At 42.0% G+C, this 72,089-nt stretch overlaps 1 long non-coding RNA gene across 2 annotated transcripts; it reads right to left on the bottom strand.

Moving 5' to 3' along the window:
- Nucleotides 1–37,871: 37,871 nt before the first annotated feature.
- On the bottom strand, nucleotides 37,872–58,740 carry LOC117870793. 2 transcript variants are annotated; one of them, XR_004644040.1, is made up of 3 exons: nucleotides 58,579–58,740; nucleotides 51,086–51,189; nucleotides 37,872–38,116 (listed from the first exon to the last, which is right to left on the bottom strand). It is a non-coding gene; the product is annotated as an uncharacterized LOC117870793 (long non-coding RNA). The 2 variants fall into 2 exon arrangements; XR_004644039.1 differs by lacking the exon at nucleotides 51,086–51,189.
- Between the last annotated feature and the right edge of the window lie 13,349 nt (nucleotides 58,741–72,089).

Below are 72,089 nucleotides of genomic sequence, written 5' to 3'. Positions count from 1 at the left end.
TGTAGTGACCTGGCTGGAGGGCCAAGCGACAAAGAGAGTGCAGCCTGAGTCACAGAGAGAGAGGCAGCAGGGCGTGCAAAACAAGTGACAGAAGGGGGTGTTGGATCTGGAAGGAGCTAATCCCCACAGCAGCCAGGTAGAGACATCCCAGCGGTGAGTAAACACCATGACAGGGCTATATTCATATCGGAGGTAGATGTGGCATTTAGGCTTTTTACAAGAGTGTCTTGCTGATGGTCATAAAAGCAAAAGGCGTGGCTGGGGCTATAGGAAAAAGATGGTGTGGCCTTAATGTGATATCCCCTAGAAAAGCAAACTTTGATTTGGGTCTTAGTTTTGCTCTTCTTTTGGGGTATAACCATGTTTTGCTCTGTGGGCTATTTTAACTACCGGTGAGCAACCACCCACTTGTGACAGTAGGGTGGAGAAGCATTTAGCTGTTTCATACATAAAACCTATTTCTGTTCAGTTCACCCATATGCTTCCCCCAATGCGGTATTCTAACTATTGTCTTATCTCTAGCCTTCCTTTTCTCAATAACAAATGAGAGACAGTAAGAAAATGTGGCTGAATAAAATTCAGTGACTATATTTGACAAATTTCACAGGTATTTGTCAAATAACTTATTCAACAAATACTACAGCTGGCCAAATACTATTTGGAGAATATATCATTTGAGGGACACCAGTGATCATTGAATGATATGTTAAATCTTTATTTTTGTTATTCTATCAGTACTAGATTAAATTTGTAAATATTTAAGCCAAGATCTGTATGCCGGGGTGCCTAAAGTTGGGCTCCTAAATTGGTATTTTGGCACCAAATGAAGTGGCTGAGGACCCAGCATCTCTCATTGAAGTAAATAAGTTAGGGCTTTGGGAATGGCTGGGTGCAAAGCACTTTTGAAAGGCTTACCACTACTTTAGCCATGTCAATATTGATTGAGGAGTCTTACTTTAGACACCTATTTTCTGGGTATCTTGCCATTATCAAATAGAAAGTTGGTTGTGAATCTTAAAATCAAAGATTGTGTACACTGCAGTGGAGGTGTGAGGTTATGAGAAGTGGTAGCACAGATATTTTCAGCCAGACTAGGAGGCATTGGGTAAAGTTTTCAAGCCCTGGTTAAATATATAGGGTCATACAGAATGCAAGTTCCTATGAGTACTTATTGAATTTGGCTGACTTGGGCTGCAAAGATAGCTACATAGCAGTGGTGGATGGAGTGAATCTTGTGTGTTGTTTACTGTTCATAACTGTATGTCCCAATAAATGTATATGGGACTCTACAAAATATATATTTCAGTTTAAAGTCTGGATTTTGTGTGTGCGAAAAGACGGAGATGGATGCAACACTTTTGCTTATGCCTGTATGACTCACATAAAGGGCCAATGCAATTGCAGTCTCTGTGCTCAGAGGAGTGCAGGATGTTCTTTCTTTCTCCATGTGCTACTTGTGAGGAAGCAGCTAAAGCAATCAGAAAAGAGGCAAGATCCACCTTTCCCTGTGCTTTTTGCCTGTGGAGCAGTCTGGGTACAACAGGGAGGGAGGGAAAGGGGTCTTCTGATCTCTACCTAATGGTGGTGTTAATATGAGAGATGCAGCCTCACATTACGTGCAATTTTCCCCCTCTTAACTAAGACTCCCATTAATGATGCCCCAGCTGGATTGTGTGTGGGGAATGAACCTGGGATCTCTAGATCTAAAGCATGAGCCTCTGCAACCAGAGTTATTCGCGTAAGGGTGGTAGTAGATTCATAAACCTTTGTACATGGTCCAGCCTCTAGAAAGGGACAAAATCCACCTTGGGTGAATAGGGGTTACCTTGAGAGGCAGGGTGGGCTGGTGGTCAGGCCCTGGACAGGGGGTCAAGAGACTTGGGCATCACATCCAGCTCTGCCACTGACTGGCTGTGCAAGTCACTTCCCTCCCAAATGTTCCCCTTCCCACCCTTTGTCTCTTTTCTACTTGCATAGTAAGCTCTTCAGGCTCAGGACTGTCCTTTACTATGTTTTTGTGGCATAAAAGGATCCCATTCTTGGTTGTGGCTAATAATAATAATAATTAATACTAGTTACATGAGTATATTAGCATTAGCAGAAAATTGGCTAATTGTTTCATCACAATCCATTTCTGGCACAGCAGGACTAGACTAGTTGAAAATTGCCTGAGTCCATTGTTGAGGTGACTAGGAAGATACAGATACACACAGCTGGATGCTTATGAAATTTATTGCTAATAACCAAAAATATCAAACATTAACAAGCCCCAGTTTATAAATATTTTGATTTTTTTTTAATTATTAAAGGCAGAGTGAATCTGCCATGGAATGGAAGTGGAAGATTATTTTCCCCAAACCAGAGTTATCTAGAGAAACAAGAGCAAGGTGGGTGTTGGGGGGGGGCGGGGCGCGGTAAAGTCCTATGGGAGGAAGAAGGACTGTAGTTTAGAATATTCTAGAATGGCCGGGCAGGGGAGGGGAGAGTAATACACATTTTCTTTTTAAACAATATCAACTCTAAGTGGTTTTTTTATATCTTTGGCAATATCTGATTGTACTATAATTTGAGGGAGCTCTCTGAGATGATCTACAGAAAGTCCTGATAAGCCCATTTCAGCTCCATAGGATAGGTTCATTGAAATTAATTTACATTTTGAATGTTGCACATTCCATAATAGCTCAGGTACAATAGGCTTTGGAGTGATATGCTGGTTACAAAATTCAGGGGGTTGGGGTGCAGAAGAGGGAGTGGGCTCCTGGATGGGGCTGGGGATGAAGGGTTTTGGGGGTAGCAGGGGGCACCGGGCTGGAGCCAAGGGGTTTGGACTATGGGAGTGGGCTCAGGGCTGCTGGCTGGGGGTGTGGGCTCTGGGATTAGGATGGGGGGTGTTGAGGTGCAGGCAGGGCCGGTACTTCCACTAGGCAACCCTAGGCTGTTGCCTAGGGTGGCAGGATTTGGGGGGCGGCATTTTGCCGCCCTCAGCGGAAATTCGGCAGTGGGGGGTCCTTCTGCTCCGGATCTTCGGCGGAAATTCGGTGGTGGGTCCTTCACTCGCTCTGGGACCTGCCGCCAAAGTGCCCCGAAGACGCGGAGCGGAAGGACCCCTGCCGCCGAATGCTCAGAAGAGGAGCGCTGCCGCCTAGGGTGGCAAAAACCCTGGTGCCGCTCCTGGGTGCAGGAAGGGACTCAGGGCTGGTGCAAGTGGTTGGGGTGCGGGATCTGGGAGGGAGTTTGGGTGTGGGAGTGGGCTCAGGGCTGGGGCAGGAGGTTGGGGTGTAAGAGGGGGTGCAGGCTCCAGGAGGGAGTTTGGGTGCAGGAAGGGCTTGGGGCTGGGGCTGAGATACAGACCTCTATGCAGTGACCCCTGCATTAGTAGCCTCAGGACTTGAATGTTGAGGCTGGAAATGGAGCCACTCAATCTGAAAAGAGTTCTAACTGGTGTAAAACAGAGCAGCCCTCCTGCTCAGCTACACAGGTTACCATGAACAAATCACTGTTGGGCTCTGCTCTTTGCATTGCTTCCCCGTTAAATACAAAGTCTAGTTCAAGGTTTCTGTCATGAGTGACCTGTTCTGACTAGCTTTACTTGGATTATCTTTTTCCTGCTGAAAAGTTAATCTCTTCATTGAAGACCAAACATGTTTCGCCCACTATTTTTTAGTTTTGGAGATCTTGGTTTTTTCAATGAAAATTTTCAAGGAAAGTAGACGCTTTCTGAAAAAAGATTCGAAGCCCTACATGGGATTGGCTCTAATTACTGGAAAGATTGCCTCGCCCTCCCTGACCATTATATCACATGATATCTCAATTGCCTTGAAACAATTAAACTAGTCATTAAAAGGGGATGGTTCATAAGCACTGAAGGCAAAACTTTAGCAGGAGTTGAACCTAGACTAGGGAACTCAGTTTTTCCATAGAGGAGAATGACCACTGACCTCATCACTTCCAGAACAAAATGCAAAACTTATTTCTTCAACTTAACTTTTCCTCATGCACATCTGCACAGACTCTTAAAAACTCGCAAACTAATCAAACTACTTCTTGCTGGGAAGGAAGAAAGAGGTTGCTACTGACATTTCTATTCTTAAATACTTGGATTGTGCTCAAGGTACATTGGTGATAAGGGCCATATGAACATAGGGATTTGTATTTCATAGAGTCCTTCAATTTGCAATTAAGTGTGTTCCCTTTTAACATCTTGGGACTTGATCCTGCACTTCTTCCACAGTTCATAATTCCCATTTATTTTAAAAAGAAGGTGGTATGAGCCCTTATTCCCATGCCTTCTGGCATCCCTTGGGTAAGGCCTCAGGCTCTGGATTCTATTCTGCAATGTGTGTACTCCTCGTTCCCAGATTGAACTGACTTGTTCACAGATTGCCCGCGCCTTCAGTGAAAGGACGTGGTTGCTGCTGTTAATGGGCTTCTGTAATTAAAAGAACTTGCACTTGTTAATAAGTAGAATAGGTCTCTTTAATAAGCTCATATATTAACTGTATTTCCTTTTATTGTGAATGGCCTTAATATATTCTAGTAGCACCACGCGGATTAGTAAAGGGGAAATTGAGAATGTGGCTCAAACCATAGAATTATAGAACTGGAAGGGACCTTGAGAGGTCATCTAGTCCATTCCCCTGCACTCAAGGCAGGACTAAGCATTATCTAGACCATCCCCGACAGGTGTTTGTCCAACCTGCTCTTAAAAATCCCCAATGTTGGAGATTCTACCACCTCCCTAAGCAATTTATTCCAGGTTCTTATTTAACCACTATATATCTATATCCTAGATATACGCACATTTTAGGGAAGAATCTCTGCCTAGCTTGACAATTAAAGGGTCCATCATTATTTTCTCCAGGCAGAACTTCTAGTCCTGTCTCTTGTGTTAAATAGTAAATATTGCATAGCTGTGATTCCCTCCTCCTTCCCCCGCCATGCTTTATGCTAAACTAAAAGATCAGCATATCTTATGTAAGATAAGGTGTTCTAAAACAGTAATTAATAACTTCTTATGCACAGTGAAAGATTGTACAGTTCTAAATAATGTTTTTTTAATATTGCAGCGGGACCCAAATAGCCATTTAAAAGTTGAAAATCCTACCAGCAAACTGAGGAACTGATTTACTAAGTGGTTACCAACTAACATCAGCATGATATTGTACAGGATAAATACAGCATAGCATTCCTTCTTTCGTCATTAGTACTTCTAGGATGAAAAGACACATTTTAAAGATAAATCAAAAAGTTAAATCCTAGGAAGGGCTATTTCTTCCTATAAACTCAGTGCAAAGTACATTTTCAATAGTGTCCTACACCCTCATCCTGAAATCCGATCCACACGTGTGGCCCCTTGCAGCGTCCCATTACCCTGGTCTGTTCTTGAATGTGTGCTTAATTAAGATGTAGTACTGCAATTATTGTATCTTCTAAATACAGATATTACATAAATGAACTATATTCTGTTATGTATACTGGCAAAAAACAGCTAATGTATTTTCTATCATTTCATATTAGTAGGCTGCATTAGTTATGTAATCTTCCAGAAATTGGAATACCAGAAACACTTGTAAGTTTCTTCTCCTGAATATGGTTCCATTTATGTAAAGACCTAAATATATGTTTACATGTGTGTCATGATGACATAAATATTTGACATTTGTAATTTACACTAGTTGTAACAGGGCAGCCTGCCCCTCTAAGGGCTAGGAGATCTGGGTCCAGTCAGCCCTGTTCAGTTAGCCCTGTCCTGCTACACTTATCCTGGTGGTTGGACCTAAGAGAAGGAAATCCCAGCAGTTAGGCTGCTCCAGTGTGGGGCAGGAAGGCTGAGCTTGAGTGGGAGCTGGCTGAGGGACAAGGCCTGACAGAGGCCCCAGGTATACCTGACCCAGATGGTTGGGTTGATTGGTGCCAGTGGTTAGACAGACAGGATGTTGCTGCTGGAAACCTGCCTGCAAGGAAGATTGCTGAAGGCTGACCCCAGCAGGGCCAGGTTGTTTAGGTGTTTTTGGACTTGGAGTAAGTGACTCTGTTTACTCCAGAAGAGGTTGAATGCTTTAAAGTGGCTTAGCCTCAGGGCAAGTCATAGTTATGGCTGGAGTAGGCCAAAGAGCATGATGGGGTAGCTGAGGTAGAAGTACGACAATACTACACAGTGAGGGGGCACTTTGGGATAGTGAGTTGTTGTACATTATGTGCAAACACTTTAAAACTTTATTTAAGATTGTTTTGTTTTTTGGGGGGGAATGGGGGGGGGTGAAAAGGACTCTCATCTATTTCTAGGATTTTAAGTTTTGGACTTCTAGATAACCAGTTTAGTCACAAACAGAACCAAATGTACTTCTCTCATATTAATGAAGTCCAGTCTAATTAGACTATATCTTGCCTTAATGCTCTCTAGATAGTGTCTTTAATTTCAATTTTTCTTGCTTATCATGTAACACAATAAATATGGTACAGATGTGACATTCCAGGATTGTGTGAATACATGGTGAAAGAACATGCCATCTGCACAACTGTTTTTCTTATTGTGTGCACTGTTGACAGTCATATGCTCAAACAGTTGCAGCACACTCTAAAATCCACAGATATGCAACAGATTTTTGGATGCATATGAAGTTCACAATTTCTTCACTTTACTATTCTTAGATTGTAATCTCTTTGGGGACAGTGACTATCACTTACCATGTGTTTGTACAATGCGACCAACACCCTAATGGGGGGCCTCTAGCTGCTGTCACAGTAGAAAGAATAACTTCCATACTCCTGTGAGCATACTTGTCAGCACCTCACAAGGTGTGCAGTGTGCATTTGTGTAATCAGCCACAGTGGCTGTGGGAAAAGGAACTATTCTCAGTTCTTAAGTTCACTTTTAATTTAGACCAAAAGGAAGAAATGGAAACGTACATTTTCTGAGACAGACCAAGTTTTGACGTTCTTTAAAAACAAGTTTCTTACAGAAGTAACACTTGCAGAGTCTCCTTCTGAGATATCATTACTTTAATCAGAAGCAATATAAATTTGAGTTGTTCTAGCTTTTCAGGGAGTAGTAGTGAATATAGCATTTAATCAGTTTGGGTGAGAAATTAGCCAATTTGTTTGGAGAGGTATTGACTCAAAAGTAAATGGGTGTAAGGCTTTTAGGTACAGTTTGGTATAGACAGGCTCTGCCTCATCTCCAGACCTCAAAACGAACATAAGGAAACACATGCTTGCTTATTCTGGTAATAAACTCTGAATCAACTTAAAATGTGACAAATGCTGCTTGTATTTCATTTTGTGAAGTAAGCCCAAATAGGGAGTGAAATCCTGAAGGGTGCATAGGCCCCCATTTTCTGCATAGAGCTAATCTTTGCATCAGTTGGACCAATTTTCAGAAGAGGGTGCAGAATAGCTCCTCTGATCCTTGGTCACATCTTGCAAAGTCCCAGAAGAGGACCAGTTTGCTCATACAGATTAACTCCCCATTGCCTCCACTGGCCTGTGTGTATCTTGATTCCTTTTTCTCATATGGAGTGAGTTTTGCTTTGAAAATTCATCGTAAAATTAATGGAGACTGGAATTGAAATATATGGTTGTACAAAAGCTCAATTTTCCTTTATGGAAAAGTTCTAGAAAATGTAATAGTGAAGAAACCAAGAGGGCTCTACAGTAAGTATTCTAACCATTAGTCTACAATTGAATAGGAATTATATCTCTGCTAGAGAATTCACTAGGTTGGTCTAAAGTTATAGCAAGGTTATCATTCCCTATTAAATTTGGCAGCTTTTTGTAAGGGTGGTGCACTCTAATAAATACTTCTTTCCTAAATGCCCACATTTAAAATAAATCTACTGAAGTTCCTAATTGTTTGTAATACAGGCATTTTACTGAATAGTGTGAATAGAAAAGTGGCACTAGTCAGTATTTAACGGGAGAAATGCAGAAGGTTAGCACATTTTGAGAATAAAGCTCTCATTGATTAGAAATTTGTGAAGGTCGCCGCCATCTAGTGATGAGATCTTGAAGATGTTGCTGAGAACTAAACTGTACCAATATACTACTAGGTATTAGTGGGCCCCTTTGTTTTTATACTCGCTTATCAGATTAGTTGCACACTGGACAATAGAACCATTGCTTCTTTTCTCTTATGTGCCTTCTGGCAGAAGAATTATTTGAGAAAGGGAGAGACTGGAAAAAGGTTTAAGGTATCTATACATTAGGATGAAGGTTTTTTTTGTTTTGTTTTTGTTTTGTTTTTGTTTGTTTTTTAGATACTCCTTAGTATCCTTACAATCCTAAACGGAAAGGAACTTTGTTTTAGTTGTGGGTTATTGACAAAAAAAATACTGTTCTGTTCCAAATTCTAAATCTTTAAGTAAGAAATGGTTAATAACAATACAAAGTGATAACCTAACTATATAAATACTGTTGTAAGGCAAGTCCTAAAGATGCTCACAAACAGAGAACTGATAATAAAAATCATAATTATAAGCTGCCCCCTACTGAAAGACTTGGGGAAACTTCACAATATAATACAAACAAATATAATTAAACCTCTTTGGGGTCTTGATCCAGCAAAGCACTTTTAAGTACCTGCTTTGCTTTAAGCATGTGAGAAATCACAGTGCTTAACTGCTTTGGTGAAGCAGGTCCTAACATTTAAACAAAACTAATCAATGTTAATTCAAAGAGAATATGAAGTGTATAGGAATAGGGTAGTATCCCTTTAAATAGTTTGAGCCCTCTAATGGCATACTCTGCTTCAGAAGCTGTCAAGAACTAGTCAGAGCAGTAGTAGTATGTATGCAGTTAGGCCTTGCGTGTTTGTAAATGTTTAGTAAACAGTTATTTGGGACCCAATTGTGCCGGTGTGATTTCTTCATTTGTCTTTTGTTGTGTAAAGAGCAAAAGACACAACGGAGAAGAAAACAAGGAGAGTGGTGCAAAGAGTTTGTGAAATATAAGACCATCAGTCGTCATACTAGAAACATCCTTCACAAAAGAGGTTGAGGTCACTTTCAGATATGGAAGAAGATGAATTCAAGAATGTTAATGCAAACTGAGTTCTGTGCTCTATGGCTGCAGTGGGCCTATGCCACATCTGCCTGTGGACCTAAGATGTGAGGAATCCTCAAAAGATAAAAGGTGTCTGAGCATTGATACCGATCAGGTATCCAGGAGAATTTTGTGGCTGTACAGCCCAGATCGAACTTTGCGACGTGGCTTTTTTTGTGCCTCCAGAGTGTTGCTCCAATTCGGAGGCCTCCTTAGGCAATGACTGTAGAGTTGCTCCGTTAAGAGATCTGAAGACCGTGTCGTCTCAAAGTCTGTCCATCATTTTATAGACCAAGTAAGAACGGAGGGTGAACATAAGGTTGTGGCTGCTCACACCAGTGAGCAAATGCGCTGCTGCATTCATAACAAGCAGCAGGAATTGGAGATGTGCTGCTACGAGAGAATTACAATCATCATGCCTCATGACCACAAGGGATAATATGCTACCGTTGCTAGGTCATAGTGATCTAAATAAGGCTGCAACTTGTGCATCTGAAATCTACTTGCTTGCCAAAGCTGATGACCACCTGCCAGCCAATGTCTGCTGACCTTTTCATGAAAATGACATGATCAAATGTATCACCACGAGGCTTTGGTTCATTCATTATCTCAAAATGAGTCCCTTCATAGCCAATATATGAAGGAATAGAGCATCCTCAGAGCAATGGCCTTGACCAACCAACAAGACTTCTGAATTCCTGCGGTATGTATCCGAGCAATGTAATTTGGTCTAATTTGTATATGTAGTCTAAATGTATTATAATTTATTTGCATTTCTGCCTGTGGCCCAAACATCTTGTCTTAACTTTCCTCTAGATCAGACACTGGATGTGCAGGACCAAAGGGATACTAAAGTGTGATGGAGACTATAGTCTCTTGGAACTGTCTGTAGGGAACCCAGACTTGTTTTTGGCAGTGTCTGTGATGCTGCACACCCCTGTGCGCATTGTTGGCAACAGGGATTGAATCTGGGATTTCTGTATCTAAAACACAAGTCTGTTACCTGAGCTAAAACACCGACCTCTATTAACCAGGACTGCAACAGGCTTGACAACCTCTGTCTGTGGTCCAGTGACCACTAGAAGGGGACATAGCAACACATTGAATGGGTTACACCTACAGTACCTTTTCTAGTGTTTCTTCCAGTCCATGTAGCTAAACTTCTAGTGGCAGTAATTTTATTAGGGAACAACATGCCTTCAACAGCATGAGAGGATTACAGCCCACCACTGGCTTGGGTTCCCAGAAAAGATTGTAGGCATTACCAACAGGAGATCTAAGGAGCATTGGCCACCTGGTCCATATCTGATAACCCCTCTTCTTCGGTTTCATCTCCCTGTGCTGCTTATGACAGGCATTGAGAACAAAGTTCATGTTTTTACAGTTGCTAGTGTTCAGTGCTGGCACATTTGATTGGATCCCTTTTAAACAGTGTACTGCCAAAGGGTATCTTTTTTTCCCCCTCCTACCCTTTTTCCTTTACAGATGGCAAGAGCTTTTAATGTGTTTTCGGTGTGAGACATGCCAGAATCTGTTGCTTAACAGATTGTATTCCACATGGAAAGTGCTTAATCATTTAATTAAGCAATAAGACACTAGGCAATTAATGCATGTCCTGAGTGTGCTGCAAGACACAGGGCAGAAGTCTGAGTGACTTCAATCACCCTAGAAGTGCATTAAAGCTTTGATAGTGTGCATCCTGGAGTGTCCAATTGCTGTCCTAATATGGAGTTTCTTTATTTGAAGGGACTTTTAAAAAAATTAAAACACTCTTCTTTTGTTTTTTTGTAGTGACTATAATTTTCTTTGGGGAAAAATATTATTGATGCTGGACTCATGACATGCCTGGACTCTGTCTAATTCTCACTGCTGATCTTGGCTCTTTTCTCTGCCAGTATAGTACTGCTAGTCTACCTGGCTCTCAGCCTTGCACAATAATAATTACAGCTGTATATATTTTTTTCTAAATTTGAAATTTTTGTATGAAAAGGGACTCTCTTTGTACACAATTTTCCCATTTCTGACCAGCTCTCCTAACATATTCCTTGCATTAGAGGATTTCAAAGTGCTTCACAAACATTTATGAATTAGTCTCACAACACCTCTATCAGATGCACAGGAGTTGTTGATCTCATTTTAAACTAAGGCACAGAAAAGTTAAATGACTTATCCAAGGAAGTGAGGAAGTCCATGTCAGCCATTTTCTAAAGGTGGGCGAATAATAGAAAAACTATTCCTAAATACTTTTATATAGTCAACTTTTTGACTACTATTCTGCTCCATAATCTGGGTAATTAATGAAGAAAATTGTTGAATAGTTTCCTATAAAATATCGCGATCTGCTGAACAATTTTTTTTTGTATTATTTGACCGGCTCTAATGGCATTTTGAAAATGCAATATAGGACAAAGCTATCATCGATAACTTTAAGTAGCAGATATAATTGTTCCAATTGTATCTCGTAGCATCTAAAGTATTCAGATTAAGAGCAATTTCCTCGATCACTTAATGTCCTGGCAGATAGGCTAATATGGCAGATTTTCCCCAAAAACCTTTAACCATTCTTGCATATGACAAATTACTGCACTGAATTCCAAGTAACTGTGTTTAAAGTGCTACATACATTCCTTTGATTATGAAGTATTGTAACTAATGCACTACGGCAAACTCCATCTTTCTTTACTTTTACTGTGGGGAGTGGTTGTGGAAGGACTGGCCACCCATCATCTAGTTTGAGGCCCCTCCAACTTTTGTCTACCTGTTGACTATCATTACTGCACTTCCCTCCAAAGATAACTTCCCTAAGGAGGGCCAGTGCCAAAAGGGAACAACTTGGGGCTGTGGTAGAAAGGGGGCAGGGTGCCAGATTGTGGGTAGACAACCTGTCTTTAAGACCAAACCTTCTTCAAATATTTCTTCATCAATCCAACCCACTTACCTCAGTAAGGAGCACTCTTGCTTCACAGGGCACTGTTGCACCCAGAGTTTTCAGTGTCCAATGCTGGATGCTCAGACACCACAATGATGAGGGCCATATAAGACTGTATATGGTAGGTAGATGTGATTATTACTTGTCTTCCTCATTTTGTTTCTACGGCCCAGTTTCTCAGGGTATGGCTACGCTAGAAAGGCTACAGTAGAGACAATTATTACTGTGATGGAAGGAGTTCTTCTGTCACTGTAGTAAATCCACCTCCTGGGAGGCAAGAACTAGGTCAATGGAAGAATGTTTTTCTCTTGACCTAGCAGTGTCTACACTGGGGATTAGGTCAGTTTAATTAAATTGCACAGGTCATGAAACTTTTCTCAGTTCTGAGCAATGTAGGTAAGCCAGCCTAACTCTGCAGTGTAGACCAGTGCTCATTCTGGGCTACCAGGGCCTGACCACCGCTGTAATCAGACTTATGGGTGTTCTCTCACTCTGTCAGTGCATCCAATATTCCTTCTCTCTCTCTTTCTGTCTTGCCTTGTTTCAAGTACAGTCCCAACGATGTTCTCACAAGTAAATGAGGGAACTGTGGTCTAGATGAAATTACTATAAGGGGGGTGTGCACAAATGGTTGAAAGACTGTACTCAAAGAGTAGTTCTTGATAATTCTCTGAACTGGGAGGGTGTATCTAGTGGCATCCCACATTCCTAGGTCTGATACTAGTCAGTATTTTAATTAATGACTCGTATAATGGGGTTTGCTTAAAAAAATTGCAGATGACACCAAGATGGGAGGGGTTTCCTAGCACTTTTAAGCACAGGATTGGAATTCAAAATGACGGTAACAAATTGGAGAACTGGTTTGAAATGAAAAAGATGAAATTAAATAAGTACAAGAGCAAAGTACTTCACTTAGGAAGGAAAAATCAAATCCACAACTACAAAATGGGGAATAACTGCTAGACAACAGGTTTCAGAGTGGTAGCCGTGTTCGTCTGTATGAGCAAAAAGAATGAGGAGTACTTTGGGCACCTTAGAGACTAAACACATTTATTTGGGCATACGCTTTTGTGGGCTAAAACCCACTTCATCAGATGCATGCAGTGGAAAATACAGTAGGAAGACGTATATACACAGAGAATGGCAACACCCATTTTTTCATGTTCTCTGTGTATATATATCTTCCTACTGTATTTTTCACTGCATGCATCTGATGAAGTGAGTTTTAGCCCACGAAAGCTTATGCCCAAATAAATGTTTAGTCTCTAAGATGCCACAAGTACTCCTTGTTCTTTTTGCTAGACAATAGTTCTACTGAAAAGGATCTGGGAATTATAGTGGATCACAAATTGTATGAGTCAACAATGTGATACGTCTGCAAAAAAAGGCTGTCATTCTGGGGTGTATTATTAATTGTCCTTCTCTACTTGGCATTCGTCAGGCCTCAGCTGGAGTACTGTGTCTAAATCTGGGCACACAATTTTGGAAGGATGTGGACAAATTGGAAAGAGTCCAGAGGAGAGCAACAAAAATGATAAAAAGTTTAGAAAACTTGACCCATGAGGAATGTTCTCTTCCTCCCCCCACCCCCCAAACTAACAAACCTGGGCACATTTGGTCTTGAGAAAAGAAGACTGAGGGGGGGACCTTATAACAGTCTTCAAATATGTTAAGGGTTGTCAGAAAGCAGATGATCATTTCTCTATGTCCACAGATGGTTGGACAAGAAGTAATGGGCTTAGTCTGCAGCAAGGGAGATTTAGGTTAGATATTAGGAGACTCTTTCCAACTATGAGGGTAGTTAAGCTCTGGACTAGGCTTCCAAGAGTGGTTGTGGAACCCCCATCATTGGAGGCTTTAAAAAAACAGTCCGGACAACCACTGTCAGCGGTAGTCTAGGTTTACTTGATCCTGCCCCAATTCAAAGGACTGGACTTGATGACTTCAGCCCTACACTTCTATAAGTCTGACTCTTTTTGTTTCTAAGTTATTACCCTTCTCTGGCAGGGGAGGTTATCAGTATCTTGAGGGTATATTACCTTTCAAGAATGGTAGAGAGAAATAATCATAGGTAAGGCTGCAAATTTGTCACGGAAGTCATGGATTCTGGGCCCTCTGGGACTTCTGCAGCGGCCAGTGCGGCTGGCCTGGGGCTGCCCGAACAGCCCGTGACCTGTCCGTGACTTTTTTTCTAAAAATATCCATGACCAAAACGTAACCTTAATCATAGGAAATTCAGGAAAACCTGAGTTGAGTTGAAGTTGCTTCTTAAACAAGGCAACAGCTCACACTCAAATAACAACTGCAGCCTTAATTGGGCCCCATTAGAGACAAAGGCAAAAGTTCATTGTGGCAGGCATGAACATCTGCCTCCCGCTATACCATGTAGTCAGCAGCAAGTGCAAGTAGAGTGTTTTGTAATGCTCCAGCAGGCATAAGGCTGTAATGCACTTTCTTATCAATGATTTTGTTGTAATTTGAGGCCCTGATTCTCTGAGATGGGGGAGGGGGAAGGTCCTGGGCTAGTCCCTCTACTGCAAGCTAGAGTAGCTTGAAGGCTACATTGATCTACACCCATAGTTCTCAAACTTTGTCATGGTGAACCTCCCTGAGCTATGAAAACAATGACTGCGCCTCCCCATAGTTTGCTAAAACAATATAACAAACTGCAAATACTGTTTCAAAAAATGAAGGAAAAAAAGTAGAAAGGATTTGAACAGTACAGATCAGTAGGAGTTTCAGAAGTATTTAAGTTCAAAAATAGTACAAATGGAAACAGCTAAAAGAAAACTTCACAAACATTTTAAGAAACATATCCCTGTTTGGTGTCATATTAATTCAGTATAATATCCATCAGTCCTGTCTTATCAGTGGGAGGGGCGTGTTTGTTTCCTTGCTGTACAAAGTAGTGGAATTTGGGGTTGTGGTGTAGAAAGGACGAGACATAACTCATCTTCAACAGAAAGCCAGGAGCTGTACCTTGTTTTGATTGCACTTGCATAGGCAGGAGGATGAACAAGGAATGAAGGCTTTAAGTGCCTGGTGTGTTAACTCATGAAACTCCAATCCCACTGATAACCAAAAGTTTGCCATTGGCATTTGTGATAAGTTGTGCTGCAGTTCCTTGTTGGTTGACAGGTCAATAAGGCTTTCCTCCCCTTTGAAGACAGTGTATCTGTGGGGTTCGTTGTTAAGCTGAATGGGTTCCTGGTCCACTGATTACATTTGTCTTTGCCCACTTCAGGAAAATATTTGCAAAACTGCAGACCTCCTCAGAGCTGCACAGTTGCATCCTGGATAGTGTCAACTGACAGATCACCACTGTGGCAGAACTGTCTCCAGTGTTGAAAACATGCAAACGGATCCCTCTGGCACATGTGAAGACCTCAGTTCAAATTTGTTAATGAACGCTGCTATCCGATCACTAGCAATGGAAACTTTTGCATCTCATCCCTGAAGTGACACATTCAGAGAATTCAGTCGCTCGAATATGCCAGCCAGATATGACAACAAGGATATCCAATGAGTATCACTGAAATACTGTACACATGGACAGTTATTATCAGCAAGAAGAATACGGACTTTCTCTCGCAGTTCACATAGTCTTGGCAGCACCTTGCCCCTGGACAGCCAACAAACTTCTGCATGTAACAACAATTATGTGAAGTTTGCCCCCATCTCTTGGCATAAAATGGCAAAAACCCTTGCATTAACTTGGCACAACTTTTATAAAGATTACCATTTTTACTGCAACTGAAAGAACATTGCTGAGCTCCTCTGGCATCTTCTTAGCAGTCAATGCCTGTCTGTGGATCATACAATGGTTGTTGTTGGGGCCACTTCTTGTACCTGTGTCACACACCTGCTATGCCATCCTGTCATGAACCGTGCTCCATTGATGAAAATTCCAAAACAACATCCTCCATCAAGGCCTGTGTCTTGGACAAAATTATTTAATAGTTTAAAAACCTCTTTGCCAGTGGCTCCTGTTGGAAGTGGATTGGCAAAACAGAAATTCCTCTTTTAATTCTGTTCCTGTAGCAAAACTAATATACACCAGTAGCTGTGCAGCATTTGATATAGTGGTAGACTCATCTATCTGAATTGAACAATATGGGCTCTGGCTACCACTTTCTTGGAGCTGCTCTTTTACATCAGTGGCCATCTCTGGAATACGGCAGGAAAGTGTGTTGTTAGAAAGCGGGATCGTGTCTAGCTATGATGTTGCTTTCTCTCCTATAATTACCGCACACGTATCCTTTGCATCTGGAAGTAGTAACATCTCACCGATGTTGTACAGCTTACGAGGTTTAGCAATGTGCAAAGCCACATGGTAAGAAGCCTCAGTTGCCTTTATGTTAAGTGTTTGTACACTTCAACTTTTTTTGTCCTGTTAACTCGTTGAGCGTCCTCTGAAAAAACTCTGTGGGTTTAGATACTAAGGTAGGGTGTCTTTCGAGATGCCAGGGTAGCTTGCATGGCCCTTGACCCATGCTCATGCCTCCCTTGGCTGGTGTGCTCCCTAGTTTGAGAATCGCTGATCTCCACCAATTGCCAGTAGCCTGGAAAGGCCACTTCAACAGCCAAGGATCACTAGTTTGGAAGGTACCCTAGTCACCTCTCCTCCTTTCTCCCCACTCTTCACTATGCCCCAACTATGATAGGGAGAATTATGCAGTACTTTCTGTTCCTGTTGTGACTGAATCATCCATAACAGCAAATCTAGTAGGACAGGGTCAAGGTTTTGTGATTATATGAGCGTGAATCATTCCTTTCTTTCACTAGAGGAACCTCAACTCTGCACTTCCTGCATTTCTAACTATTTTTTAATAACATCTAATGTTCCTGAAAGGTAATATACACTCAAACACTAATATGTGCCTCTAACCTTAACTTCCCCTTAACAAAGATATTTTTTTTGTATGTAAATATCCTTGTTTTTTAAAAATAATCCTAAAATCTGCTGGCCAGGAACCCTATTTCTGCAGACCTAGGAGATCCACAAAAGAGGAGGAGCAAACCATAAGACTTTTGGATGTCAGGCAAAGCATCTCCCCTTGTCTACTGACTGCAAGTCTCCTGGTAACCAAAGTTCCCACCCAGGGCCCTGTGCAAGGAACTCCTGATACTGCAGACCACTTCAGGCATTTAAAAATGGATTCTCACTCCTGCAAATCTTTAAAAGTCCTCATGATCAGGCCCTTTAGAGTATGTCTATGCTTCAATTAGACACCCGCCAGCTGACTCAGACTCATGGGTCTCGGGCTAAAGGGCCGGGCCTGTAAGCTCTGGGACTGTCCTATCGCTCAGGGTTCTAGGGCCTGGGCTCCAGCCCCAACCTGAATATCTACACCAGAGTTAAACAGCCCTTTATCCCAAGCCCTACAAGCCTAAACCAGCTGGTACTGGCCAGCCACGGGTTTTTAATTGCAGTGTAGACATACTGTTAGGTGCAGAGAAGTGCAGCTCCCACTTTGTTGACCTCCTTCTCAGACCTGAAGAAATGGGGCTCTCCTTCAAAGGTCAGCAAGAAGGTTGCTGGAGAGAATGTTGCTGAAAGAAGGCTTTGGGGTCAGCAGAACTGGTGGGGGAGAAAGAGTTTCCTTTCACCTCTTACTGCTCCCTTGTCTCCGTGGAGGAGATTGCAGGTATGAACCCCTTCCCTAATGCCCTTCAGGTCCTGTGTATGGAGTTTGAGTCAAGCTCTTTGGGGCAGGGATTATCTCTCACTTAGTTTGTAGGGCACACCGCACAATGGCACTCCAATCTCAATTGTGGTTTGTAGGTGCTATGGTAATATAAATAACAGAGTTCTTCCATCTACACAACCCTAGTGCTTCTCCCTGACAGCCTCCAGTCCCCACCCACTTTGAGTCTTGTGGGGCTCGGTGGGAACTGTGTGTGCGGCAACTCTATCCATTGCAAGCCTTTGGCAGCTCATCAGATCCTCCTTGTGTTCTTTAGGGAGCTCATGGACTTCCTCAAATATGAACCTTAGTTTTCTTCTCAGGACCTCAAACCACCTGGTATCCTCATTAGATTCCTTCAGCCTCCCCCCACAGCCATAGTAGCCTCTTCATCTCCAAATGATCCAGAATATGCTCCTGTGCCCCCAGATGATCCAAAATAGCCTTGTCAGTCCCCAATGAGACCAGATAGGAGTGGTGGGGACTAAGAAGCCTTCTGTGGGGGGAGTTTTTTTCTTAATTATTATGCGTCAACATGCTTCAGGGGCCCTTTCTTTTTTTTCTCTTTCCTCTTCCTACTTTTTCCTGCCACTGTGGCCTATCATTCTTTGAAGACTGCTGACCAGCGTCACTGCAAGGAAGGGTGAACCTGTTGAGGATAATGAACAGCTGACCCAAACCTTTGCCTATCTCTTATACTGGACTCAGACTTTTCTGTAGTTTGAAAATGGGTTGGTAAGCTTTTTTTGTAAAATATTTTTTTCATATTTGCAGGATTCTGTACTTTCTGGTTCCATCTGAAAGCACAAGCACCAAAACACCGCAAGGAAAGATTGGTCTCATGATTCTGACTTACATGTAGGAGAATCTCATGAGACCTCCAGCCCAGTTTTGCAGACTCAACAATTTCAGTTTAAGCATCCAGACTGCTGGAGGCTTGTCTGAATAGAGCCAAAGATTAAACTTCAGAACTTTTTGAAGTTAAATAATTGCTAGTTGGATTCCTATTCTTTGAAAAGACCCTCCACAAGCTGAGGGGGAAGACATATACATTCTGCTACGTGGGAAATTTGACAGAATTGTTCACACAATACAGAACTAGAACTTTGTGAACTATATAGCAGAACTCATTTTGAATTTGTTACAGGCTCAGATCCAGTTAATCAATTGGTTTGTTGGTGTTCATGCACATTTGGAGAGGACATGAACTTAACTTAGTCTCACACAGGAATTCTATGAAATATACTGTTTCACTTGGTTTTAGCATGAGTAACATAGCTCTTTTGGCTGAGATTGATTTCGTGGTAATGGAATCATGCAAAGGCGATATTCAAACAGAAACATATGGGCTGCAAACTCAGGTGGATAAAAGCCAAAGGCCATGTACATACAATCTTCTGCAAAGCAAAACGAGTTTTTTTTTATATTTCTTTCGAACCTTGCTAAAAAGTTCATTGATATGTTTTGAATCCACAAAATCTGGTCAGGTTTGAAATGTACTTAAACATCAATTCCCATCCTATTTGTACTTTCAATAAAATTGAGGCTTTCTTTAGTCTACCTTTTTAAAAAAAAATGTTACTGAATTATTTTATGTTGAAACGCCCCATGCTGCCAGCAGTCAGGCATAAATCTGGTCAAAGGCAATAAGCTTAATAGAGAGAGGTCCAAAATGTAACCCCCCAGTTTTGGTAAGTTATCCAAACCTTGGGTCTCAGGCCCATATCTCTACTAAATATGGTTTTGCTAAGGGCTTTAATTACAAAATTTATAAAAAGATAATTCTTAATACTGATCTCCAGAATCTCCTATGATGTTCAGTTTGTCTAGGTGACTTTTTTTAATAGCATACAGGGTAATCAACTTCCTCAATGTCCTCTTTCCAAAAGTCATCTTCATCATGTTGCCAATCCACTCCTTTCCCAACCCCTACTCTTTCACTGAAGTTTACCAGCTGTCAGAACTTACACAGGCCGATCTTTGTTTTGGTTTTGCTAATGTTAGGATTTTTTTTTGTAAAGGTGAGTTTTCTCTTATTGCCACCAGATGTCACTAAAATCCCTGTTTAAAATAAATGTTCAGGCTGGTAACATGATGAATGGGAGTGATCTACAGAAAGATGATACCTGAGTTTACAAGGGAATTGTTCAGTCTATGGAAGGTAAACTCTAGATCAGTCCTTCAGCAAGTCTCATAATAGAGCTCAGACGAGCAGGATTCAGGCACCAGTCTGTAGAGCTATCTTGCCTTATGATTTAAACCTGTGTATCATACGTTGGTTTATCCATCCACTGTGGTGGAAATGCAAGTTAAGATAGGATCTGTCGATTGATTCATCAGGGTTTCAAAGTTTAATATACCCAGCAAGTTTTTTGCTTTTCCCTGTGAGCCCGGAACGTGCCTGGGGATCGTCACCTCAGTTAAGCATAAGCCCTGAATTGCATCACTGAGATGGTCAGAATTGAAATTCCTTCAAATATGGGAGCCAAAAATTGAAAGGAAAGAACTACGTGTCTTGACTAAAATCAGTGTCATGAGTTCACCTAGAATGTGATTTTTTTTTTCTCTCCCACCTTTCTTGTGGTTCATTTGCAACCATCCAGGTGTCAGTCTCTCTGTGTTAGAGAGACCTAGGAGGAACGAGGGTGCTGGTAGCGTGAGCCGCAAAAACAAATGTTAAAGAACGGTTGTCTCCACTTCCACCTCCTTCCTTCGGAAGAAAGAAAATCATGGAAATTAAAGCAGCTAAAATCCAACCATGTCACTCATGAATTTCTTTAATGGCTTATTCTTCCTTTCTGCATCAAGTTCAAGAACCTCCACCTCACATTTGTGGCTTTATACAACTCTATGCATACTTACAACTCAGCCTGCTTTTCTTCCCACACTTTCTCTAGTCCCTTCTCAACTTAATATTCTCTTTGCCACCTTTTCCAACTCTCAACTCTTTGCCTTTTTTCCCCCCGTACTGCCCAATTTGAAGCTCTGGCTATGAAATCTGCCTTTATTCTTTGAATTTTGGAAGAGTTCTGATCCTGAGCTTAGCTTCATATAATGGGACCACTTTACCTCTGTGAAGGGAGGTTGCTTTTTTTTATGGTAGGGTTTTGTTACTCTTCTGTATCTTTTATCTCAGTGTTTGTGACATTTCTTCTTTTAAAAAAATCAGGAGCTACAACATGCAAATTAGAGGCAGCAAATTCTTTTAAAAATATGTGAGAACCAAGGCCCTAAGCTCAAGAATTTTAGTCATTGTAACGGCACGTCTGCTTACATTCTATAAATTGCTATCAAGGGCTAATGTTTAAATGTGGAAAAATTAGATTGCATTTTCTAGGTGTCTTTTCAATATGCAAGCTGGTTTATGAATGGCGACAGAGATATATAATTAGATAAATGACTTGTTCTTGAAGTTTTAGAATATGACTTTGTTCCTGCTGGAATTATATGAACACATGTCCCACCTGGTTGTGGAGAAAAATATAAAATAATGATGGGTGATTCTAACCCTTGAGCTCTCCCGCTGATATAAATAAGCCTGCAAAACCAGAGTGTCCTCTGAATTCATGCCTTTTCCCCTGCAGGTTGGCTCAGCAGCTTTTGCAATGTAGTGTTTGATACAAAATTTAAAGATAGAAAACAAGTTTTTAAAAGTTATATAGGAACAGAGATGGCATCAGGCTTCTCCAGACACAAAGATCGTGGCCTGCTTGTATCCTATGGTGGCACAACTATGTAATCTTTCCTTGGACCCCCAAATAGAACTTCATTGAAAAGATGGGAATTTCTTTTATTGAACAAATGCTGTTGAAACAATTTGACATGCAAAAGGGCAGAGGCAAAGTTGCGTAAGCATCCTTAAGTTTGGCATTTCCTGACTTGTGGATGCTTAACAAGGCAAACTTAAGAGAATGTTAAGGGTTGGTGGGTTTTTTTTTTTTTATGGAGTATTATATAGCTGTAAGATTATTGTGCCATCATGTCATAAAGCATTGGTCAGACTGAATTTGGAGCGCAGTGGATGTTTGCCTCTGTTTGAAGAAAGATTATAATGAAAGTGGAGAGAATGCTGTGTGTCAGGCAATCATTCTCAAACAATAGTTTGTGACTCATTGAGCACATGCTGATGCCCACAAAGAACTAGAAGGTCATATGATACTGGCTGCTGCTTTTATGGGAGTCCAGTTTTAGAGCATGCTGCGAGACTCCCCTATTTAGTAAAGCTTTCCCACCTAACTGACCTCATTCTAAAATAAAGACGGACTTCCTAAAACCTCAGAAGGTTGTGGAGCAGAATCCTCTGTACATTGCTACAAGTACTGCCAGGCAGTTCAGATTTACCTGTGCAGTCTTAGACGCTACAATCAAGGGCATTTTAGAAAAATCACAGGTAGATTAAAGAGAGAGTAAATTCCTGGCTCTACCGGAGGCAACTGGAGGTTTCACTTCAACCGGATTTGGATTTCATCTATAGCATAGTTAGTTTTATGCTTGTAAGTATCCAATTACACTTTCTGGGAAAGGAATTTGATTATACTTTTTTTAAAGATGTGTATTTGTCATGGGTTCTTCTGCATGGGAGTGTTCTTGCTCTACTTGAGCACAACACTCATTTCTACAAACTATTAGTAATTTTCATTTTTTAATGGTTAAAATATTTTGAAAGATAAAGAGGCTGGACTTGGAAGAGTTGGAGTCTGAGTTCTAGACATTAGGTGCTGCTGTCACAGAGAGGCCTTAGCTGAGATTGGAGCCTTATTGTTCTGGGCACTGTACAGACACATAGTGAGAGAGAGTCCCTGTCCCAAAGAGCTTACAACTGAAATAGACAAGACAGGCAAAAGATGATGAGAATTGCCTAGAGTCAGCAAGTCAGTGGTAGAGCTGGAGGTAGAACCTAGGCCTCCTGACTTCCAGGCTTATTAGGCCAGCTGTCGTCCTGTAATGAGCAAATTCTCTGCCTAGCACCCAGCTTCAGTAGCAGTGATGGGCTCAGTGGAGAAGCTTGTGGGTTGGAGGCAGGAATCTTTGTCTGCTCCTCCGAGCTCCTCTGGGCATCTCGAATGCCACCCACAGACAGGGAGAAAGGGAGGATCAGGAGAGCAACTACTCTCTAGCCTTAGTCTAGTCTCACCCTTATGGACTGCCAGTCAGGAGTCTCCATGGAGCAGGGTTCCATGCTGTGCAAGGGGTCCATATCTCCTGTATGGCTCCCTTATACTTGCAGAGTGGAATGGCATTAGTTCTATTGTTAGGGAGACCTCCATAGCCCCCCAAAAGATGCTTACATTTGCCCCAATGGCCTGCTACTTGGTTATACAACCGTGAAACACAGAACACCTTCCCCTGGAGAGTTCTCCAGAACAGCGATGGAAACCACTGTCAGGCAGCAGGAGTCAAATCCATAACACACAAAATATCCAATGGAAAATTAAACCTCATTATCATCAGCCAACTTCATACTGGAGGATCACATTCATAAGTACACTCTAGATATGTTTTCACTACATAATTTGTCTATTCTATATAGGTTCTTATCCTATGCTTGCCACTGTAGTATGAGTACTTTCCAGTAGTACGTTAACCAATGACTAGCCTCTTTTGTCATGTGGTGTTTTGTTCTCTAATCCTCTCCCCAGGAGAAGAAACGTGTCCAGTGGAGAGTTTTGTTTTAGGATTTATTATTTTTTGAGGGGGAGGGGAGAGTTGTTTTAAATATACACATTGCTATAGCTTTGTTAGAGAAAGCAAAATGAAAGAAATGCTCCTTGCATTTGGAGTGGAAGGTGGTGAGTTGTGCTAGCTCCTAGGGGAGTTCATTCCACAGTTGGACTGTCCCAAAGAGCTTACAACTGAAATAGACAAGACAGGCAAAAGATGATGATGAGAATTGCCTAGAGTCAGCAAGTCAGTGGTAGAGCTGGAGGTAGAACCTAGGCCTCCTAACTCCCAGGCTTATTAGGCCAGCTGTCGTCCTGTAATGAGCAAATTCTCTGCCTAGCACCCAGCTTCAGTAGCAGTGATGGGCTCGGTGGAGGAGCTTGTGGGTTGGAGGCAGGAATCTTCGTCTTCAAGCCTGCAGCTCTGAATAGCCCTACAGCTGCTCCTCCGAGCTCCCCTGGGCTGGCCACCAAGGAAGTTCTGTCTCCTGCACAGACAAGCTTTATTGTTTATTGTAGAGAGTGCCATCATGCCAAAAGCATAGTTGTTGACCGGTCTTTAGGATATCCTGGGCCCAGAGCATAGAATGCCTTGAAGATAAGGACTATGACCTTGAATTTGATGTAAAATTCTATGAGAAGCCAGTAAAATTCTATGAGATGAGGACAGGTTTGATATGTTCAATGTAACCTGTGTTGCTGAGGATACGAGCTGCAGCATTCTGTAGTACTTAGCTTCCTAAATACTGAAGGCTTCATGCCCAGGTATATCACATTGCTGTTGTAGTCCAGCTGAGAAGTAATGAAGGCTGAATAAGTGAGGCAAGGTTGTTTGTTCACCAGGATGGATCAGAGTCTCTTAACCAACTGGGATGATAGAAAGCATTACTCATTGATGCTGTTATGTGAGAGCTTAGCATCAGTGAGGAATCCAAGGGTACTCCCAAATGACAGACCAAATTGACCAATTATAGATATGTACCTTCAACCAAAGGAGATGACTGACAACTATAGTGATGTAGGTGCAGTTTCTCAACGCTATGCGTTGGGGGCATCCCTCCAGGGACCTTTGCCACTTCTTGAAAGTAAGACAGCAGAATCTCATAGTCAACAGTGTCGAATATTGCAGAGAGGTCCAGGCGGATGTAAATGGATGTCAGATAAAAATAAATAATAATGGCTTGTCCCTCTGAAATGTCTGTCTTAATCAAAAAGCATTTTATAAACATTTTATTGAACCTCCCAGCACCCTTATAATGTGGATGAGGAAGGAGAGACACAGAAGTCTGGTGGCTTGCCCAATCACATAGGCAGGCTGGAGCAGAGCTGGAAATTGAATCAAGGTCTTCTGCACTGTGTGTCATCCACTTTATGGATTACATTAATCGACCTGAAAATCAAATAAAACCACCCCAAAAGCCTACCTTCACAAGCAATACAGTCCTCAGTTAAGATTACAACATCCTCAAGTATGTTTTCAACATTTGAATAAAGGGATGAGGTTACAAACAGGCAGACTCTTCCCTTATACGCAATATTAAAACAGGGCTTTATAGAAAATTGGCAAGTTGCTTATGAAGTTATTGGGCCACCCCTTGTTCTGTGGCAGTTACTTTGGTTAAACAATGTGTAATGATTGCTGTAGATGTTAGTGATTAGAATAAAGCAAGATGAATAAATATCTGTAAATAAAAAGAGACCTATGTGAATATAGGCTCCCTGTAAACAGAAGCAACAAACATGGTTCAGCTGAGCAAATATCCATGAAGGGATGTAGTTGACATAGAAATAGCCTTGAGGAACCAGGTTAATATGATGATCTGTCTGCTAAAATGTGGAATTAATTCCAGTAATATCTGTCTGGTTTAACCTGTGAATAAGAGAAGGTGGTTAATTAAAAATAAACATACCCAGACTAACAATGCACAGCATGTTGGGGTATCATTTACAGAATCTAGCATTTCCTATTTAAAATAAATAAAAGCAATATTAATTTTCTTGCTGCTTCCCAATGTCAATATTTAACATCAGAATTGCTTTGACATCTGGACAGGTAGGCAGATACACACACAACCCACATTTGTCTTTATTAAAAAAAAAGCCATCTAAACAAAATTTAAGTTCACCCATTTTTGCCATGGAACTCCCATTGCTACCATACCACCCACATTTGAACCTGCAGTCAGACATTTGCAGGTGCAAAACTACAACTGCATATTCAGAACGGGAATTTGTGTGCAATTTGTTCTATATCCTTAAATGCCACTTTTGTGTGCATAACACCATATGTGCAAATATATAAAACCATAATACGCCTGTGGCCTACTTCTCATGCAACAGTGGGTCAAATTTGCAAAAGGACATTTGGTCTGGGAGAAGCATGGAGTAAATAGTGCAGCAGCATTCAGCAGGATATCAGACTGGAAATAAACTTTCCAGAAACATTATGCATGAGATGGAGGCAATTGATGAATGTAGCTTCTCCCTCTTCTCACTTCAAGGTCTCTAACAACTGGATCAGTTGTTCTCATGTCTTGCTTTGTATGCTTCCCAACTTTAGTTTTGCAGGAACTTCCTATGCATGTGTGAGCACACAACTGTATCAGATAGAACATGGAACATTTCTGCTCAAAATTTCACAAGTACTGCATTGCAAATGCACATCGTATCTATGCTTTCATTGGCGCTGATGCAAAAAAAAAAAAATGTACTGACATTGCAGGGGCCTGAAAATGATCAAAATGAAACTTAGCAAAAACTTAGAAACTTTTCCAGAATAATTTTCATTGCTTTTGCATAGCCCTTTGCTCCACACCAAGGCATTTACTGGGTGGATCTTATTGCCAGGAGAGGATGTGAAGGCCAAAATATAACTGTTTAAAAAAAATAGATAAGTTCATGGAGGACAGGTCCATCAATGGCTATGTGATAGGGCGCCTGCCCCACACTGGGCTCTAAGTGGTTAATAGAGTCCTAGTGAGGCTGCGCAGGAGGCAGCCAATCAGAAGGACTGAGGGAAACTGCCAGTGAGGGCCAGGCAGGCCCCTATAAAACGAGCTAGCACCCTGGACAGAGCAGTGCTGCAGGCAGAGACCCAGGGACCTAAAGGCAGCTCCTGGTGAGCAGCAGGGATCTGCATGCTGAAGCCCTGAGGCAAGGGCAAAGAGGTTGCTGGAGCCATGGGGAAGTAGCCCAGGGAAATCTACTGAGAAGTGAGAGGGAGTGTGGCAAGCTGGGGCCTTCTACAGCCCTCTCCCCCTCCCCCCACCACCACTGCAGATGAGGCTAGACAGTACACTGTAGTCACCACTGAGAGAAGTGGCTGGACAGGGATTGCACAGACATCCCCCGGAAGCGGGGAGCACAGTTGTGGCGTGGCCGGAGGGCTGTGTTACTGAAAAGGGCACTGCAGTCCTTGGAGGGACATGGGTCCAGGAGCAGAAGAGGTGATGGGCGGAGTACCACCAGAGCAGGGCACATTGGCTACCAGAGCTAATTCCCATATCTGCTATGAGGAGGCACGAGAGTGGTGGGTGAACCCATTACAGGTGACTAGCCAAGATGGTCAGTGACACTACCGCATACTCTGGTGTCCCTAAATCTCTGATTGCCAGAAGCTGGGACTGGATAATGGGATGGATTGCTTGATGATTGACCAGTTCTGTTCATTCCTTCTGAAGCATTTGGTACTGGCCACTGATGGAAGACTGGCTATCCTGGGTCGTTTACCCCAGTGATCTTTCTTATGTTCCTATGTTACAAATGACACCTTTATTTTAATATTCTAAGAACTTTAAAAATCCTATTTTATTTTTAATCCCATGCAAATTCTAAATTTAGTCCATGGGATTGCAGTATCTGTCAGTTAGAAAACACAGTTATTAGGACCCCACTGTGCCCATATGCTTCTCCCCCCCCCCCCCCAGTCATGTTTTTTATGTGAAGAACAAAAGATAACACTAGACACAGGAGAATCAGGCCTAGAGATTGTTAAATGAAATATCCTTTGGACCATAGTGTAATAAATTTATGTATCACTCCTGGTAAGGGATTATATGCAACGCCAGGGAGGAGGACTGTCACCACTCCTCCAAGAACCAAAAACAACATGTGTGGAGTGATTAAGGTGAATCACTCAAGGTTGTAAACACCTCAATAGTGGTACCACCCCTCGATGGTGTCTCTCAGATGGTAGTTCAAAGTAGGTTTCCCAGAGGCCAACAGACAAAGGGCTTTTGGCATAAAAAGGGTGCATTTAAACTGAGTCAGGACCTGCTTTCTGATCCAGTAAATGGATGGGCCTTCTGTCTAAGGGGGTCCCAGTCTTTGCAGAAAGGTTGGAAAGATTTTGGCCTACTAGGGCCCCATAAGACTGATGGGTGCCCCAGTAAGCTTGAAGCGTGCATATAGGAACTTTTTAAATTGTTTTTTTCTGTAATGCTACCTTAAGAATAAATGTGCTTGTTAGAAAGAGCTGGGTGGTAACTCATAACTGCAGGCAATGCACTGTTCATAGCCCTCCAAGAGAGAGAAAAGCACAGGCTCTGGCCTTTAGGCAGACTGGCTTTCTGGGAGTATCACAGTATAAGGCAGGGAGCTGTGCAGCCTTAAAATTCCTGGTCAGGAAGGAGAGACACAGTCCCCACCTAAGGCCAGGATGGCTGAGAGCCAGAAACTTAAATGGGTGCCCTGGAGGTGCGGAATACACATTAAATTATCAATAAAGTCTGGCACAACATGCAAGGCCTAGCGACTTGTATACACTGGGACTTCTAAAAATGTAAAGGAGAGTGAGAACCACTAGAGGGCTTCCAAACTATGCAAACTACTAAATTCCTATACACTGCATGTGGCACTTTGTGTAGTTATTTAAATTTACATATAAAATGGGTATAAAATAATATCCAATTAGAATGGAAGCATTTTATATCCACTTTGCACAGAAAATGACTGTACAGGATCCAAGGCACTGGAACATAAGGCCCAATGACTTTATATTGTAATCATTATTCTTCAGAATTAACATCCAGTTGGGATGATTGTGGGAACATCTAAGAGGGACTGGAAGAAAAGGAACTCTCCTTCACAGCTCAGCAGTTTGCATGGAGTGGTTTCATAGCTACTCCACTGCCAATGCAGCTGGGACTTCTGTGTGCTCCCTACACAAGGGTTTTAATATGTGGATCCATGTAATGGCAGATCTACTGCCCCCTTCTCTGCATTTCTCCAGCCATGCCACCGAATGCCTCTGTATGCTGGTCCCCTTGTGAAATGTAAGTGGGATGGCTCTGTTTAAGTGATGAGATCATCACCATTTAAAAAATGGGACACTGGTTGCTCTCCACCCAGTGGGGATAATGCTTCACGCACTAACCCTTCATCTCACCATCTGGGCTGGTGCTTCAACTGGCAGAGACCTATTCCCCTTGGCTTAGCAGTGCTATGGGGCCCTGGCAGTGGTGGTGATGTTGCTGTTGGCCTCTGCCTGGAAATGCAATGGCCTTTCCTGGAGCCTCAGGCTGGAGAGAAAGGCTTCCCAGATCCTGCTGAGGAGGAATGAGGGAAGCTGCTGAGCATAAAACCAGAAGCTTGGGTGTCCTATTTTAAGGTGCCAAATTTCCAGGTCAGACTGCTGAAAAATGGGAGACCTGGTCACTTTAGCTATGTGTTTTTCAGCCTGCGATTGAAGTGGAAAGGCCTGCATTTGGCTCTTGGTGGTGGTGGTTTTTTAATTTTTCTCCAATCTATCTGTAGTGTCAGCCCTGCATCCATTCATATTTGAAACAACAGCTGTGTGACATAAGGGCTGAAAATGTAATTAAAAAGAAACAGAGCTTAAATCCATCAGGGACAGTGGGGGACACTATAGAAGTGCTGATATATCTTACTATTGTCAGCTGTTTTAGTCCAGCTCCTGTAGCAAATTGAATCTAAAACACATATGCGCATGTAACCCACACACCTCGTGGGTGTGGTGTTCTGTCCTCGCTAGTGGCACCGAGACCACTTAGAGATTCATGAGTCTGCTACAGCCTTGAACTAAAAAGCACATGGTCCTTAGCTATGCAGTAGCGGCTCATGCATTTCATTCCGTAGGCCCCAGGTTTGATCCTGCCTGTTGGTGTTACATGTGCACACAGATTCATTCAGGTTTTTGAATGGATATTCACATGATTGCACCTGTTTTAATGTCTTCATTGTTTGAATACCACAACATCAAAAATAGCTTGCTTTTCAGATCATTAACTTTACAAGTGTTTGCCTCTAGGATGAAATGACTGTTTGTTTATTGTGTGTGTTTGTTTCTTCCATTAATGGCTCTACTTTGCATGTCTTTAAAAAAAAGCTAAACGGCAGATAAGAATATTGGATATAGGCAACAGGAGAAAATCTTAAGCCACCATCCCCACCAACTGCTTGGGTCTTAAGGATACTGAACAGCCCCTTTGTGCCATCAGCTCCTCAAGAACATCTCTGCAAGCCAGTACTTCTGGGAATGTTACTACACAAATGACCAATCATTGTTTCCGTGGTTGTGTTCTGCTTTGGAAAGTGAGGAACTACATTTTAAAGTATGGCACAAAATATAGGGTACTGCTGTTCATATTTGAGAAGTGGTTGATTAGAAAAGTATCCATCAAAATCATATGGTTCCAAACTCTTATCTGGATAAGCACAAATGATTGTCTGCTCAACTAAAGGTTGTCATAGCGTAGATAAAAACATGTTTTAGATAGCACCGTCGTTGTGTAGAGCCCTTGTGATTTTTGCCTATGATAAACAGGAGAAGCAGGTGGGAAAAGGTAATAAAGTAAAAAGTGTGCTTACCAGCCGTGAACAGGGAGTTTATCATGAGGTTCTGGAAAGTAGAAGGACCTTCATGACCCTAAGGATGTCTGACACAGACAGCATATGGAGGCCAGTCTAGGCAACAGAAGGAGAAGGCCAGCCAAAGGACTAGGATAACTGCTTCATGGGTGGGTCTACTCAGATGACCCCTCTGAGTGTATTTATGTCATTATATTTCAGTGTTAGCCACACTCTTCTTAAATCACAATTTCTTTCTTGAGTAACTGAAAGGTATGGAGTGTAACAAGTGTGTGATTTCTGACTGTTAAATTACTTAACAAATAATCTGGGGAAGCTCTCCAGGAAGGTTTGGCAACTGTATCCTAGAGGTCTACAACTGTTTTGAGTATGAGCCCTTTCTTTCTCTCTCTCAGGGTATGTTTACACAGCAAAGAAAAACCCGTGGCTGGCCCATACCAGCCGACTTGAGCTTATGGGGCTCATGCTGCGGGTTCATAGAATCACAGACTTTAAGGTCAGAAGGGAGCATTATGATCATCTAGTCTGACCTTCTGCACAACACAGGCCACAGAATCTCATCCACTCACTCCAGTATCAAACCCCTGACCTATGTCTGAGATATTGAAGTCCTTAAATCATGGTTTAATACTTCAAGGTGCAGAGAATCCTCCAGCAAGTGACCCGTGCCCCATGCTGCAGAAGAAGGCGAAAAACCCCCAGGGCCTCTGCCAATCTGCCCTGGAGGAAAATTACTTCCTGACCCCAAATATGGTGATCAGCTAAACCCTGAGCATGTGGGCAAGACTCACCAGACAGACACCCAGGAAAGAATTCTCTGTAGTAACTCAGATCCCACCCCATCTAATATCCCATCACAGGCCATTGGTCATATTTACCGCTAATAGTCAAAGATCAATTAATTGCCAAAATTAGGCTATCCCATCATACCATCCCCTCCATAAACTTATCAAGCTTAGCCTTGAAGCCAGATATGTCTTTCGTTCCCACTGCTCCCCTTGGAAGGCTGATCTAGAATTTCACTCCTCTGATGGTTAGAAACCTTCATCTAATTGCAAGTCTAAACTTCCTGATGGCCAGTTTATATCCATTTGTTCTTGCGTCCCCATTGCTACTGAGCTTAAATAATTCCTCTCCCTCCCTGGTATTTATCCCTCTAATATATTTTTAGAGAGTAATTGTATCTCCCCTCAGCCTTCTTTTGGTTAGGCTAAACAAGCCAAGCTCTTTGAGTCTCCTTTCATAAGACAGGTTTTCCATTCCTCGGATCATCCTAATAGCCCTTCTCTGTACCAGTTCCAGTTTGAATTCATCTTTCTTAAACATGAGAGACCAGAACTGCACACAATATTCCAGATGAGGTCTCACCAGTGCCTTGTATGACGGTACTATCACCTCCTTATCTCTACTGGAAATACCTCACCTGATGCATTCCAAGACCACATTAGCTTTTTTCATGGCTATATCACATTGGCAGCTCATAGTCATCCTGTGATCAACCAAATCTCCGAAGTCCTTCTCCTCCTCTGTTACTTCCAACTGATGCGTCCCCAGCTTGGGTTGTTTCATTGCTGTGTAGACTTCCAGGCTTGGGCTCCAGCCCAAGCCCTGGGACCCTCCCACCTCACAGGATCCCCAAGCCTGGAGGTGCTGGTGCCTAATTCCCTCAAAAAGCAGCGTAGGCATCTAAGCTGCCTTTCTTCTGGCAGTGAGTTCCCAGCTGTGGGTTGATAAGCAGAGGCAGGCACCTCTCTGCAGCCTGGATTTAGGTGCCTATCTCCAAAAGAGGGGCAAGACTTAGCATGCACCCCTGTTATTGGCATCTCCCATTGGCTAGCTTAGGTGGGGAACCACCTAACATGCTGGCATTTGTAGATTTGTATTCTAAGGCACCTATCTCTCCCCATTCACGGTATAGTGATCCTAGGCATCTAACTTGGCTTTGTAGATCAGTGTTCCTCTGATTTCCCCAGGCCCCTAAAAGTTATGTGTTGAGATGACCAGAAATGTCCTTACAGAAGATGGGTGCTGAGCACCTTTGAAAAATTGGTCCTTTAGTCACTGAATATACTTCAAGAGAACATAGCGCTGCACCGCCTTCCTCTTGTTTCAATAGAGGCTAGATTAGGTAACTTTCAGGGCAGGCTGCAAAGCTGATCTGTGTTCCTGAGCTTTTAGTGAGGAAGCAGTTTGAGGAATATTGGGGGAGGGCCCCTTAGGGAAGTTGTACTATTTTGTCGGCTGCGTTTTTATTTTTGGGGAGTTGGTTTGGATAGGCTAGTCCTTACACTTTGGATTTTTATCCATTGGTATGTGTACTTTAAAGATTTGTATAGATGAGTAGCCCCTTAGAAGAGATGCTTTTCAACTCTATTTATATAAATACCATATTATACGTATTATTATATTGCCTATTTATTTTTGACACCTTTAACTATAGATGTGTAAAACGAATCTAAACTATAGAATATATTTGAAATATGACACAACAGGGATTTCTGTGCCCTCCCCCATCCCCTGTTTGTTTATTATTCATTTTCATTTGACTTCTCAAATACTGCCACAACAAACAGTACGCTCAGTATACCAGGCTTTTTCCTGGTGACTAATCCATGTCCCTGTGAATGTAATAATGCATTTCAATAGATGTGAACCTACGTAATATTTAATTTTATAAAAAGACGTAGATGGCCTTGCCCAGTCATCTAGTAGGAAGGAGAATGACAGTTAAAAGAGCTCTAATTTTGGACTGAGAGAGCTGTGGAGGCAGCACTGTTTTAGCTGCTGGTGGAACTGAATTTCCTTGTGTCTTTCTCTGGCACTTGGATACCCTCCTCATGCCTCCTGGTTGGCAGAAGAAACTGAACTCTGGAGAGAATTGCGTTCAGCCCATCTTGTGGGGGGATTTGTGTTTTGAGCATGGCTTGGGGTGGCTTTATGGAAAGGGAGTGTAAGAGGGAAACAGAAAAGGTTGCATCTTGGATTGGCATAATTTGCCCCAAATGAGAATATATTGGCATGAGAGTCCATGCATTTCTGGGCCTCTCCTGCCTGAAAATTACTAGATTGAAAGGCTGCTCATCTCTCTCTCTCTTTTTCTACACATCCACTTGTGCTTGAAGAAGAAAACATGCAGCTGGCTTTTTCTCTCTGGCTCACTAGTGTTGTCTGCTTCTGCTTGTTTTTGCATGCCGAGCACTGTTTTCTTGTTTTCTGGCCTTAGTCCAACCTCGGAGAGCACCACCTGCCCTTAATGTATAAACTTTAAAATCTACATTAAACTGTGCATGTATGCGCTCAATCTCTCTCCAGTTTTACATCTAACAACAACAAAAAAAGCTTGATTTGTCTCTCTCTCCCCTCCTTCCCTCTCCCCGCCCTCCCCCCCCCGAGGTGCTGGGTACTTGAAGCTCCCACTGACTTCAACTTTCAAATCAGGCCAAGGTATTTAAAGGAATCTGTTGCTGCTTAATGGCTTTTCTCCTCCGGTAAGTGAAGACGTACCCCTAGAGTTGCCGCAGACTACAAGTGTATCACATATTTATCAGTAACTTTAAGGATGACTAGATTTAATTTATCTCATTCCTCCCTAAAACAAGGAAATGAAAGTCAAATACTTTGTCTTTGCTCCTGGAATTACACAATCAATCAGATTTCAAACAATGCAAACAAGATATAGATTAGCAAAATGTTCCCTTCGGTAAAATTACCTGTACTTCAGTGTCATTCAGTGAAACACATTGAACAATTTGTCACATTAAAATGAGATAAACTAAAACACAAAATTAGGACTTTAACTCAAGTGAATACTGTAGATGTCTAGAAATTCACTGAGACGAGGTGGGGGAGGTAATATCTTTTATTGGACCAACTTCATTGCTTGAAAGTTTCTCTCTCACCCTACACAGAGCTCTTCGTCAGGTCTGGGAAAGGTACTGAGAGTGTTACAGTTAACTACAAGGTGGAAGAGATAGGTTAGCATAAGTAGTTAGCACATTGTCATATATTCACCACTTCACCTTGAATGGTCCCTTAGAATATGTGCTAACTATTTATGCTAAACTATATATTCCACCTTGTATTTAGCTGTGGCACTCTCAGTATCTTTCCCAGACCTGAGGAAGAGCTCTGTGTAGCTTGAAAGTCTCTCTCTCACTAACAGAAGTTGGTCCAACAAAAGATATTACCTTACCCACTTTGTCTCTAATCTCCTGGGATCCATACGGCTACAACAACACTGCATAGAAATTCACTGTTGATCAGTCAGTATGCTGGTAATCTGCTGCCTTTGATCGGCACACACTTCTTTTGTTTGATATCTGTGGGAACTGTAGCCAAGGATTATAGCTTTCTAATAATGCTTATCAGTTCCACAGTACCATCCATCTGAAGATCTCAAAGTACTTTACATCTATGAATATAGTTACATAGCAACCTAGTGAGGTAGGTAGTGTTACACCCACGTTTACAGAAAGGAGGCACAGAGTTAGGGCTTGGCTACACTGGTGCTTTACAGCGCTGCAACTTTCTCGCCCAGGGGTGTGAAAAAACTGAGTGCAGCAAGTTACAGCGCTGTAAAGCGCCAGTGTAAACAGTGCCCCAGTGCTGGGAGCCGTGCTCCCAGCGCTGTAAACTAATCCCCTCGTGGAGGTGGAGTACCTGCAGCGCTGGGAGAGAGCTCTCCCAGCGCTGGCGCGGGACCACACTTGCACTTCAAAGCGCTGCTGTGGGAGCACTCCCGCTGCAGCGCTTTGAAGTTTTGAGTGTAGCCATGGCCTTAGATAATTTGCTGAAGGTAACAGAGGAAGTTTGTGGCACAGCACAGGGATAGAATGCTACTCTCGACTCCTAGTGCAATGTCTTCACAACAAGAACATCTTTCTGACTGTGTGTATGGAAACTAAAGATGAACTGAGAATTTGGGACTAGACACTGGGAATCTTGCCTTGTTTCCTGAGTTCTCTAGCCCAGTGTTTTGTGCTTGAGAGAGGAAAAGTTTGTAAAATAACTCCTACCATCACTGTTAGCATTCCTCCCTTTCTTTAGAACATATGCATTCTCCTCCAAAGCAGGGCATGTGTAATCTCAGCAAAGGTTACATGCACCCTGCTAGGTCTGGATTAGGTACCAAAATGCGAAGAAGTGGCTAGAATTATATTTCTACCTCTAGCCTTCTGAATTGGTTCCCTGCGGTCCCAGAATGACAGGATGAAGTTCACAGAAAGCCCCTCCAAGGTACCAGCATCAACATTTTTACATGGGGTAGTTTTGTTGTTGTTATTTATTTTAAATGTAAATCTGCTTTTGTGGGTTTAACATCTCTTCCCCTCTTGCCTTTCTTTATTATTATTTTTAAATGTTCTCTTATAATTCTGCCTTTGTGTTTACCGCACCAAGTGTGGCCTTTTGTCTCACAAGAGCAGGTTCACTCCCTTCCTTACTTGACACATGCTGCTGAACGTGGTTGTGTTCTTGCTGTGCAGCGGATCTATTCATGGTTTTACGAGTGGAGAGGACTGTTTGCCATGTGAAGCCCAGCAGGGCTAATAGCATATTTTTTTCCTGAGCTATTATCCCATCGGATTACCACCTGCCTTTTTACTATTCTGCAGGCTATTTACATGGTCAGCTGATAAGTGATAGGTAAGCTTATTACTAATTGAGTTCTTTTTTAGGAGCTCAATTTGGGATGGACAGACCACACATAATGCAGTGAGAGTAATTCTATAGCACCGTTGGAAACTTTTTAGTATTTGAGTCAAGTTGGGGAACAGACTGAACAGTTAACCCAGTAAATTAGAGGTAGCTGTAGACTAAATATTTTACCTAATGAAGAAGTCCTGTATTGCTGTGAGAGAGCGCTCCATAGATACACTGCTGTATGTAGCACAGACGTGCTAATGAACGAGTGCTGTAACTGAGTTTGTGGACTCGTATGGATACTCTGTTTCCCAGATTTACATCTTCAGGCTGAAACTTCAGTGCTTTGTCTGTCTTAAGATGAATTCTCTTTTAAAAACTCCCCCGGTCTAGGACCGCTGCAGAGCCAGCTAAACTCTGCCCCATTCCTCTCATAGAAACCCCTGGCGAAGGGGATGTGTTGAGGGTAGGCTCCTATGCTCCATAACAACCACAGGGGCCATAGCAGCAGGAGATACAAATCATAGAATCATAGAATATCAGAGTTGGAAGGGACCTCAAGAGGTCATCTAGTCCAACCCCCTGCTCAAAGCAGGACCAATTCCCAGCTAAATCATCCCAGCCAGGGCTTTGTCAAGCCGGGCCTTAAAAACCTCCAAGGAAGGAGACTCCACCACCTCCCTAGGTAACGCATTCCAGTGTTTCACCACCCTCCTAGTGAAATAGTTTTTCCTGATATCCAACCTGGACCTCCCCCACTGCAACTTGAGACCATTGCTCCTTGTTCTGTCATCTGCCACCACTGAGAACAGCCGAGCTCCATCCTCTTTGGAACCCCCCTTCAGGTAGTTGAAGGCTGCTATCAAATCCCCCCTCATTCTTCTCTTCTGGAGACTAAACAATCCCAGTTCTCTCAGCCTCTCCTCATAAGTCAGGAGAAATCAGGGCAGCCCTCAGGCTGCTGTAGCCTGCTCCAGGGGTCAGGCTTGGGAGGCTCCACAGCTGCACAGTGATGAATTCTGTTCACATCGCTATCATCATCATTACACTGTACTAGAAACACACTATGTATTCCTTAATACAATTAACTACATAGGTGAAAGTGTGCACGCATACATTTTTGTCATCTTATAGAAAACTCAACTAGTACTCTAACTTTCAGATTGGCAGTGTATAAAAGAAGCAGGCCTAGTCCTCATATTCAACATCCTTAGTGGGCTAGGATTTGAATACTTAAAGAGCCACCACTTTCCTTCCACCACCTAATGGACACTTGTTCTATAGGTCTGATGCAGGTGATGGCACACAAGCAGAAGTTTATTGGAGCATGTGATGGGCTTTGAGTGAAGGAGACCGGTCTGTACAGGAGTGCCACAGGAGATCTGGATGGAGGATGTCATGTTACCAATTCAAGACTCCTTTTTTTGCATTAGGCTTCCCTCACTAGGGCACTGGATTGACAATGCAGGCAAACAGAGAGAAGAAAGATTAGATGATGGGAAAAAAGTATAGGGGGAAAAATGCGGGAAGGGAGAGACCCTACAGCCCTACAGTACTACTTAGGGTGGTACAGTAGTAGCAGATAATGTACTCTCAGGAGTTGCTGAAGCTGAACATTTCTTATTTGGGCCCTGGATTCATAGACGGTATGACCAGAAGGGACCAAGCTGGTGATCTAGGATGATCTGCAAAATATTGGCCATTGGACTCCCTTGAATGTATATAGGGTGATCAGTGCACCTAGTCAATTGTGAAATACTGTACATGGGGTAGGGAAGGGGGAAATTCACTTCTTGGCTTCTTCAGGCTTTATCTCTGACACTTTGATTGCCCTTGTCATTATCCTAGTCTGCATAGCTACACATGTTGTAAAAGGTCATAAAATTATTCATCCCTTTCTATTAAATTCAGCCACATTATTTGTCTTTTGCCTCAGTGATTTCACAAACTCAGTAAAGAAGAAAGAAAAATGCAATTTTCATTGGTGTTTTTTGAAGGCTACAGCTAGACGCATTGAAGGCATTTTCCTTTCACAGTAACATCACTCCGGCTGCAGTAAATGGAAAGTTACAAATCTTTTATCAAAAGTAGAGATGTGCACATTGTTTTTATTGTATTATGAAAGTTCGAAGTGTGAAGCTCATTATTGAGCATACATTTGATTTCACTTCCCTATCAGAAGCTGCACGGGTCACATAATGATCAAACTCCATGAGAAAGGAAAGGAAGCCTGTGTTGTCTTCTGGTTGCTGCTTGAAAGTTCTGTTCCCGTGTGTCTAAGCAGCATGCTGGTTTCATTTTCATTGAAGTGACAGCCGTAATGCATCTTTAATCTAATTAACACAAAGTAGATATGAAAGGAAATGAGAAATATAATGTGGAGTTGCCATTTGAAGGCTCTTTTGAGCTGAGACATCTTTGCCACTTTTCTCTTCAGCAGCTATTTTGATCAGTCAATAGCACATTATACAAAAGAGCAGGCATGAAATTGTGACCCCCTTGAAGTCAATAGCAGTTTTGCCATTGTCTTCAAGGGGGTATGGGTTTCATCCCCGGTTCCTGATTGCCCCCCAGTAAATCATATAATTCCTATGTTAATGCATGAAAGTGTGGCTTAAAGTGGCGCCTGCAGCAGCCATATGCACATCACACCCAGTGAATACTGTGGACATTAGCGAGGAGGAGCAGCACTGGCTGCCCCACTGCCCACTCAGCTTTGACCTTGCTGGCCCTCCCTCATGACAAGGGAGCAGTGGGGCCAAAACTGAGCAATGCTGTGCCCCCTGTGCACTCACAAGGCCACTCACTCCATTTTGGCCTTGCCATGCTCACGCCCCTCCCCCAAACCTGAAGGGGCTATGGGGTGGCTAGTGCTCCTAGTGTTTGTGGGGCCAGTTTCTGCACCAGGGTTCCCCCCACCCCCTGGGGGCCTGCCCGACCTCGCCTCTCTTCCAGCAGCCTGTGTCCCCTCTTAGGGATGGGAAGTGACACTGTACCTGGCAGGCCAGGCTTCAAGGTGTGGGCTGAGTGTGGTGTGGACTTGGCAGGCGAGGGGCTGAAGCCAGCAGCTACAGCAGGGAGGGTTCCACAGAGACTATCAACTTCTGGGCATGTTCCAGTGACTAAAGAGCATTTAACAAACCTTTGGAAGCTGAGCCCCTTCAGGAAAATGAAATGAATCTTGCCCCACCTCGTCCTCCCCTTGACATATCACCATGTGTTGTTAAAGGACTCCCCATGATAATTCATGCATCTTTTGGGCCTCCCTGACCAGTTCTTTGTGCCTCAGGAGTCACGTCCCCACACTTCGGAAAGCAAAGATCTTCATAATATGATAAATCCTCTTCTTTCTCACATGCTTTGATCAGCACTGTAATAACTAACACTGTCATTTAAATCCTCATCGTTGGCATTTGTATTCGCACCCACTAAAATGAATGGCGGTAGTTCACCCACTTGTTTCAGGCTCTCTGGACACTCAAGCAGATATTTAAGGATCTGTTACACTCAGGTCCTATATTCAAAAATTTTCTTTTTAATCATAATAACTAGAGACTTACTTTAAAAAAAAAAGGAGCTGAATCTCTGGAGAACAACTGAGTCTTGTTTGTGGCCCACACTTTGGGAAATGCTGGTGTATGACTCAAATATCAAAGAAAGTGGATAGGTATCTTGTTCCCATAATACATTTGTGTAAGCGCAAAGTGGGGGAAATAATTTGGGGAATTTTAAAATCTAATGCTGAAGCAGTACAATGAGATGAGGAACAAGGCACCATGGGAGAAGATAGTAAAGTGAGAATGGCCACATTAGAAAAGCTCCAGTTAGACCTTCAAATGAAACTCTTCTCTTTGACTGCCTGCAAACTTCCTGTCCTTATCTTCTCATTTTTCCTTTAACCTTTGGATCTTTCTTTTTTTCTTCACGAGAAACATGGTTTTCAATCTGGAAAAGTTCTGTTCTCCATTGTCCCCCTGGACAAAGGTATCAGAGCTCAACCACTATGAGGGATTACTCACTTTGGGGCAAAATTCTAGTCCCACTGAAGTCCATTTTCCATCCTGGTTTCATTTCAAGGGACATAACTCCTTTTAGTGCCAAAGCCTTCTACCTTCCACCGTCCACAAACATTCAGTGTTCCCTCCCCTTGCACAGTGTAAAGTTATTGACATCATAAATAAATAAATTTAAAAAAATCATTTCACTTAAGCTATAGAAAGAGGTATTTATATTAAAAGAATAAATCACACAGGATTTTAAGATTCTGCACGAACACTTTTTGTCTTCCTTGGGTCTGCTATACATTGCATCCTACATTTGGGCCTTAGCAGGTTTAAAGCTATGCTGACATCAACAGCAAATCTCCTATCACTTGGGACCAGGATATGGCTATCTGAGAGTTATTAACATTCACCAGCGGTAGAATTCATACCCCTTTGTCTTCAACTAGCTTTAATCTCACACTTTGCACATCTCCAACTTGAGTGGAATGATTCAAGTTTCCGAATGCCGGACTCTTCACTTTAAAATTTTCACCATTTTTAAAATATGAGAGAGCCGGAAAATAAAACATTTTAAAAAACAGCAGCTTAAGATGTTTGTCTGAGCTGCAAGAATCACATGCAACTAGATACCTCCCTGGTTCTGAACTGCAGGGGAGCTGGAACAAATTTTATAGTGGGGGTGCTGAGAGCCATTGAACCAAACTGTAAATCCTGTATATAATGGAATCCACTTCAAGCCAGGGGTCCAGCAGTACCCCTAGTTGCAGCACCAATACTGAACTGTGGAAAACCAATATATAGTTATCTCAGGCAATTTATACACACATCCATTCCAGCTACCCTATTCACATGTTAGTGAATCCCACAAGACTGGAAATGTGCTACATTGACTTGCATTGCATTGACTAGAAAACAGCATCTTCCCAATTAATGGCTTAGCCGCTGTTATCTTAACTCCCTTGAAGATGTTTACCCCAGATGTCTTATTACTACCATTGTTTTATTTCCTGCGTGCTACTCCTAACAGACCTCTTTGATTTAACTCGGGAGAGTTACCCAAAAATATCAAGCAGGTACACTGATATATATGATATTCATATAAATAATGTAGCCAACTCCCTCATTCACCACACTTAGTAGTCACGTAAAATTGTGTTTCATGGAATATCTCAGAGAATTTGGAAAGACAGGGTCAATATAGATAGATATAGTGAAAAGGAGCTTCTCTGTCCAGAGCTTTGGCATTCTACTGATTTGCAATAATGTTGGTAATAGCACATGTATTGTAAGCTCTTTACACAGATTGTAAACTCTTCGGGGGCATGGACCATCTTTATTCTGTGTTTGTACAGCACCTCGCACAATGGGGTGCTGGTCAATGAATGGGGCTCTCATCTGGAATTTTTAAGGTGCACCCTAGTAAGCCTGCAAGAGGGAGCTGTTAAAGAGAGAATCTCTCATACAGTCCTTGGGCCTATGTATTCTTCATTCTTCTCTCCCCCCACCCCTGTCCCCCTGCATTAAACAATATATTAATTCAACGTCAATTAGTAAAGGACAAGGTAAGCCTCCCACAGCTTTGATTCTTTGCAATACAAGAAAAAAGCTGTTTATAATATCATTGTGGTGAGGGGAAAGGGGGCAACTACTCATAATGAGAAGGTACACCTAGTTTAATTAAAACAAACTGTCTCCATCTTTGCCACCAGAGTGGTGGCTCAAACTCTGCTGAAGCACACACGCACCAAAGAGAGAGGAAAAAAGAAAATCTCATTGGTGACAGCTGTATGGGGATGATTTTTCACTCATTGGAGAGACTGTCATAACTCACAGTCCTAAGAGAGTGTCTGTTTCTCACTGTCACCGGTGAGATAAGCTATATTTAATGCTGCAACATCAAAGCTGCCAATTTTACATTTGCATTTAGTGGTACAGTTACAAATTAAATGCATTGCCTGCCTGGTTTTGGTTTGTGGAGGGTAAATGGATGTAATTATATTATATTTAAAAAAAAACAACTACTCACTTAAAAAGTTCCAAAGCACAGAGTTTGACATTCTAGGGAACGTTGGACAGCAGCATATTTGAATAATGTGAATTTATAAATCATTAGCAACATTTATTCTGCAAGAATGCTGTATACTATACCTGGGTAACATGGTGCTAAACATTCATAAGGGGCAAAAATACAGTCAGCATCCAGCCTACAGTGAAGGGGACAGGAAAGGAAGTTTTCATATCAGTAATAATAAAGATCTAATATGTATGACTGTTCATTAATAGCTCTGGTCAATGGTAAGAGAATTAGTTAGCATTGTTAGATGAATTATCTGTCTGTTTAAAACTAAATAAAGAAAAAATGAATTAAATCCTTTTAATGCGGTGGGATATATAGTAAACTACTAATCAGAACAACCTCTTCTTTTCTTTAAAAGGCCTGCGAGGTAATTGAAAAGCCCTGGATAGAGTCTGTTGTACTAAAACAGCATAAATCTAAAGTAGGGGTGACAAACATACAATGGTTACACTTCTTCACTATCTGTGTGTCCTATGTCTGAACTATTTATTAACTGAAATGTGAATGGGCAATGAAGGGCCAATTTATATGTTACACCAAGAGATGTATTATAACTGCCTTAAACATTGATTTCCTCCTTTGCCTATTCTTGATCAGGATATACACACATAGAACAGCAATAATGTGGGGTTTCCTTATCAGATCTTGGATATTTCCCGAGACTGTCTGCAACCATTAACCTTGCATATTATCTGACTTTAGTGATTAGTACAAGGCACATAAAACCGTATTGATGGCCAGTCTTGGGTTAGAATAGTGAGCTGAATTATTGGAGGCTAGATTTTGCTGACTTTGTGATACAAATGATAGTATTATGCTAGTCCCGTGAAATTGCTAATTTGTCATTTCTTTCATGGTGTAGTCAATGATGTGGTACTAATGAATGAGGCACATAATTGTGTGATACGGAATTGTAGCTTCTTGCTGATTCCTTCTGTGCCTGTATTGAGAGGAAAGAATGTCAAGCATCTTTGTTCACTAATTCACTTCACATTTCTGTGCCATGCTACTGGACAATCACAAATATTGTCTGTAATTAATGCTGAGGCTATTGTAGTTACGCTTCTAATTCTAACTTTGTTTGCCCTGTTGTGTTCATTATTTTCACTGGGCATATTAGCAGGATTCTATCAGTACAAGTGCTTTTCTTTCCCTTTGAAGATATGCTTTTTTACATGTGCACATTACAGCTGCAGTGAACTTCAGCAAACCAGCTCAAAGTTCGCATGATGGCTGCCATTCTAAGGTCCCTGTCAAGTTCACTTTTTAAGGTTTGTTCTTTCAGAATGACATTGAAAGGGACTCCCCAAAGGTCTGGGACTCTGGATATGTTGTTGAAATGGGAGAGAATGTTCACACTTGAAATGGGAGAGAATGTTCACACTTGCATCAGGCTTTCTTTCTCTACTTGCTTATCTTTGGTGAAATGTCCTGTATGTGTGAGGAGAGTTGTACTGGACCTCACTGGAATCAGAACTCTTCAACTGCATGCCATAGGTCCTGTAGTTCTAACATTTTGAGTTCTGTGGAGGACAAGCCCTATATAACTGGTAAGAATTATTTTAGAAATAATTCCTATATGTTAGAACTACAGGGTCTGTGGCACAAAGTTGAGTTCTAATTCTACTAATTAAATTACAATGGTATGTATACATGATAGTCAGTTCAGTATGTGGGTAGTGGTATGTTGGTGGGTGGTCGTTTAGTGTATTTGGATATTGCGAAAGTGCATTTATAATGAAGTAGAATAATAAAAGTCCCAGATTTAGTTATATACATTTGAATTTTAAGTAGATGACCCACTATGCCTTTTTCAGGCCCTAAATTCTGTTCAATGATACTTTACAACATATAAATGATGATGTTAACAATAGTGAATTTATACTGAAGTTGTACATTGATGCCATTTTTATTCAAAGTACGAGTTTTCTATTGGACTTTATTGCATTAGGGTTCAAGCCGGCTGTGTGGCAGCAGTGCTGTTTCTAAAGGCTTTATCGGCACCTCTCAAAGCTTGGGATAAACCAATCTCAGATACTCAGAGGTCTCCCCCTATTCAGGCTGTCATCCCTTGACAGTGAAATGCTTGCAAATTACTGTTCTGACTTAAGCCCTTTAAAGGCAGCTAATCAAGAAGTGGCTGCCTTTTAGATCCATGTGCACCTCAACAGAAATGTCCTTTTGGGTAGATTCCAGCCTGTGTTCCAGAACGAGGAATCTTCCACTGGGGATCATGAATGATCTCTTGCTGGTTTTATGTCTGGGCCACCTGAATATTTTGTTTATACTGGATCTCTCAAACTTTGAGAACATTAAGATGTATGCGGACTGGTTAGAGAGTGACTACCACTATCAACACAAGCACAGCACAGACTAACTGACTCCTCACAAATCCAACTCCTCACCAGTGCACAGAGTATGCACAGGGTTCAGGGTGGGATGCTTTTTCTTTTACATATAGTGGTTCTGAGAGGTAAAACTAAAACAAGACATGCAGACAAACTGATTTGTATTAACATCCCATCAAGGTTTTCATAGATTCTAAGGCCAGAAGGGACTACTGTGGCCCTCTAGTCTGACTTCCTGCATGACACAGGCCATAAACCTTCCCCAAAATAATGATTGTTTTGAATTAAATCATCTCTCTTTTTCAAAAAACATCCAGTCTTGATTTAAAAATTGCTGATGATGGAGAATCCACCACAATCTTTGGTAAATTGTCCCAGTGATTAATTACTCGGACTGTTTAAAATGTACACCTTATTTCCAGTCTGAATTTGTCTAGCTTCAACTTCCAGCCATTGGATTGTGTTTATACCTTTCTCTGCTAGACTGAGGAGCCTATTATTAAATATTTGATCCCCATTTGGGTACTTATAAACAGTGATCAAGTCACCCTTTCATCTTCTCTTTGTTAAGCTACATAGATTGAGCTCTTAGAAAACCTGCCTTTTTAAGGATAGACTCAAACTCTTGAATCATTCTTGTAGCTCTTCTCTGAACCCCCTCCAATTTATCAACATCCTTCTGGAATTGTGGACACCAGAACTGGACACAGTATTCAAACAGCAGTTGCACTAGTGCCAAATACAAAAGTAAAATAACCTCTCTATTGCTACTCAAGATCCCCCTGTTTATGCCTCCAACGATCACGTTAGCTCTTTTAGCCACAGCATCACACTGGGATCTTATGTTCAGCTGGTAATCCACCGTCATCCTCAAATATTTTTCAGAATCACTGCTTCCCAAGACAGAGTCCCCTTCCTGTAAGTATGGCCTACAGTTTTTTATTCCTAGATGTATATGTTTACATTTAGCCATACTAAAATGCATATTTGTGGCTAGCTTACCATATGATCCAGATCTCTCTGAATCAGTGACCTGTCTTCTTCATTATTTACCACTCTTCCAATTTTTGTGTAATCTGCAAACTTTATCAGTGACAATTGTTTTATTCCAAATCATTTGATATAAATGTTAAATAACATAAGGCCAAGAACCAACTGCTCAGGAGACGTCACTAGAAACACACCCACTTAATGGTGATGCCTTATTTATAATTACATTTTGAGACCCGTAAGGCGGTTTTTAATCAATGTTAATTTTTATCATTCTAGTGAATTGAAGCAATTATCACCTTTTTTAGTGTGAGCCCTTTCTCTTTGTGGTTATTGAGGACCTACAATTGTAGCATCACAATTGCAGTTCTGGTGCATAAGGTTGGGCTGGATTTGGAGAGCTTATGCAGGGAATGTCAGCCCTAGGCACTACAGAGCCCTTCTCCATTGTGGTTTGCCATCCACTGAGTCTGTGTGGCCTAATGGATTGGGGAACTGGACTGGGAGTCAATAGTTTTGGATTCTGTTCCTGACTCTGTTGCTGTGTCTCTCTTTTATTGTCTCTTTGTTTGTGCGATGCCTTGCACAATAGGATCCCTCCATATAAAAATGATCATCCCAACCCCCAACCACACACTATTTGTGAAAAATTAGCAGTGAGAGGAAAAGAAGAACATATCTTGTAACAACAAACTTGGGGACGAGAGAAATGACAAGTCTTGCAAACATTTGATTGCAGGCACCCCTATCACTACCGTGATCTACGGTATGTGTGTTTTGGAGGAAAGTTCATGATGACATGAGATATATCTACCCACAGTTCCTTAGAGTATTTGTTTTCTTTAGTTGTATGGTGAACATGCATGTATATGTCTGTAGATATGTATATATTTGATAGCAATATTCCATGTTAGAAATAGAAAAAGTTAATACATCACCTAGTCCATCCCACAATCCAGGATGGTTCCCTACAATATTTTTCAGAGAGCTCAGCTCAGTGTAGCTCAATCATTATATGGCTTCCATCACTTTTGGCAGACTGTTCTATGGTTTATTAGACCAGACAATTAGGAAATATTTTCTGCTATTCAGTAAAATGTATAGCTTTTTAAGGCCAGAAAGAACCATTACCATCATCTAGTCTGACCTCTTGCATAAATTTCAACCAGTGATTCCTGCCAATAATGTGTGCATATCATTTAGAAAGATATCTGGTCTTGATTTACATATCTCAAGTGATGGAGTTTTAACTTGTGTAACTCAATCTTATTCTGCCCCCGATTGTGTTATACCAATTTAGCTTCCCCCACCCCGAGTGCCAATACCACAGCGCCCATTGGCCTGGAACTGCAGGGGCGGTGCCTGCAAACAGGGGCAGCACAAGGAGCTCCCTACCCCGCCCCAGGGGCCACAGGGATGTGCTGGCCCAGGGATAGGCAACCTATGCAATACATGCCAAAGGTGGCACGCGAGCTGATTTTCAGTGGCACTCACACTGCCCGGGTCCTGGCCACCAGTCCAGGGGCTCTGCATTTTAATTTAATTTTAAATGAAGCTTCTTAAACATTTTAAAAACCTTATTTACTTTACATACAACAATAGTTTAGTTATATATTATAGACTTATAGAAAGAGACCTTCTAAAAACGTTAACATGTATTACTGGTACGCGAAACCTTAAATTAGAGTGAATAAATGAAGACTCGGCACACCACTTCTGAAAGGTTGCCGACCCCGTGCTGGCCACTTTTGGGAGCAGCATGAGGCCAGGGCAAGCAGGGAGCCTGCCTTAGTCCCGCTGCACTGCCAGACTTTTAGCAGCCTAAAATCTCCCAGTTTGGCTTCAGCAGCCTCCGGGAGATAGGGCCTGATTCCAGGGGACTCCCGGCGAAACGAGGAGGGTTGGCCTTAGTCCTGCTGTGCCACTGACCAGGAGCCGCCTGTGGTAAGTGCCTGCCTGGCTGAAGCCCTCACCGCCTCCCGCACCCCCCCCCCCCTGCCCCAGCCCTGAGTCCCCTCCTGGAGCCTTCTCCTGCACCCCAAATCCCCACCTGTACCCCAACCCTCCCAGAGCCTGCACCCCAACCCCTTCCCACACCCCAACCCCTTGACCTAGCCCTGAGCCCCCTTCCACACCCAAACTTGCTCCCAGAGTCTACACTCCAAGCCCCCTCCCACACCCCAACCCCCTGCCCTAGCCCAGAGCCCCCTCCTGCACTTAAACTCTCTCCCAGAGCCTGCATCCCCTCCTACACCTCAACCTTCTACACCCCAACCCCTTACCCCAGCCTGGAGCCCCCTCTTACAGCCTGTACCCCCTCCTGCACTCCAACCCTCTGTCCCAGCCCTGAGCCCACTCCAGCACCCAATTTCCCTCCTAAAGCTTGCACCCTGCACCTCCTCCTGCACCCTAACCCCCTGCCCCAGGCTCAGCCTGGAGCCCCAGCCCAGAGCCAGCACCCCCTCCCACACACTAACCCCCTGCCCCAGCCCAGTGAAAGTGAGTGAGGGTGGGGGACAGTGAGCGGCAGAGGGAGGGGGGATGGATTGAGAAGGGTGGGGCCTCTGAGAAGGGGCGGGGCATGGGGTGGGGCAAGGGTGGTTGGGTTTCTGTGATTTAGACAGTTGTCAACCCTATCACATGTGCACTGCCATGGCTTGGAGCAGTTGTTGCTGCCTCCTCCTGCTCCCAGGCATTTTCCCTCATCTGGGCCAGGGTAGGGAAATGTTTGCTTGGGTCAGAGAGTCCAAAGGTCCTTCTCACCTCCTAACCATGGGATGCCTGCTGGGACAAGAAGTTCTGAGAGCTCTCTTCTGTTCCCTCTCAGAACAGATCAAAGGGAGTGGGTGCTGGGCTCTCATTGGGTCTTTCTCACCCTCCCTTGCTTAGGACCTGCTTGTCAGAAGTGAATCTCTTGCTGACTGCAACAAGTGCTGCTGTCAATAGCCAACATTATGGGTGAACCTAATATCTGGCAAATACATTCTGATCCATGGTCCTCACCAGTGGGTCATCCACATGTCCTGGAAGGGGTCACCTTTAAGAGTAAGGGGGTAGTTGAGTCTCTATGCCCAACCTGCTCTTGATCTCTCTATCAATACTGCCAATAGAATGCATGGTGTGTTGGTGCACTGTAGATGTTTGTTCAATAAGAACTAATTTAACAGTAGATTAACAGTTTGTTTTAACAAAGAAAAGACCTTTTTGACCTGAAAGTTTGTGTATTACAACTTCTTTGTTGTACCAAATTATCTACTTTGCCCACCTTAAAATCAGGGCCACCCAGAGGATTCAGGGGGCCTGGGGCAAAGCAATTTTGGGGGCCCCTTCCATAAAAAAAAGTTGCAATACTATAGAATACTATATTCTCGTGGGGGCCCCTGCGGGGCCCGAGGCCTGGAGCAAATTGCCCCACTTGCCCCCCGCTCTGGGCAGCCCTGCTTAAAATATAAAATATTTATGCTGAAAGCAAATATGGCACAATAAATAATTAAACCCATTCAATTGACTTTTTTGGTCATTTCTAGTCAGACCTTAAATCTCAGTGGTCAGCCTTTTTATTTTATTTTTTTAAACTACTGATTATTTAGAGAGATTAGCCTAGCAATTACTGGTTAATATCCTTAATAGTCATTTTACATGGAGAGCATCGCTGTGTTTCTACTGGGCCTGCTTGAGAAGTATAATACCCTGAATATCAGATCACATCCTACGTGGCCCAGTATTAAAAAGGACAAAATGAAACTAATATGTATTTCACTGATAAGGGCCACTTTTGTTGTGATTATGTTTCTATCAAAATGTACAAGTCCAATATTAAGCAGATTTTGCATATCTTAGAAATAATACAATTACTTATAAAAAAAAAGTTGCTTTAGTGATTAAGACAATGAGAGCTACCCGAGAGGTTATGGGGAAAATTACCACTTTGATATGGACAGATATTTTTTTCTCTTTCATATTATTGAAAGTACATAAGGGAGCAAAACATTTTTTTTTCTTGAGAGTGACGATGGCTCTATCAGTGATACTTCAGGTTACATATTAAATGACCTTCTGGAGGTACCTGTTTTATTGTAATCAACCATTTAGCAACAGCTAGATAGTATATTTGTGCCTCACAGTTAGTTGTTTCACTCAGATTAAGGAACTATGTACCTTCTATATGTGCTATTATTTATTGAACCGTGTTTGAAGAAATTCGTCTACTGCTTTTCATTGATGGGAGCTTCTGGCTAACAGCACTTTAAATAAGTGGAAAATGCTCAGTTATCACCCAATGTGAACAGGATCAATAATAGTTTAGTAGTGTCTGATAATTGCATAGCTGTTATACACAAGAGCTTGCATCTTCTTGAGTGACTCTTATCAATCTATTGTCCGTCATCATCTGATAATCAGACCGAAAATATAGTGGAGAATTATCCCTTTTTGAATCAAGCTTGTGAAAAACATTTGAAATAATGGTTTTAAAAAAATCTCATTGTTCCACTCAGCAGGGAGAAAAAATTCAGTATCTGGGTGACTATACTGTGAAAGAAACAAACAAACAAAAAAACAATATGCACTTACTAAGTAGAAAGATATTTACGGCAGAATGATTGGGGCGGGGAGGGAACATATTTCAGTAGTATTTGGAGAGTATTTTGCAATATTTGGAATTGTATTCTGAAGCAGTAATGGCCATTAGCACCATTATGTGCTCCACTGACAACTTGGAAGTAAACTGCAGGACAAGCATAGGAGGCAGAGGAGGCTAGAGCATGGTGGAGTGCAGCTCTCATTGCTTTGTCCTCAAAGACAGCAGCATTCCAGTCACACAACGCAAGTATCACAGCCAAGTGATGTGAGCATACATGTGGCAGTCCCCTCCTTCCTTTGGAGATAGTGTAACTCCTGGACCCATCTACTTTATATGCAAAGAAGGCACCTTTTTTTACTTCTCCTATTCTCTCTCCCTCTCTGCCTCTGGGAGAGGTTTGTCCCTTTTAAGTGATCTCAGTCACCATTTCTCTTGTTGCTACAGTGTAGAGTGAAGTGCTCCCTTCTCCTAGCTGCTGAGAGGAACCTGTCTCTTCTCTTTTATATACAGAACAGTTCAGGTTCCTAGGGCTCTCTCCACCTGTAGAGTTGCCAGCAGCTTATATATGGTGGTAAATCTTTCCTATTGCTAGCTTTCCATTTGCTCCTTAGAACATGATGGACTGGGTTACCACTTGTCCTTCTGGGCTTTTGTTCTGACAATGACAATATAGTTATACGCATGAAGAATGATGGACCAAAATGATTCTGAGATTTTGTTTTTGGATTTTTAAAGTATGAATTTAGCTTTGGTGAAAAGCGCTGGATGGAAAGCTCTGGAGACTTCTTCACAATAGCGGTGCAGCACAGGCAGACAAAGGCTTTGTCTTTCACTAGAAGAAAGGAGCACCTCTAACTCAGTTTAACTAACATGTTAAAATCCTTGTCCAGGTGAGGCAAGTTGCAATTTTAACATGTTAGCTGGTGCAGCTAACCTGTTAACTAACACATGTTAAAAATACTAATGTAGAAATGGTCATAGTGTAAGGTAACCCACACTGCTCCTCCAAAGTGCTTCAGCCTTGATCCTCTAGGATTAAGAGGATAACTCAGTCTATCCTTGGTCTCTCCACCAGAACTGTCAACAAAGTTGCAAGTTAATGGCAGGAGTTATTAGCAGTGGATTTTGTGATATGAACATGTATCCTTTCAAGGGATGCATTTTAATAATGGTACATTTTCATAAAGGTTAGGTTAATGGCACTGATGATGTATGCCCTCTTAAGAGCATTATAGTACTGCTTTTGTGTGTTCTAAGAGTAATAACTTCACATTTATGTATGTATCTATCTAGGTTCTTACCCTGGCACCCATCACTGTAAGATGTGAGCTCTTAAACTTCATCATGAGGTGCTTGAAATAATGATACCAGTTGTTCTTTGCAGTGAAAGGAAATCACCTTTGGTCTGGAAAAGTAAGAAGAGTCAAATAAAAAAAAAAGTGCATGAATAGTCCTCATCAGAAAGGAATATATTTCCTGTGCTAGTGTATAGGGCTGAGTGTATTTGTGTGATGTGTGTGTGTGTGTGTGTGGGGGGGGGGAATATGGGAGAGGGGGTGTGTGGAAGTAGAGGGGGAATATGTACAAATACTACCACTCCCTCTTTCCGCACCTCATCTTAATTCTTTGCTGTAGCGCAGGTTAAAGTTCTGTCTTTTCAGAAAGCTTTGCCTGGGATCATGCCCAAAAAGTACTGTATTCAAAACCCTGAATTTAGATATTAATAGCTCCCAGTCAACTTCAAAAAGATAATACCACACAATTGCTTAATATGCATTGTTTACATTAATACTCACAAATCTACATTTTTTTACTCTTAATAGCTTTTTTTATTCAAAAGATTATTTGGGTAGTAGATCTACCAGAGTGCTCTTCCTACACAGACTTTCACAAACTGTCTCTTCTGCTTCTTATACAATGCAAGCTCACTGAATAAAAACAGTTTGTAAAATGTGCATCACAGTGTAGGGGTTCAGTGTAACATATTTCTACATTCTGTTGCTCACACCCACATAAATATGTTCTTCCCACCAACCTTCTTCAGAGACGATTTCTTGGTCTAGAGAGTGAGATCTAAAGTGTAGTTTGTGTTCCCTGGATTCTTCAGAAATGGAATGAAACTGCCGTGTCAGTCCAATTCCAAACACTTTTGACTTGTCAGCAAATAGTAAGTCTAGTTGGTGGATCTTCCTAGCTAGCAGCATTTAGTCCTGTTAGTAGTTGCCTTGCTCTCCTCAGTTTGTGTGTCGGAAAGGAAATCTAACTTGTAGTCAAAATGTTACAGCAGGGGTTGGCAACCTATGGCACGCCTGCCGAAGGTGGCATGCGAGCTGATTTTCAGTGGCACTCACACTGCCCAGGTCCTGCCCACCGGTCCGGGGGGCTCTGCATTTTAATTTAGTTTTAAATGAAACTTCTTAAGCATTTTAAAAACCTTATTTACTTTACATACAACAATAGTTTAGTTATGTACTATAGACTTATAGAAAGAGACCTTCTAAAAACGTTAACATGTATTACTGGCACACGAAACCTTAAATTAGAGTGAATAAATGAAGACTCAGCACACCACTTCTGAAAGTTTGCCTACCCCTGTGTTACAGGTTTCGAGACAGCAGCATATCCACTCCCTGGATATCAGTAGGGCTCCCACACTACCGAGTACAGTCTCACCGAATGTCCTGAGTAGATACTCAGGTGGCTAGCCTGAGACACTGCCTGTGCTGCTGTAAACACTCCACTATGTTTAGACGCTAGCTGGAGTAGAGCTAGCATGGGTACATCTATGCGAGTTGGGAATCACACAGACAGATTCTCAGTTTAAAGCAGTTAGTTAACAGCTAAATTAGACGTCCCTACATCCTGTAGCCTGTAGGGGTAACAAAAGCTCTCCTCCCAGTTCTCTAACTCCATGAAATATGCCACAGTGGACCAAACATCATTTTATCTAAGGGCTTCTCTAATAATTGAGGGCTGGAATAACACTCACCTGTAGCCAAAACGTTACAGATTTTGTGACCTACCCCTGATAGCTGATACATCTGGTCTTGGATCATCATTTTCAGCTGAGTACACTAGGACTCTCAGTAACTCCTACATTTGTAACATTTCCTACCCCTTCTGAACTCGACTTGGCTCAGCTCTCAGAATGAGGAACAGTAGAAGATGCAGAATGGCTTGCCCATAATGGAGGCTTCCTATATGACTTCAAGAAAAACTACTGAACATGCTTAGTAACTATCACACCTTTCATCGTGATGTTTCTCGGCATGGATAGTTGAGTCCCCTGCTCTACTTTCTGTAGGCATGCACTGAATGACTATCTTTAAATCATTTGTGTCTGTTGTGCCTTGCTTTGTACTGCAGCTTAAGTTGTTACATAGATAATGTGGTTGCACATGGCAAATGATATATGCTGCAGAAGTGTTACCAGCTCTGACGATTTTATTACAAGTCTCGTCCTATATGATGTTTCATTCAAAGGCCCATCCTTCAGGATTTAAAGTGTCCCTGGAAAGTGTTCTTATCTGATCTCAGACAAACCCATAAACCTGCAAAGGACCAGGGTCCCAGAATGGTTAAAAAAAGGTTAAAATGGTAATGTCCATCCAAAATGATGCAGTAACAATAGTGAAAAAGGGTTAGGGAGAAATGATCATTAGTTCCCTTTTGAAACTACTCAGTTCAATCACATCATTAATTAAAGAGAGTATAATTGGTCACATTTTATATTAGGGTTCCATCCATAGTTTATAAAGGGTTAATGAACAATTAATAGCTATTATAAGCCTGTTATAACACAAGCAAATGTTATAAATGGTGATAAGCACTTCACTCGAAGGTACTAGATGGCAAAAATCATAGTTCTAGACAACCTATTGGACTTTATGGCAATCGATTATTTATTAAAAGATCTTTGTCAGTTATTAACTCTTTATAAACTTTTTATAAATGGAATGTAAATATAAAGTGCATCTGTGTAAGTGGTCATGTTATCAGCTCTGTCAAGCAGCAAGTTGTCAAACAACAATCACATACAACCTTTCCCGCTTGACTGAAAAACTTCTGGAGGTACCAAAGAAGGGTGGGAGACTCTTCCTCTTCCCAGGGCTGATTTGGAAAGGGGCAAAATGGGGGAACAGAGGCTCTCTACCATCTTTGCTTTTTAGTCCCTGTTGATTGATTGCAATAAGCCCCTTTTCCTTTTGCAGCTGTCCCCTTTGGCATGGAAGATTGGCTGAAGTTCCCTTTGGAACCTGTCACCATGTTCTTGGATAGCCAATGGGGCTATAGAGCAATGCCAGGCTTATCTTCTCCCATTCCCAAGGCCAAAACTGCCAGTGCTACAGCATTCCAATCCCATCTCTTGCCAGCTCAGGGCAGCAGAGAGAGCCCGAGAACTGTGCACAGGTTTTTAGCATAACACAGAGCAGGCATCAGGCGGCTGGACCACCCCCTTAGCACTTTCTTTATCCTTCAAAGTGGCAACTGCCTGGTGTCCAATATCCAGAAAATCAGTAGGAGTCATGTTCTTGTATTTTAAATCTAGATAAGTGGGTGTCAATATATAATCTCACAGCCTGTGAATCCTCTAGGATAAACACTAAATCTGAGCATTCTGAAATGTTGTACCACTGCCCTGGTCTTTAAGGCAGAATAGTCAAGTCTAGTGAACCTAAGATCCCTCAGAGTTAATAGCTACCCTTTTAAGAGAGGGAGGAGTTCATAGTGAATAGAGAACAATGTAAAATGCATCTAAAACTGGGACTGGATAATGGCTTTAGCACTAAGGGGCTAAAGTGGAGAGTCTAATGCTCTCAAGGATTGCAGTTCAATTCTGAGTTTTAATAGTTCATCAGGAGTCACAAAAGCAATGAATGGCAGTTTTCAGATATTATTACTCCAAGAGAAAGGGTTCCCCCTCCCTTTTTGTAAGAAATGGCAGGCTCCTTTTAAGAAGCAAAATACATGATGGGATAGCTACAGCTGAGTATATTGGTTGGTATATCCTCTGTCTTTGGGAAATTCCTTTATTTAACAAGGCATGCCAATGTATGAAGTCTTTAATTAATAATTCATTAGGAAGAGTTGTACGTGTTAATTGGTGGACAGCAAATACATACATTTAATGGTCTTATTCTTTTAACAATTCTAATAATCATACCTCCGGCTCAGTTGTTGAGTGGAGACGTCATTCGTTTATCTGGTTTAGTCTGCTGGAAATAGGCTTGGAAGGTTTAGATTTTTATTGGTAAATGTCTGCAAACATCTTCTTCACCAAGCACACACAAACCGACCAAAACATTTCCGTCAATAATAATCTAAATGAGTTTGATTTAAGAATGTTTCCTTTGTATATTTTGATGGGATGCTGATTGTTGTTGTTTTTTTTTAAAGTTAAACCTTTAACTTTTAGAATTATTTATTCTCATTAAATATTGTCTGACCCACTGTAGCTGGCTTCCATACGGGCCAGCGAGCCTTGTGGTCAGGCTGTGGCCAAACTGTCTCTTGGGCTCTTCTGGGTAGTCCAGGGGACCTGCTGGCCAAGTCACAGTGGAGTGCCCCCCATCCCTTCCCCCCGCAGAGTCCTCTGGGATTTCTCAGGTGGCTGGGGGAAAAGAGAATGGTAGGGGGATCCCTCTCCAATAGCTTCTGGTCCAGGACCAGAGGTGAGGGGTGGCTTGGTCCTTTCTGGAGGCCACTCCAGAGCAGCCCCCCACCCTTTCCAGGCTGTTTCCTACCTTCCCTATTTTGCCTTCCATTTGGAAAATGGCTTCTTCTGCTTGCACCATCTCAGTAATTCATCTGGCTGAAGGGGAGCTTCCCAGCTCACTTTGAATCTAGTAGTTCCCCCTAGTCAGGGGAGAAGGAGGTAAAGGGCGAGCTCAGGCCCACAGCCTCCTGGCTGAATCATATTCACAATCCCAGTTCTTCCCCTGTACATTGCGCTGCTTCTGCAGCAGCTACCACCTCTCTGCCTTCCTGCAGCCAGTTTTCCCTTCACGCTCGCCCCACCCAACAGCCAGAGTTTCCTTTTAAGCAGGTCCTCCATAGGGAGCATGCCTGGCAACTGCTGAGAGATGGGACCTTCTTGGCCCCATAATGCTCCACCACTCCTTTAGCCTTAGTCTGGAGTCTGAAAACCCCATCACACACCCTGCCTCTCAGGCTGGGTGCTGCAGGGTCAGTCTGCACATATGGGTTTCCTCTGTCCCACGAAAAGAAGTCTGTGTTCTTGTAGTCACATTCTGCTCGATATCGTACCTCAAACCTGTACAGCTGCAGCGAGAGGTATCTGTGCATAATCTGTGGGTTAATCTTTCATGGCATTCAGCCACTGACGACGGGGTGCATGATCTGTCATGAGATGGAATGGTTGTCCCCATAAGTAATAGCAGAGGGCAGTAAAATGGGCCATTGAAGCAAAGGCCTGCTTCTCTATTACTGAGTACGCCACTTCCAAGGGGAACAATTTCCACCTCCACGCCTTGGGACAACATGACCCCTACGGCTGACATCGGAAGCATCTGTCTGCAGGATGAAAAGTTTTGAAAAATCTCGTGGAACAGGACAGGCTCTTTAGTGGGTTGATCTTTCAATTTCTTGAAGGCCATGACATAGTCCCAAGACCACCAGATCTTCTTAGGGGCTGAGTCTTTCAACAGGTCCATTAGTGGGGTTGCAATCATGGCAAAATTCAGACTTAACTGCCTATAAAATCCTGCCAATTCCAGGCATTCTGCTAAAGCTTGGACCTGTCCTGTCAACAGGCCCAGGTGCTTCCTAGCCACTGTAAAACCCAGGTTCATCACCTCTCCATTAGCTAGGTGGCACTTGGCGGGGTTAGCTGTAAGTACTGCACTTCTGAGGGCCTGCAAGCCTGCTGCAACGTGATTTAAATGCTCATTTGCTATAAATTACAAGGTCATTGATGTATGAAGCTGCATACTGGTTGTAAGGCCGAAGCACCTTGTTCATCAGCCTTTGGAAGCTGGCTGCTGTGCCATCTAGGCCAAACAGCATCATCTTAAACTGCAGTTTCCAGGCGGGCTCAGTGGTATCCCAGTACATCAGGTAACCCCATCTACTTACCCTGCGAGACTGAGCCTGTGCAGGGAAAGGAGACAAAGCTGCACTCCAGGGCTGGAGTCAGCAGGGGGCACTGTCCAACAGGGGGCCAGTACTCACGGTTGCATCTTTCCACTCCCCTCCCGGCCCTGGCCCTTGAACATGACCCCAGTCTGTTTTCCCTGCACTGAAAACACTGAAGGGCCAGGATCGGGAAAGATGCACCTCATGAGTACTGACTCCCTGCTGTTGAAATACAGGATAAAAAGGCTTTCCATATGGATTTAGTGTGGGACGGGCTATTTTCTATTTAAATAAGGAGCATGCCTTGTAATACGGGACCATTAGCTTCCTTACCACCACCCCCAAGTTCTCCAGGATCTCTCAGGTGGCTGGAGGAGGAGGGATGGGTGGGGGACCCAGGCCCCCTCTCTCTCTCTCCACCAGGTCTCCACCCAGGGCCCTAGTGGGGAGAGGCAAGGGGTGGCTCAGTCCATTCTGGCTGCCACTCCAGATCAGATCAGCCCCGTAGGCTGCTTCCTACCTTCAGTTCGGGGTGTGGCCCCAGCTTTCTGCTTGCACCATCTCAGGTGGCTGTGGGGGAGCTCACGAGGAGACCAATTGTTTCCCCTAGTCAGGGAGAAGTGGGCAGAAAGGGGGTGGGGGAAGGGGCAGGTCCCTGGCATCCTAGCTAAGTCTTACTCATAGTCCTAGTCCTTCCCCTGTAGATCGCTCTGCCTCAGCAGCTACCACCTGTCTACCTTTCTGCAGCCAGTCTCTCCTTCACTATCCTCCCACCTGACTGCCAGAGCTTCTTTTTAAATAGGCCCTCCACAGGGATCATGTCCAGCAGCTGTTGAGAGGTGGGATTGTTTTGGCCCAATATTGCTCCACCACTCCTTTAACGTTTGTGTGGGCAGTCTGTAAACTGCACCACACACCCACATAATTTCCTGCTACTGGGAATATTTAAATAGATAAAAAACTAAAAAAATGCTTAAACATAAATATGTATATTATCCATCAAAAATATATAGAAATAAACTGAATTCTGCCAAGTCTAGGTACAATAAGTGCCCAGGTCTCTATAGCATCTATGAAGATTTTAAAGCCATCACCTGTATCCTTTAGATTACATTTTATATTTGCTATTCATTTTAATAGGTGTCCTTTCCCCCTATTTTGTTGACTTAGCATTAATCACTAGCCTTGCACCAATGCAAACAGTCGTGAGAGTGGTGTGGCAGGGTTAGAATGAGGCTCAAGCGAATCTGAGCTAGCTGTGTGCCACTCGAGGAGGCAGGTAGCTTATATAGGCAGCCAGGTGAACCCCCTGTAGGTCCTGGTCACCTTATTCCCTGGTGCATGGTCAGTGGAGATTATTCCTGTCCTAGAACAACAGCGGTGGTTCTCAAACCTCTGTACTGGTGACCCCTTTCGCACAGCATGCCTCTGAGAGTGATCCCCCCCTTATAAATTAAAAAAACACTTTTAAATATATTTAACACCATTATAAATGTTGGAGGCAAAGCGGGGTTTGGGGTGGAGACTGACAGCTCGCAACTCCCCAGGTAATAATCTCATGACCCCCTGAGGGGTCCTGACCCCCAGTTTGAGAACCCCTGAACTACAGCAACCCACCCAGGAAAGCCAGGGTGGGAAAAAGAGGTTAGATTGGATCCCTATGTTTTACTATTCTTCCCCTACCACACACAAAAAATACCTTGGTTGGGTGTGTTTATGGAATCCTGTGGGGTGTCTGTGTCCTCCTCCCTCCTCCTGCTCCAGATGCAATTGAGGATCTTCATTCCATTAGACACAATCCTTCTCCTAGCTGACAGGTCTTTTTTCAGAGCTGTCAGCTGGGGCAGTCTTCAGTGGTTACATTGAGTCTTTCCTGGCCATGTGGAACTGATTAGTTATAGCCCTGGCTGGTTGACAAATGGCACTCCATGCAGTCACAAGGATGTGATATGCGGCTGTAGGAGTTCTTAGTACAAGAACAAAATTATGCAATGAAATCTGTGCTTATTTTAGTTACCACTGCTTTGTGTGTAGACCGCTGCTGTGCCATGAAAAAGATCAGAGCCACTTATTTGTATGTACAAACACAAGGCCTGATCCTGGAAACACTACTGGGTGCAGTGTTTATTACTCTGAGCAGTTCCACTTCTGTCTTTGGGATTACCTGGCTAGATCACAAGTGGCAAAATTGCAAGTAAACTGTGCCGCTTGTGAGTTGTATAAACATCGGAAACTGATACTAATAACAACCATGCCCCATCTCCCTTTATTCCGTGTATATGAATATATCTTTCTGAGTTAAACACAGATAGAAAAGTAAGCACTAACATTGAATTTTCAGGCCCTGGGTTCATTTTGTGTTAACAGTGTAATATTACTTTATCATATAGGTTTTTTGTGTTTAATTTACTTAGGAGATTTTTGCAGAAAAGAAAAAAACTTCAGTGATGGATATGTAAAGAATATCATTCTGTCTCTTCGGTAAATACTATAACAAGGCAGGGATTTTTAAAATGCATTTCACAGACCTGAGAGATTGAAACGAATACTTCAGAGTCATTCTGGTCTCTCAGATAAATACATAATTAGATAGTGTAAAAAATAATATTATGTAAAACCTAAGAGACCAGAATGGATCTTTATAATTAGAGAGATCTTTTTAAAATATTAAATTATAAATTAGAATAGGTCTTTTAGTAAAGAAACTACTGTATTAATACTTTTCAAGGCACTTTAAAAAAGATTGGTTTAAGCATTAGAGCTATCATGTACAGTATAACTGCGGTATATTTAGAAGGGTTGATATTCATTACAGATTATGGGTGAAATTAACTTCTATATATATATGTGTGTGTGTGTGTATATATATATATAGAGAGAGAGAGCATTGAGGAGAAATACTTAAACATATCTAAAACGACTAAATAAGTGGTACAAAGGAAGGAGGTAATAAAGCAAATAAATAGCTTTTGGGTCACATCAGCCTTTAGTTTCATGGAATGTAATATCAAAGTACAAAGTTGATGATACCATGCATGGAGTATTTGCTTCTGAGATCAAGCCCTAAGACTCTTAATCTAAGAATAATCTCTTCATCGAAAATACACAACCATTCAGAATTAGTCACCAAACCTGCAAGGTGCTGTATAGGCAGAATGTGCCCCTCCATCACCCCAACATTGACTTTAATATGGGTACAGTTCTTCTGTGGGGTGTGAATAGGGTGACCGTCCACCCCGATATTAGGGGCTTTGTCTTGTATAGGACCCTATTACCCCCCATTCCCTGTACTGATTTTTCAGACTTGCTATCTGGTCATCCTAGGCGGGGGTGAGGTGGGGGATTGGTGTAGAGCAGCATGCAGGACTGGGGCTGTAGTGGCCACTTTTGGAAATGTGCGCTTCAATCTCTGTTTTTCATTTTCCCCATCTGTGGGATATGACTGCTCCTCACCTCTATGAGCTTGTTGATATTAATAGGTTGGCATGTGTATAACTGAATACAAAATTGGCCCAACGTATAGACCCTGCTAGCACAGGAAGCTGTAAGTTCTACATTTCCACCCTTCCTAATTAGGGTGACCATATTTCCCTGTGCTGAATACGGACACCTGGTAAAATTACTCATATTCAAGTGAGTTCAATGGCAATCAATCAGAACTATGCAGTATAAATGTTCAAATTAACATCAAATTGATTGAGCCCCTGTTAAAAGAAATACTGCATAGTTGGATTCTTTTTATTTACCTTCTTATCTTTAAGGCTTTAGGGTTCACATAGGAGGAGGTGACGCACACACACTTCCGTATATCTCTCTCACACAGGGGCGGTGACCGACCGACCCGACCCTCCCTGCCTGGTGCTCTCAGCTCTCCATGCCTGGCTGGGCCCACGGGACAGATCTGCCTCTCCTGATACCTGGCGCCGCATCTTCCTGAGGCAACACATGGGAGAGCACACAGGGTCATATGTCCCCCTCCCCAGATTTCTGCCAGGGGTCACACCACAGTGTGGCCAACAGCAGCCTTTAGGCACTGGAAGGGACGGGTTTTCCTGGGTGCAGGCCCAGCCCAAGGCAGTGGGGGAAGGAAGGAGCCCTGCTGGCCAGGCTGTTGGTGAGCTGAGCATTTTGACCAGGGGCTGGTTCTCTGCACAGCGCAGGACGTGCTCTGCCCGGGGGGAATATGGAGGAGCAGCTGGGCTGGGGGCAGGTGAAGGGGCAAAGCAGGGAGAGGACGGTGAGAGAGAGAGCATGTAAAGGGCTGCTGGGTGGGCAGCAGAGGAGACATGTAACTAGCTGCTGCCTGGTACCTGCCCGCACTCCCCAGCCACTGCTGCTCGCAGTACGCTGGAAATGAGATGGGGGGTGGGGCCTTGCTGGCCAAGAGCCGGCACACAGCAGGGGCTGTGCTGATGGACCAGCAGGGGGAGCGGCCGGCCCGGCACACTGCAGCTTTGCCCCACCTGGCCTTCCACACCTACCCCGATCATCGGCCACTGGACCCCCCCACTCACTGCTGGTGGGTGGGCGGCTAGTGAGCAGGGATCGAGCCAGCAGCAGGACCTGCCAGTACTGATGGGAAGAAGACAAAAAATAGGGGACAATTTGCCCGTTTTTAAGAAAAAGTCAGGACACCTGCAGGAGGGCTTAAATACAGGACTGTCCCTTTAAAAAGGGGACTTCTGGTCATGTTAATCCTCCTGTGCCGGACAAACATTCACCTGGGAGGAGAGCAGATGGTGTTACTGCCAATTTCATCTCTTTGGTCTTCCACATGGGGCAGCTTTAATTCTCACTGGAGCTCTACAGGAGCTTTGCTGGTGAGAGCTGCCCAGGGAAGGCCCGGACTCTGCACACTTTCTGGCCTGCAGAGTGCATGGCTATTCCTTCTTGCTCCACCCACTTTTCAGTCTTATAAAACTTCTTGCCCCACCCACCATTTCCCCCAGCATATCTAAGCTGCGGCTACTTTGCTTCACTACAAACTAGTTTCCCATGTGGGCTGTCCACCCGGGAGATCACCACAAGGGTTTACACTGGCATAAGCCCCACATGACTCTGGCCCTTATAACACTGAGAAGAATCCAGCCCTGGCAGGTAGATGGATTAGATAGAGAAGGCCTATAGTAGTTTATCTCCAGTTTCTATGTTTCCTGGAATTCATGCTGGCCTGGATCCTGATGCCTTTATTTATCTGGGTATTTCCGCTGCAGTAAATGGATGGAACAACTCATGCAAATAAAGCTTCTAAGACTGGGCCCTCACTTTGAACAACCAGTGACCAAGGGAGATACAGAACTTGGGTGGAGGGACTCCCTCTCACCTCTACAGAAATGCAATCCCCTGGGGATGGCAGCCTCATCACTTTGGCAGCCTATTCTCTTAATCCTCTGAGAATGAACAGAGGATTTATTTTTAGCACCTCTAATTATTTATATTTTACAAACCACTCAGAGAATGGATTTTTACACAGGCCCCCACATGTGTTGTTGAATGCTTCTGGGAAGATGTCCCTGAAATGTTCAACCAAAAAAAACAAACAAACTTGGGTGACTTGGTGCATGGCTCTGATTGTGGTGAAAGCTAAATGATTTGCCTGCTGTGACATGCAAGATACTGGTAGCACAGCATACACAATCACATCACAACTTGTGCGTACAGTTTGATCAGTCAGGACAACCATCTCACAGAAGTGAGATTAATGAGATGTCCGATAGAAATGCAATCACTAAAATTAGCAGAAACAAGTAGTATAATGTAAAAGGTAAAAGTCTCCCCCCGCCCTCCCCTGCTCCAGGTTTGGGTAATGAATAATGCTAGGCCTGTTAATGAAACATTTAAATAGGAGGAGTGCAGTGTCCTTTGCTTATTATTGCAAATAATCTACAGAAGAATGGGGCTTGGCATTAAATACAAGGACTGTGTCCTTAAGATTTCTTGCCTGGACATTTATATATATTGCTCTAGGTCAGGATGCTTTTTTTGGTTAAACATAAAAATTATCTGAAGAGAGAAGCAGCAAAAGCCCAGATGAATACAAGGCACAGTGAAGGTCTCAAACTTCAAGAAAAGTGTAGTTCGGGTTTTTTTCTTTTATTATACCCACATATACCTGACATAGGTACAGTATCGATCCACCTACTGGTGGTGTAGCTGGCTTTTTGTTCATCTGGTGGTTGTGTTCCCCTCCAGCTGCATGTCAGTTCATCAAAATCAATTCCCTTTTGATTTTTGCAACAGCAGAGATGGGTCAGCTAACAAATGACAAAGGGCCCTATTCATGACAAAGCGATTGTTGCATTACAAGTACAATTTTGCAGGAATTTAACAAAAAAAGAAGCACAAGAAGACAATTTTCCTGCATCATTTACTATCTCACATGATTCATCAAACCTCTTGAATGCCACATAATACAGTATTTAGGCTGTCTTCAGAGTAGAACAATCACCTTCTTAAAGAGCAACACAAGATCCAAACTTTGGTATTTTTTTTTCAGTATCTGGAGAAAAATATGTATTTCAATTGCCCACACATTTACACTTTAATGATACACTCAAACTGACTTTGCAAATATTTCAACCTTTCAGAAAGACCTCCCCTCCCTCCCTTTGTACACAATATTAGTTTGTATTTTCTTTTCTCTTTTGATGTAGATTACGTGCAATGGTCAAAAGCAGATGGAGACTCACTGATTGCAATGAGTTAATTGTACCATTATTGCCTGATAACTACTAAGCAATTACATGTGTCTCTTTGAAGGCTGGCTTGACTACAAGCCCATATAAAATTTGAAAGGAATTATTGAGATCAATTTGATAAAATTGCAGAAAGATTTTTGCTAACCCACGGGCCACATTCTAGCACTCTTACGCTGAATACTCCTCAAGTACTTCCACTGACATTTGTGAGCTATTATTTGAGGAGTAAGGCAATATTCAACCTGAGTAATGGTGGCAGGACAGGAGTGTCTTCTTTAAACTTTGTGTGCATGAATGAACACAGGACAAAGTTTCAGAAGATTCAGTTTTTAAGTCCAAAATTTGTGCACATGTAAAACCATAGATTTCTGCATACATGTGTGCATTTGTCAGATGCCTCACTAACCTTAACATACAGATGCAGTTTAAACATAAATCCACGTTTTGGTTTGGGCGCAAGCTTGGGTGTGAAAAACTTCATTAGAAAAAAAAAGTGTGCACAATTTTATGGCAAGAGCTTTCTGGCCCCTTTGCACTGTAGCAATGATGCAAAAAGGTTGGAAAGCTGCCCTGGTAAGGCAGCTGTGGGTTCTCCTTGCTTGGAAAAATCCCTGGCTGGTGCAGAGCTGTCCCTATTTGTCCCTATTTGAGCACCCCCGGGTGTGGAGAGGTTGAAGCAAGAGAGGATGTGGCCACAGTGTCTTTCATTCCAGTGGTTTCCAGCTGCATAATGGCCCCTGGTTGGCAGTAGATAGCCCAGCTTCAGGACTTCATTTACTTGTACCAGGGACCAAACCACTTATTAGCTGCCTGTAAGAATGTGTAAAAATGATCTGTCCCTTAGAAACCAGGTTATGGCCTCTTTTTGAAAATTTGTCCTACAGTGATATGTTCAAATACCTCTTCAGTGCATTTATTCTTGAGGATGTATTGTATTTATTTAGATAAGGACTTGAAAAACTTCATTATCAATAAATGTGTGTGTGAGAGTAATTTACAAGCATTCCCAGGTAGGATCCAGGAGTATTAATTCTTTTCTTTTAAAGGGATGAGAGAGGAATTCTGTGTAGCTTTCTGTGAGCATGTATCTTGTTTTCCATCCTCCAGCTCTGCACTCTGTTTTGGAAAATTCCCACTCTCTTCTTAGCTCAGCGGCTCAGCCTGAAAATCCCCAGTGGCCTGCAGAGTTTTAAAATGAGTGTCTGTCCTCTTCCTATAACCACATGGAAGGGATAATGGTGATCAACTCTAATTTAATTGCTCGAGAAGCAGTTGCTGTTTGCCCATCAAAGGGAATAGAAGTGCAAACAATTACAGTATTATGCTTGTATACATATATAACTTTGCATTTAGAATTATGGAGATATATATATAAATGGAAATTAGGTTGGCTTTTTGGCTTTCAGTAGGTTAATAATGTGGCGTGGAAATACAAGATTTGGACCTGCATGTTTCAGCTTCTTGATCATGGCAGCTCTGTCCTATGAGTCAGTAAGCTCATCACTGTTCAGTTTGATCAAACATACTGAGGTTCTCTAACTTTTATATTGGCACACAAACAGCGCCGGCTCTAGCTTTTTTGACGCCCCAAGCAAAAAAAAACGGGGGGGGGGGGGCGCCGGACTGCTGAAGCAAAACAAACAAACAAAAAAATGGCAGCCACAGGGAGTACGTGGAGGGCGGCCAAGGCAGCTCGCAGGGGGGTGAAGGGCGGCGCCTGCCTGCTCCGCCCGTGGGCAGCCAGGCGCTGCAGCCCACACGCAGCCAGGCGAGAGGGGCTCCCTCCTCCAGCCTTGGGGTGCCTCTCCCGGCTGGGCAGGCGGAGCCCCCGGGGGCTGCAGGAGGTGCTGGCTCAGTCGCTCCTTTAAAGATGGCTGGGCTGGGCCGGGCTCAGAGCGGCGGGGGAGCAGAGGCGGTGCAGGGGGTGGGGAGTGGCACGTCTGGGGCGCCCGACGGCACGGAGAGCAGCGGGGATCGCTAGTTCCTGCCCCGCCCCCCGGCTGGGGTCCGTTCCCCTGCAGGGCTTGGCTGGGAGCAGAGCGCGGAGAGCCGGCAGGGGGTTCGGGGGGGCTGTCAAAGTGCAAAAAAAAAAAAGAACCACGGCAGGGCGGCAGGAATGTGCTGCCCCAAGATTGGCCGGAATGCTGCCCCTTACAATGTGCCGCCCCAGGCATGTGCTTTCTCGTCTGGTGCCTGGAGTCGGCCCTGCATACAAATATAGTTTAACTCAGAGTTTCCCAGTGATTCAGAGATGCTGTCAGTTTATCAGGGAATTTTCTGTGGCAAAAGTTGCTTTGATTGTGTATGCTTTAATGACGTGTGTTAAAAGAAAAAGGGTACTTTATTAGTGGTGGGAGCTAGAATGCAGTAGACTTTTGTATCAGCTGTGGTTGATAGCAGGTCCTTATAAAAGACAGCTTATTTTCTGCACTTCTGTTTCCATTGATATCAGCAGCAGGATTTTCTCTGTAAGACCACTTCCTATCTCACTTTTCTGCTTATAGATCCCTGTTGCTTTTGGTTTCCCTGTTTCACTTTGCCATGTTATATTTTTTTCAACCTTCCCCCACTTGAAGGTTGTAGGATGCTTGAGGTCTCCTCTAAAATGGGAGACACAACTGGAGTAACCACTTTTCAAAGTAACCTGTTTCTCATTCACATTAAAAAGAGCTCTTCCTCCTGTTTGGAGGCTGTATGATGATGAACGTGAAATCTTCACAAACCCTTAAATGCTAAAGAACTAGGATTAGAAATGGAAATTTATTATTGACACTTTTCATTGTACCATAAACTTGATGAAAAAGTATGTAAATACATATACATCTTTCTCTACTCATTTCTTTTTTTTGCTATTAAATAAAATGGTTTTGGAAGGTAAAGTGCAGAACTATTCAAATCTTTGTCCTCCATAATATGAGGCAAGATCCCCAGATTAGTCAGAAATAAGCTTTTTCTACACTTTAAAGGACAGATGATGCGGAATCAGTTAAAAGTTATATAGAATTGCTGTATTTCTTTTCAATGTAATGACCATGATGTAGCTAACTGTATGGTCTGAATGGAATTTTGTGTGTGCTTTTCATGTTAAATCTGTCATGCCTGTTGCCCATCTTTCCCCTCTCATGTTAGTGATCCACATTAGGAAAGTAGCAGGTCGGAGAGGCATGTGGCGATCTAAAATCCTCAACTATAGTACTGGCCTCTGGTGCATTTCTATCTTTTACAAATAGATGGCACTTTTGACTTGTACTAGAGCAGTTCAGTTGGTGGGAGCACAATACCTAAAAAACACTAGCTATGGTTTTCATAAAAGTCAGACCTATATTTATTACTCATATGGAGGCAAAAGAAATTAAAGCATATGCAGATAGTAGACTGCATAGATCTGAGATGTTGAAACCTAAAAAAACAAAAATAGCAAAATAAATAGTCCATTTGATTTTAAGCTTGTAATGTACTTTGGAACTTAGATGTATATTATCCCCCAAATAAACTGGAACAAGCTTAAAGAGAGTTTTGTTTTAATACTGGATTGTTTTAAAAATGTTAACTAAGCAACTGCGATTAAAGTGTCTTATTTGCCTGTGTTTTGGTCCACACCCATGGACACACAGACACATACACACATAGGGGGAAAAATCAGCCTGTTGTCTTGCAAGTGTTACTTATCATATTAATTAAAATCTGGTGACACGATAACACTAGCAGCTGTGTGGGAAAGCGAGGGAAATTAACAAACGTTTGATTTGTTGTGTTGCTAATGTGACACTTATTATACAGGTCACAATAAAACAATACCTCAGCCAAAATATGCTAATGCTGGCGGAGAACTGTTGCAGTTGTAAAAACATTGGTGTTTATTATACTGACGCAAAATAGCACATTACCTTTAGTAGAGTGGATTGATATTTTTCAATTTTAAAAAAAGTACATATGAAGCTTTTATAATGAGTAAAACGTAGAGTAATAATAAAGTGAAATTGTTACAATTTTACTCAAAAGGGCCACTAAAAAGGAACCAAACAAAGAAATGGACGTAGAGCTATAGAAATCAAAATACAAATTATTTATGTATTTATTTTAAATCAAGGATTAAATGGAGTATACCTGTGATTCCTTAGTTTGGCTTTACTGGGAATTTTATAATTAGAAAAACAGAATAAAAATACTCATCAACACAAACTATGCTACAGAATACCACTTTGGTACTGAAAATGTAATTCAGTTCTAAAGGAGGTTTTATACTCTTAAATAAATAATCAGTTATTTTTCCTAAAGAAATACTATAATATATAAATGTATTTGTAATGGTGGCTGGTATCCATTCAACTAGTTTGATTTCATTTCTTTTAGACAAAGGAGTTCAGACTTGAAATAATTATTCCTTCCTTGCATGTATACACACTTTTGAGTATCTCTTATCAAACTCATTTTCACTATGCTCTGGCTCAATCGAGCTTTTGGTGCCTAAATAAGTGAATAAAATCCAAATGTGAAATAAGCCGAATTCCTCCCACAATTCAAGTAGAAAGCACAAGTTTCATGGACATGCATTCAGCATTTTGCATCTGCTTAAATTCTCCCAGGAATAATTTGATTTTTACCTTTTTCAAAGGTTCTTTCACTTACAGTGTATTTTTCAGTCTTTGTACTATATTTTTTCCAGCACAGGAAAGGTGTTTTTTCCCCTCCTCCTTCTTCCTTTCTGATGTTTTGATCATTTTACTGAAATGGGGTGTATGAAGTCAACCATTTGTTTGACAGTCTTTGACAGCAGATTATGTAGATTTTGCCTGACAGAACACTAGTCATTCGGAACTGAATTCTGAGTGAGCAATCTAGATCAAAGGTCAGACTACAGGGTACAAATTGGGACAGATATTTCACCTTACCATGTGAAAGGACACAAAAAAGCATATGAATCAAATATTGGTGAGAACTAAAAGGTTAAAGCAGAGGTGATTCAATTCCACAATATTTACAGCCCAAGATTGTGCTGAAGTCCTTTTGAACCCTGTATACCTCCAGTATGCAGAGGAAGCAGACTATGCTTTGGAAGTCTTTCCTGAGGAAATGTAAATACACTCTTTAAAGATATAACCAAACCAAAATATAATGATGTACTTTTACCTGTAGCTCCTCTTTACTGGTAGTGCCCCTCAATTACCTTGGGGACTAAACTGTGTTTCAAATGTGATATTAAAGTAGGACTAGAAAATGTACTGATGCAGGAGAATAATACGCCATCCAACCATCCTTTTCTGAATGATTCCATTAAGAAAAATGTAACAGAAGAGTAGACAGTTAAGTCAAAAATGGTATGCAGAACCCTAAGACCCCCATCTTTTAACTCTCAGGATCAAAATTTCAATTTTGAAAAGGTAGTCCAGAGAGAATTAATTCAATTATTGGGTTTTTTTGGTAGATTAGAGCAGTTCTTTAAAAAAAAAAAAACCACAACCCCTCCTCCCCCCAAAGTCCTAACTTAAATGGAAGACCATTTAAAATACTCACTGTATCTGTGTTTCCTTAAGATAACTGGACCATAATGAGAAGAAAACAAATTCACAAATATTGGAAGTTATCAGGGGAGCTGAGTCCCCCCCTCCCTCCCCGATATTCAATAGTTTTAATCCTATGCAACAAAAATTATAAGGACATTAGATATACAGACAAAATATTTTTATTTAGCTTTGACTCAGTGATTGGGTTTTGTTTACCATTGACCTTACTGTGATAGAATGTGTTTTACACAGGGATTTTACATTAATAATGAAAGAGTGACACCAATAAATGAGGAACAATAATATTATACTAGTGTTTGCCAGACACACCAACAGGCAAAGCAGAAGAGTTAAAGAAAAATACCAATCAGTCATTAAGTTTTGCTTCTGTTACTGAAAGATCTGTGTAAATCAGATGGAGTTGTTGTGTAAACTTTCCACCTTGTGCTAATATGGAAGGATGTATGTAGAGAGGGGGAATTGCATGTATGGTCGGTGAAGTTAAGGACACCTAAATCAATAGTAAAGATGCCCAGAGTAAAATCTGAATCTATTAAATAACTAAAATCCTATCACCATTATGCAGAGGGAAAAAAACAAAATAAAAACCAACCAACCAACAAAAAACACTTCAGATTGATGAAATAGCTAGTTTTATTAATTCTGTTAGATTTTAACAATGAAATTAAAAACAGACATTTAACAATGTTCTTAAACATAGAATTTTAAAACTTGATTTTCAATCATGCAGTCAAAGAAAGAGAGACATTTTACGTTAGTATCATTTAGAGTATAAGAAAGTTCTCTGTCAAAGCTGTGTAACATTTTGATTTACACTGACTGCTTGATAGATTACAAATATAAACCACAGCTAGCAAGATAGTCTAATGAATGAGTCTTCTAAGAATGACTTGTGATCAATTTCATATGATAGCTATAGCTTATATTATCTGTCATATCTATATATCTCAAAATGTCATATACATATCTAATTGTCTGCATGTGTACACACACTATATATATATATATGCCCATTTATTCATGTGTATATACTTTTTAAGAAGAGGGCCCAATCCTGCAAGTTTTTTCATATGAGTAGTCCTTATTCATGCCAGTAGACCCATTGAAGTCAAGGGGACGACTTGGCCTGATTAGTTGTTGCAGAATCAGGCCATAAAGCAAAGATGATTGTACAGTTAGTGGCAAAGCAATGCTACAGGGAGGGTTGTGCATGGTTTTCCTGAATGGATATAATGAATAGCAGAACATACTGTTTTTTGTTTGTGTGCCTTGTTTTTCCTTTTAGCTTTGTTTTGTAAGATTTCTTGGGGGCAAATATTTTAGTGGGGATCAGGCAATACTTTAATTACTTTAACTTTTTGTTATTATTATATTTAGTAGGAATAATATAAATGTACTGCTAGATTAGATTACATCTCATGTGAATTGTTTAAAAGCAATCAGTTTAAGCACTTTTGATCTATACCTTGCTTTATAGGCCATTGCTATAGTACTGTCTTTGTTACCTACTCTTTCTGCCCTAAGTACATTAATCCTAATAATTACAATCACATTCATGATAACATACTTTATGTAATACCTACAATATTTGACTCTTAGCTTGAATTAATTTGTCATTATCTTGTACTGAACTAGAAAACTAGTCTAGCAAAAAGACTAAGGAAAACTAAAAAAATTCCAAAGGATCTATAAGAAAGAGGAAAATTTGTTCATGGATGGTTATAATGCACACCAGGTTTTAAAGGCTTACATTCAGTACTGCAATAAGTTTGCAGTCAATTGTTGGTTCAAATGTAATTAGTCGTGAATTTTATATAGGGCTTCTTTTTCTATGAATAAATCTCTAAAGTATGCAGGATTTCATTTATCAGAAATACAGACCTGCATACAATTTATTGAGAAAGAGTCATTATCAACTCAAGCCAAACAAATTTGGCAAATAGAGTGTTGCTAATAATTGTTTGTTTTAATTTGTAATAATTTATTGTTCAGATTATTTTAACATGCTGCACGGTGTATTTGTAATAAACATTAGAGTAGCAATAATAGTAACTATCCTTTAAAAATGTCAGTTACATGCTATTCCCTTAAATTCTCTATAAATATGGGAGGTGGTGGTAGAGAGGGGGAATTCAAATCATGCAATTTGGAGTTTAGAGGCAATTTTTTAAAAAGAGCAATTTCCATATATCAATACTTTTTGGTGAGTTCCATGAAACATTTTGATATGATTTACCAAAAACAGTTTTTTGCATCAGGAACATTATAGCAGCTAATCTGCATCTGTAAAGAGTGGGAAATGGAATTACATTAGATTATAAATTTAATGCAAAAAAAGTTAATGCAGCATTATGATAGAGAACTTAAACATACAATAGTCAGGATATTCAAAGTTATGGTTCCCACAGAAACTGTAACTTGGCTATATTTACATTGTAGCATTATATGTTTTTAAGCTTTATTCCTTAAAGGAAAACTGCCTTATTTTTGCTCATCCAACCAGGATAATGTTTGTACATTAAGAAACATTTGTCCCTGTGATGAAATTGTGAACGTTAAGTATACATATATTTAATTACAAGGGACATTTCTGAGCCCAGTGAAGGAAATGACCATTGTACTGAAAAGTGATGTAAATCTATTACCCAGGCAGGTTAGGAGCCCAGCAGAAGACAGTTTAAATCACTTTGTAATAATTCAGAAATGGCAATTCTGATTAATTAGTTTTACTAATGACTTTAACAGAAGAAAAACTAGAATGTTGAACATTTTAGATGTTCAACTTTTTGTTTAAATGTTATGTCCTTTTAGGATTTTATTATTAACCAATATTAAAGTAGACTGGAAACTTGTTTTTGGAGTCTTCCTTTGGGCTTCCACACTGCGAAGATCATCTATGACATAAACTTTCAGCAAAGGATGGCTGCCTCCATTACAAAGCTCAGAAAGACCAACTCTACTGACAGTAGTTCTCAACTTTCAGACCT

The sequence above is a fragment of the Trachemys scripta genome, chromosome 1 (genome assembly GCF_013100865.1).
Source record: "Trachemys scripta elegans isolate TJP31775 chromosome 1, CAS_Tse_1.0, whole genome shotgun sequence".
NCBI lineage: Eukaryota > Metazoa > Chordata > Testudines > Emydidae > Trachemys > Trachemys scripta.
Note: the sequence above shows the minus strand (reverse complement) of the source record. Positions and strands in the feature narration are given on the sequence as shown.